General features: G+C 45.7%; 1 protein-coding gene and 1 non-coding gene across 3 annotated transcripts; one reads left to right on the plus strand and one right to left on the minus strand.

The window, feature by feature from the left end:
* Window positions 1-7,874: 7,874 nt before the first annotated feature.
* LOC144495553 (desmocollin-3-like) lies at window positions 7,875-58,412 on the minus strand. 2 transcript variants are annotated; one of them, XM_078215644.1, is made up of 17 exons: window positions 58,304-58,412; window positions 57,886-57,997; window positions 47,980-48,073; window positions 46,128-46,330; window positions 43,118-43,243; window positions 42,848-43,003; window positions 39,458-39,602; window positions 38,337-38,509; window positions 36,144-36,278; window positions 32,345-32,530; window positions 28,655-28,902; window positions 25,799-25,941; window positions 20,049-20,282; window positions 17,932-18,156; window positions 16,593-16,723; window positions 13,262-13,591; window positions 7,875-11,143 (listed from the first exon to the last, which is right to left on the minus strand). In XM_078215644.1, exons 2-17 carry the CDS (start codon window positions 57,925-57,927, stop codon window positions 10,955-10,957), a joined length of 2,760 nt encoding a protein of 919 aa, XP_078071770.1. In that variant the 5' UTR covers window positions 57,928-57,997; window positions 58,304-58,412; the 3' UTR covers window positions 7,875-10,954. The 2 variants fall into 2 exon arrangements, with proteins under 2 accessions (XP_078071770.1, XP_078071771.1); XM_078215645.1 differs by having other exon boundaries at window positions 57,886-58,065; window positions 58,304-58,365.
* Window positions 23,942-24,013, plus strand: trnae-uuc (transfer RNA glutamic acid (anticodon UUC)). The gene has a single exon. It is a non-coding gene; the product is annotated as a tRNA-Glu (tRNA).
* Window positions 58,413-72,089: the final 13,677 nt, after the last annotated feature.

A 72,089-nucleotide genomic window follows, 5' to 3' on the forward strand; every position in this document is an offset into this window, starting at 1 on the left:
GCCTGGGAGGGGAGAGGCCTGAGGGAGGGGAGAGGCCTGAGGGAGAGAAGAGGCCTGAGGGAGAGAAGAGGCCTGAGGGAGAGAAGAGGCCTGAGGGAGAGGAGAGGCCTGAGGGAGAGAAGAGGCCTGAGGGAGGGGAGAGGCCTGAGGGAGAGAAGAGGCCTGAGGGAGAGGAGAGGCCTGAGGGAGGGGAGAGGCCTGGGAGGGGAGAGGCCTGAGGGAGGGGAGAGGCCTGAGGGAGAGGAGAGGCCTGAGGGAGGGGAGAGGCCTGAGGGAGGGGAGAGGCCTGAGGGAGGGAGAGGCCTGAGGGAGGGGAGAGGCCTGAGGGAGGGGAGAGGCCTGAGGGAGGGAGAGGCCTGAGGGAGAGAAGAGGCCTGAGGGAGGGGAGAGGCCTGAGGGAGGGGAGAGGCCTGAGGGAGGGGAGAGGCCTGAGGGAGGGGAGAGGCCTGAGGGAGGGAGAGGCCTGAGGGAGGGGAGAGGCCTGAGGGAGGGAGAGGCCTGAGGGAGAGAAGAGGCCTGAGGGAGGGAGAGGCCTGAGGGAGAGAAGAGGCCTGAGGGAGGGAGAGGCCTGAGGGAGAGAAGAGGCCTGAGGGAGAGAAGAGGCCTGAGGGAGGGAGAGGCCTGAGGGAGGGGAGAGGCCTGAGGGAGGGAGAGGCCTGAGGGAGAGAGAGGCCTGAGGGAGGGGAGAGGCCTGAGGGAGGGGAGAGGCCTGAGGGAGAGAAGAGGCCTGAGGGAGGGGAGAGGCCTGGAGGAGGGAGAGGCCTGAGGGAGAGAAGAGGCCTGAGGGAGGGAGAGGCCTGAGGGAGAGAAGAGGCCTGAGGGAGAGAAGAGGCCTGAGGGAGGGAGAGGCCTGAGGGAGGGGAGAGGCCTGAGGGAGGGAGAGGCCTGAGGGAGAGAGAGGCCTGAGGGAGGGAGAGGCCTGAGGGAGGGGAGAGGCCTGAGGGAGGGAGAGGCCTGAGGGAGAGAAGAGGCCTGGAGGAGGGGAGAGGCCTGAGGGAGAGAAGAGGCCTGGGGGAGAGAAGAGGCCTGAGGGAGGGAGAGGCCTGAGGGAGAGAAGAGGCCTGAGGGAGAGAAGAGGCCTGAGGGAGGGAGAGGCCTGAGGGAGAGAAGAGGCCTGGGGGAGGGGAGAGGCCTGAGGGAGGGGAGAGGCCTGAGGGAGGGAGAGGCCTGGGGGAGGGAGAGGCCTGAGGGAGGGAGAGGCCTGAGGGAGGGGAGAGGCCTGAGGGAGGGGAGAGGCCTGAGGGAGGGAGAGGCCTGAGGGAGGGGAGAGGCCTGAGGGAGGGGAGAGGCCTGAGGGAGGGGAGAGGCCTGAGGGAGGGAGAGGCCTGAGGGAGGGGAGAGGCCTGAGGGAGGGGAGAGGCCTGAGGGAGGGGAGAGGCCTGGGGGAGGGGAGAGCCCAGGGTAGGGATTTGAAAACAAGGAAGGGAATTTTCAAAACTGAAACACTATTGGACCAGGAGCTAACATACAAGGAGCGGTTGAGTAGCTTGGGCTTGTACTCGTTGGAGTTCAGAAGAATGAGGGGGGATCTGATCAAAGTATATAAAATGCTAAAGGGAATTGATAAGGTGGATGTTGAACAGATGTTCTTCCTTGTGGGACCAGTCTAGAACAAGTGGTCATTGGTATAGAGTGAGAGGAGGTAGGTTCAAAACTGAGATGAGGAGAAAGTACTTCTCTCAGAGGGTTGTGAGTCTGTGGAACTGTCTGCCCCAGAGTGCAGTGGATGCAGAATCAATCAACAGATTGAAGAAAGAGATAAATATATTTCTGTTGTTGAGATCAGGATAGGATCAGCCGTGATCACGTTCAATGGTGGAGCAGGCTCGAAGGGCAGAATTGCCTACACGCTCCTGATTCCAATGTTCCTGTAAGTCAGCAAGCATTGTGGGTGATGGGTGAAGCAGACTCAGGTGAGAGTTTTGGAAGAACACAGAAGAGTTTTAGAATGAGTTTGAGAGGCGATGGCCTAGTGGTATTATCGCTAGACTATTAATCCAGAAACTCAGCTAACGTTCTGGGGACCCGAGTTCGAATCCTGCCATGGCAGATGGTGGAACTTGAATCCAATAAAAAATATTTGGAATTAAGAATCTATTGATGACCATGAATGTGGGCGGCACGGTAGCACAGTGGATAACACTGCTGCCTCACAGTGCCAGGGACCCGGGTTCGATTCCCGGCTTGGGTCACTGTCTGTGTGGAGTTTGCATGTTCTCCCAGTGTCTGTGTGGGTTTCCTCCGGTTTCCCCCCACAGTCTGAAAGACGTGCTGGTTAGGTGTATTGACCCAAACAGGCACTGGAGTGTGGCGACGAGGGGAATTTCACAGTAACTTCATTGCAGTGTTAATATAAGCCTTACTTGTGACTAATAAGTAAACTTTAACCATTGTCGGAAAAACCCATCTGGTTCACTAATGTCCTTTAGGGAAGGAAATCTGCCGTCCTTACCCGGTCTGACCTACATGTGACTCCAGAGCCACAGCAATGCGATTGACTCCAAATGCTCTCGGCAATTGGGGATAGGCAATAAATGTTGGCCAGCCAGTGACACCTACGTCCCACGAATGAATAAGAAAATTGAAGTTTACAGAATGCAAAACATGGGAGTGACTGAGTTATTTTGCCACCGCAACATTGCGTTCCAAGTGTTGATGTTCTAGATTTGGCAGAGAGAGATCCTCTGCATAACTCCCTCTTTAGATTTATGGTTAAGATTTGTTCCTGATAAGGTTAGCATTAAGGAGTTGATAGCTGACATTTCTGTTCTGCTGCAGAGAGTTTACTATATTCATAATTATATTCTGCATGCCAATAAAATACTTCCACATTGCCAAATGTATCCTGATGGGATTTGGCTTTGTGACACAGTGGTTTTAGCACTGCCGCCTCACAGCACCAAGGACCTGGTTAGAATCCCAGCTTGGGTCAGTGTGTGTGTGTGTGGAGTTTGCACGTTCTCCCCGTGTCTGCGTTGGTTCCCTCCAGGTGTGGATTGGGAATTATAGCAGTAAAGGTCCAGAGTAGGTGGTAACAAGGCCAGAAGAATCTTGTTTACAAGATAACTTCATTAACTTAGGGATCGAGCTGAGACCATATTTTATGAGAGGCCGGGGACTGAGCAGGTGTTGGTGGAACTTATTCTTGAGCCACCGGTCAGTCGCATTTAATATTATTTGGTAATTTGACAGGCCACTTCAGAGGGGAGTTAAGAGCCAACCACATTGGAATGGGATTGGAGTCACACAGGCTGTATGCTTGATCCTCTAAAGGACATGGCAGCACAGAGACATAGTGGTTAGCACTGCTGCCTCACAGCTCCAGGGACCCGGATTCAATTCCTGCCTTGGGTCACCGTCTGTGTGGAGCTCTCCCCGTGTCTGCGTGGATTTCCTCCGGGTGTTTCGGTTTCCTCCCACAGTCCAAAGATGTGAGGGTTAGGTGGATTGGCTATGCTAAATTTCCCCTTAGTGTCAGGGGGACTAGCAGGGTAAATGCATGGGGTTTTGGGGATAAGTCCTGGGTGGGATTGTGGTTGGTGTAGACTCGATGGGCCAAATGGCCTCCTTCTGCACTGTAGGGATTCTATGATTCTACATAGTTAAAATTTAATTGAATTGTTGCAAACGCAGCAAAATGTCCTGAAAATTAAAAAAAACTAATCACAAATATGCAACCAGGTACACCCACAGTGCCGATAGGGAGGGAGTTTCAGGATTTTGACCTGGCAACAGTGAAGGAACAGCGATATATTTCCAAGCCAACATGGTGAGTGACTTAAAGGGAAATTCCAGGTGGTGGTGTCCCCATGTACCGGCTAGCCTTGCCTTTCCAGATGGCAGTGGAGTGTGCTGCCTAAAGAAGCTTGGTGAGTTCCTGCTGCTACAGGGCATCAGTGGTGGAGGGTGTGAATGTTTGTGGAAGAGTTTTAAAATTTATTTATTAGTGTCACAAGTAGACTCGTATTAACACTGCAATGAAATCACTGCGATAATCCCCGAGTCGCCACACTCCGGCACCTGTTCGGGTACACTGAGGGGGAATTTAGCACGGCCAATGCACCTTAACCAGCACGTCTTTCAGACTGTGGGAGAAAACTGGAGCACCCAGAGGAAACCCACGCAGACACGGGGAGAACATGCAGTGTTCCTAAGTGACCCAAGCCAGGAATCGAACCCGGGTCCCTGACGTTGTGAGGCAGCAGTGGTAGCCACTGTGCTACCATGGTGCTAATCATGCTGGCTGCTTTGTCCTGGATGGTGTTGAGCTTCTGTTCGACCTTCACTCATCGAGGGAAAGGGAGAGTATCCCGTAACACTCCTGACTTGTGCTCTGTAGATGGTGGACAGGCTTTGGAGGGTCAGGAAGTGAGTTACTCACCACAGGATTCCCAGCCTCTGGCCTACTCTTGTAACGATGTGGAGATGCCGGCGTTGGACTGGGGTGAACACGGTAAGAAGTCTCACAACACCAGGTTAAAGTCCAACAGGTTTATTTGGTAGCACAAGCCACTAGCTTTCGGAGCGCTGCTCCTTTGTCAGGTAAGTGGGAATTCTGTTCACAAACAGGACATATAAAGACACAAACTCAATTTACAAAATAATGGTTGGAATGCGAGTCTTTACAGGTAATCAAGTCTACTCTTGTAACCACAGTATTTCAATCGCTGGTCCAGTTCAGTTTCTGGTCACCGGTAACCCCCAGGGTGTTGATAATGGAGGATTCAGTGATAGTGATGCCATTGAATATCAAGGGATGGTGGTTTGATTAGTTGTGTTTTTTTTGTGTATAGGACATACCTGGGCAATTTTCCATATTGCCAGGTTGATGCCAGTGTTGTAGCTGCACTGGAACAGTTTGGCTAAGGGCACGCAAGTTCTGGAGCACAGGTCTTCAACACTATTACCAGAATATTGCAAGGGCCCATAGCTAAAAGACTGACATCTGAGATGCTGGGGTTCTCTGGAGGAGGCCAAGACGAATCCTCCGTTCGGCCCGACTGGCAAAAGATTTTGTGAATGCTTCAATCTTGTATTTCGCACTGATGTGCTGGGCTCCTCCATCATCGAGGATGGGGATATTTGTGGAGCCTCCTCCTCCAGTGAGTTGTTCAATTGTCCACCACCATTCATGGCTGGATGTGATCTGATCTGTTGGTTGCGGGATCGTTCAGCTCTATTGCGTGCCAAACAGCACAAGCAGCAAGTAAGTAGTCCTGTCTTGTAGCTTCAGCAGGTTGATACCCCATTTTTGGATATGTCTGGTGCTGCTCCTGCCCTTTCCATTGAACCAAGGTTGATCCCCTGGGCTGATAGTAATGGTTGAGTGGGGGATATGCCTGGCCATGGGGTTGCAGATTGTGCTGGAGTACAGTTCTGCTGTTGTTGATGGCCCGCAGCACCTCATGGATGCCCAGTCTCGAGGTGCTAGATCTAATAATCATAGAATCATAGAAACCCTACAGTACAGAAAGAGGCCATTCGGCCCAATGTTCGAAGTCTGTCGCATTTAGCCCGGTGTTAGTGTCACACAACACAATGGAGGTTATTCTCAATGTGAAGACGAGATTTTGTCTCCAGAAGGACTGGGCGGTGGTCACTCCTGATGCTGTCATGGTGGGGACCATACATGATAATTAGCAGAAGGTTTCTTACCCGTGGTCAACCTAATCCATGGGACTTCATGAAGTTCAGAGCCAGTGTTGAGGACTCCCAGGGCAACCCCCTCCTGACTGTATACCACTGTGCTGGGTCTGTCCTGCCGGTGGGATAGAACATACCCCAGGAATGGTAACAGTGGTGTCTGGGACATAGTGACACGATGTGGAGATGCCGGCGTTGGACTGGGGTAAGCACAGTAAGAAGTCTCACAACACCAGGTTAAAGTCCAACAGGTTTATTTGGTAGCAAATACCATAAGCTTTCGGAGCTTGCTGCTCCTTCGTCAGATGGAGTGGTCTCTGTTCTCCAACAGTGCACAGACACAGAAATCAAGTTACAGAATACTAATTAGAATGCAAATCTCTACGGCCAGCCAGGTCTTAAAAGGTACAGATAATGTGGTTGGAGGGAACATTAAACACAGGTTAAAGAGATGTGTATTGTCTCCAGACAGAACAGCTGGTGAGATTATGCAAGACCAGGGGCGAGCTGTGGGGGTTACTGATAATGTGACATAAATCCAACATCCCGGTTTAGGCCGTCCTCATGTGTGCGGAACTTGGCTATCAGTTTCTGCTCAGTGACTCTGCGCTGTCGTGTGTCATGAAGGCCGCCTTGGAGAACGCTTACCTGAAGATCCAAGGCTGAATGCCCGTGACTGCTGAAGTGCTCCCCCACAGGAAGAGAACAGTCTTGCCTGGTGATTGTCGAGCGGTGTTCATTCATCCGTTGTCGCAGCGTCTGCATGGTTTCCCCAATGTACCATGCCTCGGGACATCCTTTCCTGCAGCGTATCAGGTAGACGGAGCCACTCCTGACAGACAATGTTGCGCTGTTGCTTGACTAGTCTGAGGGACAGCTGTGTCAATTCTGGCACGAACCCCAGACGTCAGTAAGGAGGATCGAAGGGTGGCTTTTGCCATCGTCATTTTTAATGCCTAGGTTGATGCCAGGTGGCCAGTCCAGATTCATTCTATTTTTGTTGACTTTGAAGCAGTGGGTGGTTTGCTAGGACATTTCAGAAAACAGAGGGCACTTATTCAAACTTTGAATAGTGAAATTATGCATGATCGGATAGAAGGATATAAAACCCCACTGATTTCTTGAGTGAGACACTGAGCACAGGTGGCTGAAGTAATAAGGAACCAATGAAATTAGAATCAGCAAGGGCCAATTATTAAATTGAAGAAAGCCTGGTTGTCACTGAGGGGTTAAAAGCAGAGTTTCTATGAGGCTTCTTTGCTTGCTGAGGACCCCAAGACTTAGTCTCAAAGAGGGCCACATGTCAACAGACTGAGCACTCAGATAAAATTCCAAAACACCATTACCTGAAAAGTATATCCTTTCACTTGAGTAAACTTCTTTTAAATTTACTATCCAAAAGAGTCTGGCTTTTGTGTTAACTTTTTAAAAAGTCTTCATAGAATCCCTACAGTGCAGAAGGAGGCCATTTGGGCCATCAAGCCTGCAACAACTCTCTGACAGAGTATCTTTCCCAGCCACCACCCCTCACCCCCCAGATCCCTATAACCCCACACATTTACATTGATTAATCCATCTAACCTACACATCTTTGGATACGAAAGGGCAATTTTGTTTGGTCAATCCACCTAACATGCACGGGACGGCATGGTGGCATAGTGGTTAGCACTGCTGCCTCAAAGCGCCAGGGACCCGGGTTCGATTCCCAGCTTGGGTCAGGGTGTGGAGTTTGCACATTCTCCCCGTGTCTGCGTGGGTTTCCTCTGGATGCTCCGGTTTCCACCCACAGTCCAAAGATGTGCGGGTTAGGTGGATTGGCCATGCTAAATTGCCCCTTTAGTGTCAGGGGGACCAGCTAGGATAAATGCATGCAGTTATGGGGGATAGGGCCTGGGTGGGATTGTGGTGGGTGCAGATTCGAAGGGCTGAATGGCCTCCTTCTGCACCGTAGGATTCTATCTTGGGACACTAAGGGGCAATTTAGCACAGCCAATCCATCTAAGCTTGGTTGAATTAAACTAACTTCATTAAATGGGAAGTTGGGATGCTGAGATCAATTAAGTTGCAGACAGCAAGACCAGGGAACAGAAAAGAAATTAGCCATGTATATGGTCGATCCTGAAAACAGCATACAGCACTGAATTCATTTTCTTTGGTGTATTCATAAAGAAATCAATGTTTGTAAAAAGAATTATGAGGCGTCAAATTCATCGTACTCTCCCAGACAGTCACAATGTACAATATCAACTTTATTTTAAATACATCGACAGATGTACAAAAGTCAGACATCTCTCGGTACATCACAATAAACTCCATTGTGAACAAACATAGCATCGAGATGACTCATTGTTAAATTCAGAGCTTCCTTAGCTTGTAAGATACCTCACAATCTTATACAACTTTGGTTCACTATCTGTGAAAGTCATTGCATTACAATAGGTAATATCACATTCTATCAGATGGCATTAGCAACAGGTTTACTTTACAGCATTTCAAATTACTTGTGGATATTTACACCAATGTTGTCGTGGAAGGTTTCGTACTCTAATGCCTGTCAAAGTAATTAAGTTGCCATAATCCCAGATGACCATAGGCCGCTCTCCCCTTTTGAGGGGGGAGAGCAGACTGGTGGTGATTTCACCCGAGGATCACCACACCTCAAGTGAGGGGCAAGGAGGTTGAGAAAGCCTCCTTCATGAGTAACCTCAGCCGGTACAGGAATTGAACCCGCGCTGTTGGCTTCACTGTGCATCACAAACCAGCCGTCCAGTCAACTGAGCAAACCAACCGACCTTAGAATCATAGAATCTCTATAGTGCAGGAGGAGGCCATTCAGCCCATTGAGCCTGCACGACAACATTCCCACCCAGGCCCTTTCCCCATAACCCCATGCATTTACTCTGATGGTCCATCTGATACTAAGGGGCAATTTAGCATGGCCAATTCCCCTAACCCGCACATCTTTGGACTGTAGGAGGAAACCGGAGCATCCAGAGGAAAACCACGCAGATACAGGGAGAAGATGCAAACTCTACGCAGGCAGTGACCCGAGGCCGGAATTGAACCCAGGTCCCTGGCGCTGCTGGGCAGCACGTTAACAAGAGTACACATCTGAACAATTCCATTAAATGCAACATTTCTACAAACATAAATGAATACATTTTTATTCTGTACCCCCCACAGATATTATTTATAGCTATATCACAAAGATGTCTATAACTTAACTCAAGGGAACAGAACAGTAACTAAAGTCTCACCTCTGCCTACTCGCCCTTGTTGCAGAGAGTGAGAGCTCAGTAAATTTACTCAAAGCTTATCAATATTGCAACTTGAAGCTAAACCTCAGATTTCTCTTTAAAAAGGAAGACAACATTCAGCACTTTTCCATAGAGAATGAAGCCCACCTACCAATCAAACTGCAGTTCTTTCCAATATAACCCAACCACACGGAGAGTATTACGCTATTCAAAGTATTCCTTTTATTCAGTTGGCAGGTCTTTCCTGTTGGTGGTTGAACTTCAGTAATGACAAGTATTTATATGGCATCTTTAAACATAGCAAAATGCCCCAAGGTGCTTCAGAGGAATGCCAAAAAAACAACAAATTTCAGCTCCATGTGAGGAGATATTAGTGATGTGGAGATGCCGGCGTTGGACTGGGGTAAACACAGTAAGAAGTTTAACAACACCAGGTTAAAGTCCAACAGGTTTATTTGGTAGCAAAAGCCACACAAGCTTTTGGAGCCCCAAGCCCCTTCTTCAGGCGAGTGGAAATTCTGTTCACAATATTAGGCCAGATGAACAAAGGCTTACTTCAAAGAGGTAGGTTTTAAGAGGTGTCTTAAAGAAAGGGAATTGAAACAGAGGCAGACAGAAAGAGGCATTGGTTGCATCACCCCTGAAAAATTAAAGTTCAACTTAACTAAACTTACAAAAAAAACCAACAGAAAAGCAACAAGAACCATAGTACTAACTTGAACAAGAAGTATTTACATTTTACAAAGCATAGGGACAACGTCTACCTAGATGTTGTTAGCAAAGCAGTTCAAGAAGGCATGCCTGAAATAACTCCCACAAGGCCAGTGTCCCTTCAGCAGATCTATTTACAATAATTAGTAACACTCAGACAGGTACATTCCAGTACAGAGTTAACACCCCGAGTGCCGGTAACCCCGACACTCCACCTTATATACCTCTGCTGGGTGCCCGGATTAGACCGCATTAACTACCTCAATCAGGGAGCTCATACTCTTAACAGATCCACCCCATGGACCTCGTTAAAGTCATTACACAGCCTGGAGCCGCTACCTTCTTACAGCGAACAATGATGTGCCTGTGCCCCCTACATCCCAGAAGTAGTAAAGACGGACAGACTGGGTATACCTCGGAGACACAGCTCCCACCGCAAGAACAGGAAGCAGCACTGAACCCCCCCCCCCCCCCCCGCCCCCACTTCCCACCAAAGGGTTTTAACTCGCCCTGGCAGGCTCCCACGGACTACATTACTCAAGCACCTGTTCCAACTTTCAGGCGAGTCCAGGCAGGGATCCACACGAGCTCACTGAATAGAGCTTAACGATACTACAACACTCAGCATGTACACACACAATTTCCAGCAAGGCTTGCTAAATCATTATCAGGAGCAGGAAATCCGGTGCTGATTCGCTTTCTCCCTTGCCTTTCTCCACAACTATACAACATCACTGAAGCTCAGGCCAAGATCAGCTAACTTTGATTAAGTTGTTCCTAACTTTTATTAATTGAACATGCACAAAATAAAATGATAAAAGGGTGACGAATTAAAACTCACTCGGGTGATTTGAAACCAGGATAACATGGAAGACATTCAATCACCAGCGTTAAGGAAACGACAGGACTTATCAGTTTCAGGAGTGTACCTGTTTAAAGTGTAGCCAACACAACTCCAAGGTTAAAGCTCCACCTGCCCAGGGTAGAAAAGCAAGGCTGTGCGTGTTTCACCCTGTATTCACATCCTGACCCTCACCAGCAAACAGCAAGAACATTTTGAAACACTGAACATTTTAGTAGATTAATTCTCATACACATTCAAGCCAAATGCAACCAGCTTCCTAATGCATTATTCAATAGTTGAATCAAGGCAGGTTTGTTGGAAGATTCCTACCATTGGAGTAATCTGATATTTGTTTAACACGACGAAAGTACGGGAAAGAATACAAGTCAATAACTGCCTTCAAAAAGGGCCCAATGAAACACCTTCACAGAATTTCCAAAACATCTCTCGCAAGATACAAAAAAAAGAAGCACTGGTTTCTGAGGTTTGGTGGTGGTTGTTATCTATTTAATGACATACTGGCCAAGGGGCCAAACCTGGGTTCCAAATTGTTCAAGTACTCCACACTTTCTCTCGCATCACTGTAGCAGCCAACGGACCCATCAGCTGACTCGGCTCCCTCAAGTCGGTAGTCGTGTATGTAATCAACGGGGAGAACCTCCTCTCGCAGCTCCTCATCTTCATAAACCTGAAGGAAATCAAACATCAGGTTGAAAATCTGTAAGCCTTTCCAGGAGGAACAGTGAAACCTTCACTTCAACTTCATTGGGGGGCATAGGTTTAAGATGCGAGGGACAAGGTTTAAAGGAGATGTACGAGGCAAGTTTTTTTTTTACAGAGGGTAGTGGGTGCCTGGAACTCTCTGCTGGGGGAGGCAGTGGAAGCAGATACAATAATGATTTTTAAGGGGCGTCTTGACAAATGCATGAATAGGATGGGAATAGAGGGATACATGCCAAAGTGTATCATTTTATTATATTGCAGATTCTTTTGTTTATTCGTTCGTGGGACATGGGCGTCACTGGCTGGCCAGCATTTATTGCCCATCCCTAGTTGCCCGAGGGCAGTTGAGAGTCAACCACATTGCTGTGGCTCTGGAGTCACATGTAGGCCAGACCAGGTAAGGACAGCAGACTTCCTTCCCTAAAGGACATTAGTAAACCGGATGGGTTTTTTCTGACAATCTACAGTGGTTTCATGGTCATCAGTCAATTCTTAATTGCAGATTTTTTTTTATTGAATTCAAATTGCATCATCTGCCGTGGCGGGATTCGAACCAGAGTCCCCCAGAACATTAGCTGAGTTTCTGGATTAACAGTCTAGCGATAATACCACTAGGCCACCGCCTCCCCATTCGAGTCATTTTCAGATGTTTGAAACTAATAATCTTTTGTGAAATGTCTATTATGGAACACAATGTGATGATATAACCCGATTCTCCTGTACAGGCAAACTAATGTAATATCGACGACAGAAATAAAAGCAACCGACTTTTCAATTCAAGAATGAGGCAAAATGGACAAGAAGCAGGGAGGCGATGGCCTGGTGGTGTTCTCGTTAGACGATTAATACAGAAACTCAGCTAATGAACCCGGACCTTACGCTTCCTGAAGTGCTGGCCTTAGAGAGGGTCCAGAGGAGGATAACGAGAATGATCCCAGGAATTAAAGGTTTGACGTATGAGGAGCATTTGAGGATTCTGGGTCTGTACTCGATGGAGTTTAGAAGGATGAGGGGGATCTCATTGAAATTTACTGTAGGCCTGGATAGAGTGGGTGTGGGGGGAGATGTTTCCATTAGTGGGAGAAACTAAGATCCGAGGGCACAGCCTCAGAGTAAAGGGACGACCCTTTAGAACTGAGATGAAGAGTAATTTCTTCAGCCAGAGGGTTGTGTATCGATGAAATTCATTGCCACAGAAGGCTGTGGAGACCAGGTCATTGAGTGCATTTTAAGACAGAGATCGATAGGTTCTTGATTGTAAAGGGATCAAGGGTTATGGGGGAAAAGTGGAAGAATTGGGTTGATCGAATGGCGGGGCATACTGGACGGACTGAATGCCTAATTCTGTTCCTATACCTTATAGCCTTATGGACCAGGGTTTGAATCCCACCATGGCAAATGGTGAAATTTGCATTCAATTCAAATCTGGAATTAAGAATCTACGATGACCATTAAACCATTGTTGATTGTGGCAAAAATCCATCTGGTTCACTAATGTCCTTTAGGGAAAGAAATCTGCCATCTTTACCCGGTCTGGCTTACATGTGAATCCAGAGCTATACAGAGTGTGGTTGACTCTTAACTGCCATCAAGCCACTCAATTCGAGGGCAATTCGAGATGGGCAATAAATGCTGGCCTTGTCAGTGACGCCCACACCTCATGAAAGAATTAAAAAAGCTCACTTCAAACTTTCCTCACCAACTCATATGTCACATTTAGGAAAATTACAGGTATCGGGGCGGCACGGCGGTTAGCACTGCTGCCTCACAGTGCCAGGAACCCGGGTTCAGTTCCCGACTTGGATCACTGTCTGTGCAGAGTCTGCATGTTGTCCGTATGGCCGCGTGGGTTTCCTCCGGGGGCTCCAGTTTCCTCTCGCAGTCCGAACGACGTGTTGATTCGGTGCATTGGCCGTGCTAAATTCTCCCTCAGTGAACCCGAACAGGCGCCGGAGTGTGGCGACTACAGGATTTTCACAGTAACTTATTTGCAGTGTTAATGTAAGCCCCTCCGTGACACTAATAAATAAACTTTAAACTAAACCCTTTACAGCTTAATTTATGGCATGTTTTCCATATTTACCTGATCAACTCGTGATCGCAGCACATCCATCAAGTTGTGACTGTTTCTGCGACTCAGTGTACTTGACTCAAATGTGGTCAAATTTGTATTTGCCACGTTGGTCTGATAGTGCTGAGTCTGTACGTTCGTTTCTGTATAAATCCGCCCGGTGTTGATATTCTCATTATTTGTCACTATCGCACCACTACTCGCTCCCGTCGCTCCACTTGTGTGGCCGAAAGTGTGAAACTGCCCTTGCCCAAAGTTTGTTTCCTGGTTATTGGAATGCTGGTCACTTAGCGAGGTGAAGTTATCTTTCCGAGACAGAGGGATATCCAGGGCGCCAAGGTTCTAAAAAATGGGAGCACGGTAATTAGGGAATTACATCTTTACAAATCCATAAATATTCTTGATTAAGTAAAAACAACCGATCATACCTCACGTTATAAATACAAGTGATACTGAGCTACATGGACACACCAAACTACACATTGTTTGCTCTAAGAGGTAGGATTTAAGGTACGCCTTAAAAGGGAGAGAGCAAGAGTGGCAGAGATGTTCAGGGAAGCAATTATAGAATCCCTACAGTGCAGGAGGCCGCCATTTGGCCCATCGAGCCTACAACAATAATCACCAACCAACAGTTTTGAATAAACTGAAGGTTGATAAGTCCCCTGGGCCTGATGAAATGTATCCTAGGATTCTTTGGGAGGCAAGGGATGAGATTGCAGAGCCTTTGGCTTTGATCTTTGGGTCCTCACTGTCCACGGGGATGGTGCCAGAGGACTGGAGAGTGGCGAATGTTGTTCCTCTATTTAAGAAAGGGAATAGAAACGACCCTGGTAATTATAGGCCGGTTAGTCTTACTTCGGTGGTTGGTAAGTTGATGGAAAAGGTCCTTAGGGATGGGATTTACGACCATTTAGAAAGATGCGGATTAATCCGGGATAGTCAGCATGGATTCGTGAAGGGCAAGTCGTGCCTCACAAATTTGATAGAATTTTTTGAGGAGGTAACTAAGTGTGTTGATGAAGGTAGGGCTGTTGATGTCATATACATGGATTTTAGTAAGGCGTTTGATAAGGTCCCCCATGGTCGGCTTATGATGAAAGTAAGGAGGTGTGGGATAGAGGGAAAGTTGGCCGATTGGATAGGTAACTGGCTATCTGATCGAAGACAGAGGGTGGTGGTGGATGGAAAATTTTCGGACTGGAGGCAGGTTGCTAACGGAGTGCCGCAGGGATCAGTGCTTGGTCCTCTGCTATTTGTGATTTTTATTAATGACCTAGAGGAGGGGGCTGAAGGGTGGATCAGCAAATTTGCTGATGACACCAAGATTGGTGGAGTAGTGGATGAGGTGGAGGGCTGTTGTAGACTGCAAAGAGACATAGATAGGATGCAAAGCTGGGCTGAAAAATGGCAGATGGAGTTTAACCCTGATAAATGTGAGGTGATTCATTTTGGTAAGACAAATTTAAATATGGATTACAGGGTCAAAGGTAGGGTTCTGAAGACTGTGGAGGAACAGAGAGATCTTGGGATCCATATCCACAGATCTCTGAAGGTTGCCACTCAAGTGGATAGAGCTGTGAAGAAGGCCTATAGTGTGTTAGCTTTTATTAACAGGGGGTTGGAGTTTAAGAGCCGTGGGGTTATGCTGCAACTGCACAGGACCTTGGTGAGACCACATTTGGAATCTTGTGTGCAGTTCTGGTCACCTCACTATAAGGAGGATGTGGAAGCACTGGAAAGAGTGCCAAGGAGATTTACCAGGATGCTGCCTGGTTTGGAGGGTAGGTCTTATGAGGGAAGGTTGAGGGAGCTAGGGCTGTTCTCTCTGGAGCGGAGGAGGTTGAGGGGAGACTTAATAGAGGTTTATAAAATGATGAAGGGGATAGATAGAGTGAACGTTCAAAGACTATTTCCTCGGGTGGATGGAGCTATTACAAGGGGGCATAACTATAGGGTTCATGGTGGGAGATATAGGAAGGATGTCCGAGGTAGGTTCTTTACGCAGAGAGTGGTTGGGGTGTGGAATGGACTGCCTGCAGTGATAGTGGAGTCAAACACTTTAGGAACATTTAAGCGGTTATTGGATAGACACATGGAGCACTCTAGGATGATAGGGAGTGGGATAGCTTGATCTTGGTTTCAGATAAAGCTCGGCACAACATCGTGGGCTGAAGGGCCTGTTCTGCGCTGTACTGTTCTATGTTCTATCTTCTATGTTCCATAATCCCACCAAGGCCCGATCTCCGTATCCCCATGTTATTGCACTGCTAATCGTTTGACATTAAAGGAGCAATATATCATGGCCAATCAACCTAACCAGCACATCTTTGGACTGTGGGAGGAAACCCACGTAGACACGGGGAGAACATGCAGACTCCGCACAGACAGTCACCAAGGCCGGATTTGAACCTGGGTCACTGGCACTGTAAGGCAGCAGTGCTAACCACTGTGCCGCCGTACCGCCCTTGGGTCTGAGCAACTGAACTTCATGGTGCTCTAGAGGTCAACATTAGAGCAGCACAAATATCTCAGACGTACAAGACTGGGGGAGATTTACAGAGATCGCGAGGAACTTGAAAACAAAGATGATCATTTTTAAAACAGAGATGCTGCTTAGTTGGGAGGTCAAGCGAGCACCGAGGGATAACAGGAAAAGGGAACTTGGTACAAATTAAAACATGGGCAGGAGTAGTGTGGCGATTGTCCCTTTAAGGACAGCACAGCAGAAGAGGATAACCTGGCTTGAGGGACCAACTGGGACTGAGAGTGGATTATCGTCCCAGGGATTGGAGTCCCATTTTAGGCAGAAGACATCTGGAAGGCATGTGGGGATTGGGGCAGCCAGTGGGCTGTGAGCCTCCGTACAAGCGTTGCCTCGCTGACAAATACTTATTGCGTTCCTGACGAAGTCTGGAGTGTGCATAATTACATTGGCAATGAGGACAAAATAGATTACGAGGACACTGCCTCTCATCCAACTTGTGTAGTGAGATGTTGCCTGGAGGGACAGAACGAGCCTGGATTGACCAGTACAGTCCGATGCCATGCCTGGCTACTGCTGCGGTGTAGGAAATGCAGCAGCCAATTTGTACACAGAAAGCTTCCACGAACACCAATCTGATAAATGACCAGATAATATACTAAAAAACATGATCTGGCCCAGACACTGGGACAGTGCCATGAGGTCTTTGGTTTTCACGCTGTGCCCCAGTTTAACAATCTCCTTCTAAAAGACACTGAAGAGCAAGTGTGAGCCTGGATTTGGTGACAAGTCTGACAAAGAGGTGAAGTTACTAACTACTGAACTAGGCGAGAGGTGCAGAGAATAGCGATACCCCACCTTGTCTTGCTGGCCACCGCCCTCATCATTGGTGACAATGAGGCTTTGGTGATACTGAGTATCGGGATATAATGGAGGTTTTTTCCTTTGGTCACTGCCACAATAAAATGCAAACGCTGCCAGGAGTAAGCCTGTTAAGAATATGAGAGAAGATTATTATGCACTTTTAAGATCAAGATAATACTCTATAGAGATCAGGATCCAAAACCCTCCACGACAGATGGCGAAACTTGAATTCAATAAGGAAAAGAAATGATGAAACCATCACTGATTGTGGCAAAAACCAACTGGGTTCACGGAATGTCCTTTAAGAAAGGAAATTTGCCACCCTTACCTAGTCTGGCCTACATGCAACTCCAGGCCAACGTAACTCTTAGCTGCCCTCTGAAATAGCGTGGCAAGTCACTCAGTTCAAGGGCAATAAATGCTGACCCAGCCAGCGATGCCCACAACCCATAAATGAAATAAAAACTAAAAATAAAATGCTTGTTTGCAACAATCAATCAATGGCAGTTCTGGGGCATTACTGAGCTAAGCTTTCATTCCAGACTTTAATCAATTGAATGTATTAATTGAATTCAATTTCCATCAGCTGCCATGGTGGGATTTGAACATACCTAAGGAAGCGGCCCAGGCATTCATAGAATACCTACAGTGCAGAAAGAGGCCATTCAGCCATCAAGATTACACTAACAGTCCCACCCAGGGCCTATCCCCGTAACCCCACATATTCGCACTAGTTCCCCTTGATGCTAAGGGGCAATTTAGCATGGCCAATCCACCTAACCCACAATCATAGAATCCCTACAGTGCAGAAGGAGGCCATTTGGCCCATCGAGTTTGCAGCGACTCTTACCCAGCTTACCCTGTGACCTGACATATTTACCTCGCAAATTCCCTAACTTGTATATCTTTGGATACCAAGAAGAAATTTAGCATGTCCAATCTACTTAACTCGTGCATCTTTGGACATAAAGGGGCAATTTAGCAGTGGCCCAAACAACCTAACCTGCACATCTTTGGACTGTGGGAGGAAACCCACGCAGACACGGGGAGAATGTGCAGACTCCGCACAGAGAGTGACCCGAGGCCGCAATTGAACCCAGGTCCCTCGTGCCGTGAGGCAGCAGTGCTAACCATTGTGCCACCCACATTACTATGCTAATATCTCCCCATTGTTGACAGGACCATTGAAAACCGTAACAGTTATCCTGTGTTCACTGCCTTAAGTAGTGCCACTGAACAAAATCAGGAAACCCTTGTTTATCTTTTGTTGCCCCCTTAGCTCCGTGGGAATAGAAACTTCTAAAGAAAAGCTAGCCAAACTCTTGAAACTCACAGAGCAGTAACAACGCAGCCAACAACATGACCAGGATTCCCATTCCGCCAAGGACGGCGCTTTTAGATGCAAGCTTTCCAGCACAGTTTTCATTGTTGGGGCAGTTGCAGATCATGATCTTCACGGTTTGCAGTTTGCCCTGGTGCTGCTGATCCTGAACCATGACAGGAACTTCATAGTAACCGGGAGGAAGTCTATCGACTGGTCTTATGTAGGCATAGGATGCTGGAAGACAGGAGATTGTGATGAGCTGGAGGTGGCAAATCAACACTTCATGAAACCATACAATTTCTTCCAAGTTGCAAACGTAAAACGCCACACTGGACTTATCACTCCTTGCAAAAGAGTTATTGAAAATATCTTGTGAAACTCCTGATGTATTATATACTATACTCGGAAACAAAGTGCACAGATCGTTCGGTGCAAAACCATAATTTATAATGAACTCTATGTAACCAGCACTTAACATGAGCAGAAAAACCTGTTCAACTGCCACCCTAGATTTTTTTTTATTAGTGTCACAAGTAGGCTTACTGCAATGAAGTTACTGTGAAAGTCCCCGAGTCGCCACACTCTGGCGCCCATTCAGGTGCACTGAGGGAGAATTTAGCATGGCCAATCCACCTAACCAGCACGTCTTTCAGACAGAGAGGGGAAACCGGAGCAGCCAGAGGAAACTCACACAGACATGGGAGAACGTGCAAACCTTACATAGTGACCCAAGCCAGGAATTGAACCTGGGTCCCTGGAGCTGTGAGGCAGCAGCGCTAACCACTGTGCCACTAGTGCTTCACTTACTACATTTACTTTCTACCTTGCAAATAGTGGTAGACTACCTTGCAACAATGGTTAGCCCTGCTGCCTCACAGCGCCAGGGACCTGGGTTCAATTCCCAGCTCGGGTCACTGTCTGTGCGGAATCTGCACATTCTCCCCGTGTCTGCGTGGGTTTCCCCCGGGTGCTCCGGTTTCCTCCCACAGTCCAAAGATGTGCAGGTTAGGTGGATTGGTTGTGCTAAATTCTCCCTCAGTGTACCCGAACAGGCGCCGGAGTGTGGCGACTAGGGGATTTTCACAGTAACTTCATTGCAGTGTTAATGTAAGCCTACTTGTGACTAATAAACAAACTTTACTTTAAACTAAAGTAAATTTATGTATTATCTGCCACACCTAAGTGCAATGAGCTTTCAGCACAAATGTCAGCTGGGGAAAGGCAAGCTCTAAAGAATATAAGCATGACAAATTCTCCCACATCAAATACACATAAGACCATAAGAGATAGGAACAGGAGTAGGCCATTGAGCCCTTCGAGCTTGCTCTGCCATTTCAAGACATTATGGCTAAAATCACACTCACCGACTGTGCATAACATGCATGCACACGATCAACACTCTCCAGAACTTATCAGTAACTACTGCATCCTTGACTGTGACTCTTCACAGTAAATAAAATATCAAAAGAACACAAGATTCGCAGACTAAAGTAAAGGCAAAATACTGCAGGTGAAATCAAAGCAAATACATTCCAAAGAAGGGTCATACAGACCCAAAATGACTTTCTCAAATGTGTGCTGCCAGATCTGCTGAGCCTATCCCTGTTCACAGGGTAACAGTCAAGAATGCAGTAATTATTGATAAGTTCTGGATAGTGTTGATGGCGTACATGCATGCAATGCACCTTAAAAGATTTACAGATTTTCATAGTATCCCTATAGCACAGAAGGAGGCCATTCAGCCCATTGAACCAACACCGACAACAATCCCATCCAGGCCCCATCTCCATAACCCCACGTATTTACCTTTTGACACCAAGGGGCAATTTAGCATGGACAATACACCTAACCAGCACGTCTTTCAGACTGTGGGAGGAAACCAGAGCAGCCGGAGGAAACTCACGCAGACACGGGGAGAATGCAGAGGTATTGACCCGAGGCGAGGGAATTGAACCCGAGTCCCTGGCGTTGCAAGGCAGCAGTGCTAACCATTGTGCCACCGTACTGTTCTTCGATTTCAATTGTGCAAAGTGGCATTTGATGATGGGCACTGCTCACGTCCACTGAAATATCAGACTCTACACAACTACAGAAATGGAGATTTAGTTTTTTTTTAAAAACCATACCCATTTTCTCGGAGATGGACCACTTTTTTCTAATCTCTGGCGGGCTCTCTGGGAGCAGAAAGGTGAATGGAGCCGAATTGGGCGGCACATCAAGATCCTCAGCTGATACATTCACAAATTGGCGGATTCCATTCTCACATATATACAAATGATCATTGCCAATGATCGGAACATTGTCATTATCATCATTCAGGTTTATGATCACAGTTCCAGTCCCAGTTCTTGCAGGAACTCCTATGTAACAAAACAGAAAAGAAAGCAAATATCAGGGAAGTACAAAACTTTCCTCTAAAAACCTCAAATGTTACAAGCTGCATGAAAAGAGACAAGATCATGTTCGGACAGGTTCATTTGGACGGTCCATCACGGTGGCACGGTGATTAGCACTGCTGCCTCGCAGTGCCAGGGACCCGGGTTCGATTCCCGGCTTGGGTCACTGCCTGTGCGGAGTCTGCACGTTCTTCCGGTGTCTGCATGGGTTTCCTCCGGATGCTCCGGTTTCCTCCCACAGTCCGAAAGACGTGCTGGTTAGGTTGATTGGCCATGCTTTTGAAGTTTATTTATTAGTCACAAGTAGGCTTACATTCACACTGCCAATGACGTTATTGTGAAAATCCCCTAGTCAACACACTCCGACGCCTGTTCGGGTACACTGAGGAAGAATTTAGCACGGCCAACGCACCTAACCAGCATATCTTTGGACTGTGGGAGGAAACTGGAGCACCCAGAGGAAACCCACGCAGGCACGGGGAGAACGTGCAAACTCCACACAGACAGTGACCCAAGCTGGGAATCGAACCTGGGTCTCTGGCGCTGTGAGGCAGCAGAGCTAACCACTGTGCCACCCCTAAATTACCCCTTAGTGTCGGGGGGATTAGCTGGACAAATAAGTGGGGTTATGCGGATAGAGCCTGGGTGGGATTGTGGTTGGTATGGACTTGGTGGGCCGAATGGCCTCCTCCTGCACTGTAAGATTCTATGTTCTATCTTCGAAGAGCTGCAGTGCAGGTATCCAAGCGTGGTTTGTTCCATCGTCCCACACGATGTCATTCTGCCAGGAATTCTACGTTGAAGCAGGTAGGTAAGCGGGAGTCAAGGCACAGCTTGGTCAAGTGCTGGTAAATGAGATTAAGTGGGAGGTCAGGTGCTTCATGCGTGTCAGTGCAGACTTGATGGGCTGATGGGCCTCTTCTGCACTGTATGATTCAATGATTAAATGGCAGAATAGGTTTGTTGCATTGACTAGCATACTCCCGTTCCTAAACATGCTAGGAGCCACGCAATAGTCCCTCCTGTGTGTGTGGATAGACTTAGTATAACAATGTGCAAGGAAAAGAAATGCAAATCATCCAGTGGTTGTTTTTAAAAATATATATATTGTACGGTAGCAATACCAGGCTAACAAGGGGAAACTAACATGTTCTTCGACATGCAGGGTGCCCGAGGGGTGGAGGGATATTTGCCTTTCGCTGAGGGGCTGGGTAGGACTGGTGGGAAGCCAAGTCAAATTAAGCAGCTGTACTAGCTAAAGCTTAAAGAAACATAGAAAATAGGAGCAGGCCATTCGGCCCTTTGAGCCTGCTCTGCCATTCTATGTCACAACTGATCTTCTAAGTCAATGGCATGCTCTCTCACTCTCCTCTTAGTCCTTTTTTTAAAAAAAATTCATTCATGGAACATGGGCATCGCTGGTTAGCGCTGCTGCCTCACAGCCAGGTTCGATTCCCGGCTTGGGTCACTGTCTGTGTGGAGTTTGCACATTCTCTCCGTGTCTGTGTGGGTTTCCTGCGGGTGCTCCGGTTTCCTCCCACAGTCCAAAGATGTGCAGGTTAGGTGGATTGGCCATGCTAAATTGCCCCTAGTGTCAGGGGACTAGCTAGGGTAAATGCATGGGGTTAATGAAAATGGGGCCTGGGTGGGATTGTGGTCGGTGCAGACTCGATGGGCCAAATGGCCTCCTTCTGCACTGTAGAGATTCTAATCTATTCTATTCATTCATCTTGAAGAATAGAAGCCTCACAGTTTTAAATCAGGTAGCTAAAAAGCTACAATCAGGCCTTACATTTGCCACAGCTATTTTCTGTCCATTTCCTGATTAGCAAGAGAATCTTGGGCCATCCTTCGTACAAAATATTGACAATTTATTGAGTCAATTTTCCAGTTGGACACTGCCACTGGGCAAAACACATTTAACTTCCAAAAAAAGGTATATTTCCTTCATTTCAATTAATTAAATTAATTTAACAGAAAATTGGTGTCCCCTGTGCAGGCTGGAAGAAATAAAAATAAAATTGCGGACTCCTAAATTCCACCAGTTGGATAATCGATGTACAACTTAAGAACTAGGAGCAGGAGGAGGCCATCTGGCCCCTCGAGCCTGCTCCGCCATTCAATAAGATCATGGCTGATCTTTTTGTGGACTCAGCTCCACTTACCCACCCGCTCACCATAACCCTTAATTCCTTTACTGTTCAAAAATTTATCTATCCTTGCCTTAAAAACATTCAATGAGGTTTAAAAACATTCCACTTAGGCTGCAGGAGTGAGCCGTGTGAGGGGCACTCCTCCATCTCAGTGGGCCTCAAGGTTGAAATCAGGCTTATTCACCAACCATGGCCCCTTGAATAAGATTAAGTACATTTAAAACACGCAAATAGGTAATAACAAATTATAGAAAATGCTTAATTATTTATATATTAATAGAACTATCAACTGTTCTCCTTGGAGAACTTTTCTCCTTGGAGAGACGTAGGATGAGAGGAGACCTAATAGAGACCTAATAAGATGTTGAGAGGCATAGATCGGGTGGACTCTCAGAGGCTTTTTCCCAGGGTGGAAATGGCTGCTACGAGAGGACACGGGTTTAAGGTGCTGGGGGGTAGGTACAGGGGAAATGTTAGGGGGAAGTTTTTCACACAGAGGGTGGTGGGCGAGTGGAATCGGCTGCCGTCAGTGGTGGTGGAGGCAAACTCCATAGGGTCTTTTAAGAGACTCCTGGATGAGTACATGGGACTTAATAGGATGGAGGGTTATAGGTAGGCCTAAAAGGTAGGGATATGTTCGGCACAACTTGTGGGGCCGAAGGGCCTGTTTTGTGCTGTAGTTTTCTATGTTTCTAAAATAAATATTTACACTTGATTGGACACAGAGGGAGCGCACAGCTCTCACAGTCAATGTTGTGAGCAATCAGCTCCCACCTCACTTCACTCGCCCTCGCTTTACATGCGAATCACTTCAGTCATACCGGCAGGAAAAAAATGCCACATGGAGGGAAACCAGTGGAATGTGGCAACTCTGCACCCGGGCAACGGTCAATAAAATATCTCGTGGGCTGCACTCAGAACTCGGATGGACCAGAACTGCACACAGAACTCTAAGCTGTGGCCCAACAGCGTTTTTTAAACAGCTCCATCAGAGCCCCCCTATGCCTCAGCTAATAAAGGCAAGTTTCACCATATGCCTTCCTATCCACCTTATCTACCTGTGCTGCTGCCTTCAGGGATCTATGGACATGCATCCCAAAGTCACTCTGGGTCCCCTGCACTTCCTAGCATCCTACCGTTCATTGTATATTTCCTTGCCTTGTTAGTGCTCCCTGCACATTGGAGTGTGCAGCACTAGCCTCCTTATTTAAGGAAAGATGCAAATACATTAGAAGCAGTTCAGAGAAGGGTTACTAAACTGACACCTGGAATGGGTGGGTTGGACAGGCTAGGCTTGCAGCTACTAGAGTTTGGAACAGTAAGAAGCAACTTGATTGAAACACACAAGATCTTGCGGGGTCCTGACAGGCCGGATGTAGAGAGGACGTTTCTTTTTGTGGGAGAATCTACAATTTCTGCACACGTGGCTTCAGATCCCATCTCATTGATTTTGTCGTGTCCATTTTAGTGTCCCACATGGTCTAACGGTTAGGATTCCTGGTTTTCACCCAGGCGGCCTGGGTTCGACTCCCGGTATGGGAATTCACATTTTGGGCGGCACAGTGGCAAGCACTGCTGCCTCACAGTGCCAGAGACCTAGGTTCAATTCCGGCCTTGGGTCACTGTCTGTGTGGAGTTTGCATGTTCTTGTTCTTGACACAAAGGTTGGTGGGTTTGCGGATAGCGATGAGGACCATCAGAGGATACAGCAGGATATAGATCAGTTGCAGTCTTGGGTGGAGAGATAGCAGATGGAGTTTAATTCGGACAAATGTGAGGTAATGCATTTTGGGAGGTCTAATACAGGTAGGAAATATACAGTAAATGGCAGAATCCTTAAGATATTGATAGGCAGAGGGATCTGAGTGTACAGGTACACAGGTCACTGAAAGTGGCAATGCAGGTGGAGAAAGTAATCAAGAAGGCATATGGCATGCTTGCCTTCATCGGCCGGGGTATTGAGTTTAAAAATTGGCAAGTCATGTTGCAGTTTTATAGAACCTTAGTTCGGCCACACTTGGAATATAGTGTTCAATTCTGGTCGCCACACTACCAGAAGGATGTGGAGGCTTTGGAGGGAGTACAGAAAAGATTTACCAGGATGTTGCCTGGTATGGAGGGCATTAGCTATGAGGAGAGGTTGGAGAAACTTGGTTTGTTCTCACTGGAACGACGAGGTTGAGAGGTGACCTGATAGAAGTCTACAAGATTATGGAGGGGCATGGACAGAGTGGATAGTCTGACGCTTTTTCCCAGGGTGGAAGAATCAATTACTGGGGGGCACAGGTTTAAGGTGCGAAGGACAAGGTTTAAAGGAGATGTACGAGGCAGATTTTGTTTTATACACAGAGGATGGTGGGTGCCTGGAACTCACTGCGGGGGGAGGTAGTGGAAGCGGATACGATAGTGATACAATCTTGACAAATACATGAATAGGATGGGAATGGAGGGATATGGTCCCTGGAAGGGTAGGGGGTTTCTAGTTCAGTCGGGCAGCGTGGTCGGTGCAGGCTTGGAGGGCCGAAGGGCCTGTTCCTGTGCTGTAATTTTCTTTGTTCTCCGTGTCTGTGTGGGTTTCTTCTGGATGCTCCGGTTACTTCCCACAGTCCAAAGATGTGTGGGTTAGGTTGATTGGCCATGCTAAATTGACCGAAGTGTCATTATTTTATTTCATCTTATTTATTTATTATTTTCATTTCTTCCTTGGTTTCATTTTTCTTTTTTTAAAAACTTGCTTATGATGTTTTCCCCCTTACCACTATCTCCCCTCCCCACCCCATCCCACTAAGGACATGTCTCAGGTAAATATGTGGGGTTACGGGAATAGGGCCTGGGTGGGATTGTGGTCGGTGCAGACTCGATGGGTCAAATGGCCTCATTCCATACTAGGGATTCTATGGATTCCATCTATGGAGGGGCCATGGTTAGAAAGAAGGACTCGCCCATTGGTTTGAGTGTTTTTGGAACTCTCTTCCTCAAAAGATAATGGAAGCAGAATTTCCGTTTAAGGCAGAGGTAGACAGATTCTTGGTGAACAAAGGAGGTGAAAGGTTATCGGGGCTCGGTAGGATGTTACAACCTGATCAGCTATGATCTTAGTGGAATGGGAGAGCAGGCTCAAGGGGCCGAGTGGCCTACTCCTGCTCCTAATTCACATGCTCATAAAGTGAACTGTCTGTATAGCTAAAGGAGCAAACTTAACCTTTTGATCAAGAAATAATCACCTTCTCGACTGCCATTTATTTATTGAGAAAATCTAAGTCAGCTTATTTTTTCCAACAGTCAATGAATTAAAGTACAAGAAACATGCATTAAATTTGTACTTACTGTCTTCGATGGCCAGCACCGTAACATTGTACTTATTATTTTTTACAAAGTCAGATTCGCGATCCAGCACAGCAGTAGTCTTGATCTTGCCAGTTTTTGGATCGATGGAAACCCAATCTGCAGGATCAAGTAACTTCCTGTAGCTAGAGAGTCAAACAAGAAATACAACACTTCATAAGCTTTCATAACATCTTCATAAGGTCCCTCTTGTCCTCACTTTTCACCCCACTAACCTCCTCATTCAAAGGGTCCTCCGCCATTCTGCCAACTCCAGCATGATGCCACCAAATATTCCTTCCCCTAATTCCCCCCATCAGCATTCCACAGAGACTGGGATACCCCGATCCACTTCTCCATCACACCCAACACCTCACCCACAGCTTTGCAGTATACCTTCGGTCCGTCCGCAAGCGGGACCCAGATCTCCTTGTCTCTTGCCACTTCAACACACCACCCTGCTCTCCTGTCCACATGTCCATCCTTGGCCTTTTCCAATGTTCCAGCAAAAAAGATGTGTGGCTTAGGTTGATTGGCCATGCGAAATTGACCCTAATGCTAGGGGGATTAGCAGGGTAAATACGTGGCGTTATGGGAATAGGGCCTGAGTGGGATTGTGGTCAGTGCAGACTCGGTGGGCCGAATGGCCTCCTTTTGCACTGTAGGGATTCTATGATTCTATGTAAACCCAACACAAACTGGAGGAACAGCACCTCACCTTCCGATTGGGCACTTTACAGCCTTCCGGACTGAACATTGGGTTCAACAACTTCAGAGCATGAACTCTCCCCTCCACCTCCACCCCATTTCCAATTATTTTATTTCATCTTATTTATTTATTATTATTTTCATTTCTTCCTTTGTTTCATATTTTTAAAAAATCTTGCTTACAATATTTTCCCCTTACCACCGTCTCCCCTCCGCCCACCCCACTAAGGACATGTCACAGGTTGTCCTTTGACACTCTGCTTATCTTTGTTCTACCATTTACGCATCCTGATCTCTGAATGGGGCTGCTATCAGCACCCTTCTTAGCCATGAACACCACCACTTACATTCCCTTTGTCTTTTTCTCTATGACATCTTTGTCAATCACACCCCCCCTCCCCCTCAACATCCTCACTAACAGTATAAATATCATCCTATATTCAGCTCTGACAAAGGGTCATCCAGACTTGAAACATCAGCTCTTTTCTTTCTCCACAGGTGCTGTCAGACCTGCCTAGGCTTTCCAGCATTTTCTGTTCTTATTTCATAAGTTAGCTCCTTTCATGTGTAAATCCGGTCATGAAGAATGTTTAATGAGAAGCTTGCTGTTCCACTTGAACAGGCCTTTATTAAATAAACTCATACTTATGAACTTAGTTGCCCCAAACTCTGGAATTCCCTTAAACTCTCCACTGCTTCCTGTGAGACACTCCTCAAAACTTCTACTTGGCCAAGCATTTGGTCACCTAGCTTAATATCTGTGTGTCATATGTTTTAGAATGTTGGGCAGCACGGTGGCACAGTGGTTAACACTGCTGCCTCACAGCACCAGAGACCCAGGTTCAATTCCAGCCTCAAATCACTGTGTGTGTGGAATTTGCACGTTCTTCCCGTGTCTGCGTGAGTTTCTGCCGGGTGCTCCAGTTTTCTCCCACCATCCAAAGATGTGCGGGTTAGGTGGATTGGTTTATAACACATTTTTTTTGTATCATTCTGGTGACAGAAACAAGATGCCTTCTGCCCTACTTTTTTTGATTCATTAGTGGACATAGCTGACCAGCATTTATTGCCCATCTCTAGTTGCACGAGGGCAGTTGAGAGTCAACCACATTGCTGTGACTCTGGAGTCACATGTAGGCCAGACCAGGTAAGGATGGCAGACAGACTGGAACTATGCTCATTGGAATTCAGAAGAATGAGAGTGGGGGGGGGGGTGGATCTGAGAGAAATGTTTAAAATTATGAAGGGAATAGGTAAGATAGAAGCAGGAAGGTTGTTTTCACTGGCGGGTGAAACCAGAGCTCGGGGGCATGGCCTCAAAATAAGGGGGAGCAGATTTAGGACTGAGCTGAAGAGGAACTTCTTCACACAAAGGGTTGTGAATCTGTGGAATTCCCTGTCCAGTGAAGCAGTTGAGGCTACCTCATTGAATGTTTTTAAGGCAAGGTTAAATTTTTGAACAGTAAAGGGTTATGGTGAGCAGGTGGGTAAGTGGAGCTGAGTCCACAAAAAGATCAGCCATGATCTTGTTGAATGACGGAGCAGGCTCGAGGGGCCAGATGGCCTACTCCTGCTCCTCGCTCTTATGTTCTTATTTTCTTCCCTAAAGGACATTAGTGAACCAGATGGGATTTTTTGACAATCAACAATTGGTTCATGGTTATCAGTAGATTCTTAATTCCAGATTTTATTTTATTGAATAACCATCTGCAGTGATGGGATTCGAACCCGGGTCCCTAGAACATTAGCTGAGTTTCTGGATGAATAGTCTAGCGATAATACCAATACCGTTAGGCCATCACTTACCCCTACTTTTACAAAGAAAATAATGTTTAAAAAGCACAACAAAAACAGCACCGTATCAATACTTGTGAAAAAGTAAAATAACACTTCCTGCACTATTGTCTTGGCCAACATTCACCCCTCAACCAACATCAGACTGTTCATTCATTCCCATACTGTTGCTGCTTGTGGAAACTTGCTGTGTGAAAGTTGGCTGTTACGTTTCCTATTACATTACAACACTCACGCACTTTGTAAAGAATGATTGCGTTGGCTGCAAAGTGCTTTGCCACACCCTGAGTTCTCGCAAGAAGCTATGGACTAAATGCACAAGTGCTTTTGCTTTAATGATGGAAGGAATGGTCCTACCTGATGCCACTGCTGCTCTTAGTTTCAGGATCCCTTGCCGTATAAGATCCAAGAACCGTTCCCGTGGGCACATTTTCCTTTATCCAGAGCTGCTTGACGCGTGGTTCAAATTCTGGACCTTCATCCACGTCCTGCACTTTAATTACCACTGAAGCAGTTTTCCTCGAGGCAGAACTCCCAATGAGAGGGATTTCATTCTCCGCGACAATTTCTAACGGGATAGTTGACTCTGCCTCAGCATTCAGTGGCTACAGAACAAGACAGAGCACATTAAGCACCTCAGTAGCCAAGCAATCCTGCAAGACAGATCTTAAAATAGCTCATTAAATATTCCTTGGGTCACGGCTAGCACTGTTAGCCATGGCACTGAGCACCTTGGGGTGGGCACATTACCTTAAAGGCACTACGTAAATTCAAGTGCAGTTTCCCCAGCCTCCATCGCATCCCATCTCACCCACCTCCACCCCGCCAACCTCCAATGTCCACCCCCTCCGCACCTAATCTCACCCCACCCAACCCCTATCACACCCCACCCAACCTCCATCCCACCTAATGCCCCATCTCCACCCCGCCCAAATCTCCCTCCCCTCTTTTATTTGGGTCAATGCCAATAATTTAAATCTGATACCAAGCATTTTAACGTTTAATTTGAGGTTTGCAACATTGTGGGGATCAGTTTTAGAAGAAGATAACAAAAATAGAAAATGCTGGAAAAACTCAGCAGATCTGGCAGCATCTGTGGAGAGAATAAAGCCAAGGCTGAGTCTACAGCAATTGTATACAGCATTGGTGAGGCCAACCTGCAGTAGTGTGCGCAGTTTTGGTGTCCTTATCTGAGGAAGGATAGCCTTGCTAGAGAGAGTACAGCAAAGATTTACCACGCTGATTCCTGGGATGGCAGGTCTGTCATGAGGAGAGGCCAAGTTGATTAGGATTATATTCACTGGAGTTTAGAAGAGTGAGACGGGATCTCATAAAAACTTATAAAATTCTAACAGGGTTAGACAGAAAGATTCTGCAACGCCCATAGAATCTACGATTCTATCATTCGGAAAGAATGGTGGGAGTCCAGAACTAGGGGTTATAGTTTGAGGATAAGGGATAAACCTTTTAGAACTGAGGTGAGGAGAAATTTCTTCACCCAGAGAGTGGTGAGTGTGTGGAATTCACTTCCACAAAATATTCATAGAAAGAAAGAAAGAAAGAAACCCTACAGTACAGAAAGAGGCCATTCGGCCCATCGAGTCTGCACCGACCACAATCCCACCCAGGCCCTACCCCTATATCCCTACATATTTTACCCGCTAATCCCTCTAACCTACGCATCTCAGGACACTAAGGGCAATTTTTAGTGTGGCCAATCAACCTAACCCGCATATCTTTGGACTGTGGGAGGAAACCGGAGCACCCGGAGGAAACCCACGCAGACACGAGGAGAATGTGCAAACTCCACACAGACATTTGTGGGACATGGGCGTTGCTGGCTGGCCAACATTCATTGCCAGTCTACTGCAATTGTAGTTGAGTTTTCACAAATTTGGTTGAGTTTTTTGAGGAGGTGACAAAAATGATTGACGAGGGAAGGGCCATGGATGCCGTCTACATGGATTTTAGTAAAGCATTTGACAAGGTCCCTCATGGCAGGCTGGCGCAAAAAGGTTAAATCTCCCGGGATCAAAGGTGAACTAGCTAGATGGGTACAGAACTGGCTTAGCCATAGAAGACAGAGGGTAGCAGTGGAGGGGTTTTTTTCTGATTGGAGGTCTGTGACTAGTGGTGTTCCGCAGCGCTCTGTACTGGGACCTCTGCTGTTTGTGATATATATTACACACATATATATATATAAATAAAAATAAATATAAATGATTTGGAAGATGATGTAGCTGGTCTGATTAGAAAGTTTGCGGACGACACAAAGATTGCTGGAGTTGCGGATAGTGATGAACATTGTCAGAGAATACAGCAGGATATAGAAATGCTGGAAAATTGGGCGGAGAAATGGCAGATGGAATTTAATCCAGATAAATGCGAAGTGATGCATTTTGGTAGATCTAATGCAGGGGGGAGCTATACAATAAATGGCAGAACCATCAGGAGTATAGACACACACAGGGATCTGGGTGTGCAAGTCCACAGATCCTTAAAGGTGGCAGCACAGGTGGAAAAGGTGGTGAAGGCAGCATATGGCATGCTTGCCTTTATTGGACGGGGCATAGGGTATAAAAGTTGGCATATGATGTTGCAGTTATATAGAATGTTGGTGAGGCCACATTTGGAATACTACATCCAGTTCTGGTCGCCACACTACCAGAAGGACGTGGAGGCTTTGGAGAGAGTGCAGAAAAGGTTTACCAGGATGTTGCCTGGTATGGGGGGTATTAGCTATGAGGTGAGATTGAATAAACTAGGGTTATTCTCCCTGGAAAGACGGAGGTTGAGGGGCGACCTAATAGAAGTTTATAAAATTATGAAGGGCATAGATAGGGTGAACAGTTGGAAGCTTTTTCCCAGGTCAGAAATGACAAACACAAGGGGGGGCAAGGTTCAATACAGATATGCGGGGGACGTATTTTACACAGCGGGTGGTGGGGGCCTGGAATGCACTACCAAGCAAGGTGGTTGAGGCAGACACGCTAGGATCATTTAAGACTTATCTAGATAGCCACATGAATAGATTGGGAATAGAGGGATACAAACGGATGATCTAGTTAGGAACACATGATCAGTGCAGGCATGGAGGGCCGAAGGGCCTGCTCATGTGCTGTATTGTTCTTTTTGCCCATCCCTAGTTGCCCTTGAACTGAGTGGCTTCCTAGGCCACTTCAGAGGGCAGTTGAGAGTCAACCACATTGAATTTGATGATCAACCATGATCACAGTGAATGGTGGAGCAGACCTGAAGGGCCAAATGGCCTACTCCTGCTTCTAGTTTCTATGTTTCTATGAGTCAGGATGACCCTGCTTCATACCTGCTGGGTTTTTCCAGCATTTTATGTTTTTGTTTCAGATTCCAGCATCCACAGTATTTTGTCTATATATCTTCGAATAAAATAAATTGTGCATGCGCTTATGCGGAGAGCACACTAAAACCAAGTGGAGGTAAACCATGATAGCGATACAATCAACTGTGTCAAAGGCCCAGAAGATATACAGCACCAGGACCTGTCAAAGTTGGTTAGCAACTTGGATTGGGGCTGGTTTGAGGGGTGTAAAATTGACTGGATTGATTCAAACAGGGGAGTACCTGCAACTCCCAAGCAATCCACAAGTTGGATAAAATAACTTTGGCCTCCAAGGCAGCACGGTAGCACAGTGGTTAGCATTGCTGCCTCACAGCACCAGGGACCCAGGTTCCATTCCCGGCTTGGGTCACTGTCTGAGTTTGCACGTTCTCCGTGTCTGCGTGGGTTTTCTCCGGGTGCTCCGGTTTCCTCCCACAGTCTGAAAGATGTGCTGGTTAGATGTATTGACCAGAACAGGCACCGGAGTGTGATGACTGGGGGAATTTCACAGTAACTTCACTGCAGTGTTAATATAAGCCTACTTGTGACTAATAAATAAACTTTAAGACCAAAACATGACCTTGTTTGCATGAAATGGATTGTTAAAATTGTCATGCGATTGTTTCATCAAAAACCTCAATGCTGTTTGATGCAAAAATCCTCCGAACCAAACACTACCATTGGCTTACCTTTACCACGTACAGGAGGCCATCATTGGTTTTGGGATCGGTTGTAATTTTGAAATTTCCACGATCATTCCCTTTGGTGATAGTGAAGACAGCTCTGCTAGCTTCTGTGTTTGCCAAATCCTTATCCTCTACAGGTAGTCGGAGGATCATTATGTCGCTTACCGTCTCATTAACAGTAATGGTAAACTGAAACAAGACAAACATTTATGTTATTCTATTGCAATTCTTTAAGGATGCATTCAGGCTTTTGAATGGACCTACCTCGCATTAAGTTGATCTTTCTCTATACCCTAGCTATGACTGTAACACTACATTCTGCACCCTCTCGTTTCCTTCTCTATGAACGGTATGCTTTGTCTATATAGCGCGCAAGAAACAATACTTTTCACTGTATCCCAATACGTGTGACAATAATAAATCAAATCAATTCAACAAGAAATTTCTTCACCCAGAGGGTGGTGAATGTGTGGAATTCACTACCACAGAAAGTATGAGGTGCCAAAACGTTGTCTGATTTCAAGAAGAAACTAGATATACTTCTCGGGGCTAAAGGATCAAGGGATATGGGGGGGAGAAGGGGGGATCAGAATATTGAATTCAATGATCAGCCATGATCAAGATGAATGGCGGAGCAGGCTCGAAGGGCCGAATGGCCTCCTCCTGCTTCTAGTTTGTGTCACAAACTTTAGCTCCGATTTAAGTCAATACAGTTGTTCAAGCTTAATAATGGTGAGAATATGATCAATGATACAGTACAGTTAATATAGGCTTGAGAGGGGTAAATAAAGGAAAATTCTGAATTTTTGATTGGATAGTCATTGCTTAGGTCTTGGAAATAAATGTTATCGCAACCACAATGTCCTTGAGGGAAGGAAATCTGCCATCCTTACCCAGTCTGGTCTACATGCGACTCCAGACCCACAGCAACATAGTTGACTCTTGCATGCTACCTGAAATGGCCTAACAAGCCATTCAGTTCAAGGGCAATTAGGAATGGGCACTTAATGCTGGCCCAGCCAGACATGGCCACATCCCATAAATGAATAAAAAACAAAGGAAAACAAATCCTTTTTTGAGGTGTATAAAATCATGCAGGGCATAGATAGGATGAACGCACACGGTCTTTTTTCCAGGGAAGGGGAATTGAAAACTAGAGGGCATGGGTTTTAAGGCGAGAGGTGAAAGATCTTAAAAGGGACCTGAGGGGTAACTTCTTCATGCAGAGTAGGATGCGTGTGTGGAATGAGCTGCCAGAGAAAGTGGTTGAGGCGGTTCAATAGCAACATTTAAAAAGCATTTGGATAAGTACATGGATGGGGAAGGATTAGAGTGATATGGGCCAAAGGCGGGCAATTGGGACTAGCTGAGAGGGCACCATGACTGGCATGGACCAGTTGGGCCGAAGGGCCTGTTTCCATGCTGTATTGCTCTATGACTCTATTAGGGTGGCACAGTGGTGCTGCCTCACAGCGCCAGAGACCCGGGTCCAATTCCAACCTCGGGTCACCGAGCTGTGAGGAACAAAGAACAAAAAACAAAGAACAGTACAGCACAGGAAACAGGCCCGTTGGCTCTCCAAGCCTGTGCCACTCATTGGTCCAACTAGACCATTCTTTTGTATCCCTCCATTCCCAGAATGCTCATGTGACTATCCAGGTAAGTCTTAAACGATGCCAGCGTGTCTGCCTCCACCACTCTATTTGGCAGCGCATTCCAGGCCCCCACCACTCTCTGTGTAAAAAACGTCCCTCTGATATCCGAGTTATACCTCGCCCCTCTCACCTTGAGCCCGTGACCCCTCGTGATCGTCACCTCCGACCTGGAAAAAAGCTTCCCACTGTTCACCCTATCTATACCCTTCATAATTTTGTACACCTCTATTAGGTCTCCCCTCATTCTCCGTCTTTCCAGGGAGAACAACCCCAGTTTACCCAATCTCCCCTCATAGCTAAGACCCTCCATACCAGGCAACATCCTGGTAAACCTTCTCTGCACTCTCTCTAAAGCCTCCACGTCCTTCTGGTAGTGCGGCGACCAGAACTGGACGCAGTACTCCAAATGTGGCCTAACCAGCATCCTATACAGCTGCATCATCAGACTCCAGCTTTTATACTCTATACCCCGTCCTATAAAGGCAAGCATACCATATGCCTTCTTCACCACCTGTGTTGCCACCTTCAAGGATTTGTGGATTTGCACACCTAGGTCCCTCTGTGTTTCTATACTCTTGATGGCTCTGCCATTTATTGTATAACTCCCCCCTACGTTAGTTCTTCCAAAATGCATCACTTCGCATTTATCTGGATTAAATTCCATCTGCCATTTCTCTGCCCAATTTTCCAGCCTATCTATATCCTGCTGTATTGTCCGACAATGTTCATCGCTATCCGCAAGTCCAGCCAACTTCATGTCATCCGCAAACTTGCTGATAACACCAGTTACACCTTCTTCCAAATCATTTATATATATCACAAATAGCAGTTTGCACATTCTCCCTGGGTCTGCGTGGGTTTCCTCCGGGTGCTCCAGTTTCCTCCCACAATCCAACGATGTGCGGGTCAAGTGGATTGGCCACTTAATTAACCCTAGTATCGGGGGATTAGCAGGGTAAATACATGGGGTTACGGGAATAGGGCCTGGGTGTGTTGTGGTCGGTGCCGACTCGATGGGCTGAATGGCCTCCTGCACTGGAGGGATTCTATGACTCTAAGTACTATTTGGCTGAAACTAAACAGGTTTAAGTGGTTTAATGCATTGATTAAAGTAATGGGCATTTCTGAAATATTAAGCACCAACTACCAACTCCAGTCTCCAAAAGTTTATACTGCGTATGTAAATTTAATAAAATGAAAGGCTTCAACATCTCAAGGTTTGTAATAACATATTAAATGAGAAGGTAATTCACGATAAAGTGTAGAAACGACCACATTTATCATCTTCAGGCAGTGAAAATCATAAACCATTCCGAGGACACCTCTCCTTAGAGCCGAGATTAAGATTTAATCGCAGCTTCTGAAACCAACAAGGGATTTTGATGGGAGTAAATCAAATGAAATTTGTCCTTAGCAGCAGGGGGGTCAGTAATCAGAGGGCACAAACTGTGCGAGATGCAGTGGGAAAGGAGGAGGTGAATTTATTTTAATGTTATAATGCGGAATCATGGAATCCCTACAGTGCAGAAGGAGACCATTTGGCCCACCGAGTCTGCACCAACTCTTACCCAGTGACCTCACATATTTACCCTGCTAATTCTCCTAATTTATATATCTTTGGACACTAAGGGGCAATTTAGCATGGCCAATCCACCTAACTCATACATCTTTGGACATAAAGGGATAATGTAGCAAGGCCCAAACAACCTAACCTGCATAGGAAGGAAACCGGAGCACCCAGAGGAAACCCACGCAGACACGGGGAGAACGTGCAAACTCCACACAGACAGTCACCCGAGGCCAAAATTGAACTCGGGTCTCTGGTACTGTGAGGCAGCAGTGTTAACCACTGTGACACCCTGTAGCTTGAAAAGGTAGAGGCAGATTTAATAACAACTTTCATTTGGGGAATCGGATAAATTACTCAGGAGGATAGAAAACTACAGGGTTGTGGAGGTAGGACAGAGCGACTGGGACCAGTTGAATAGCTCTCCCCAAAGGGATAGCCCAAGAATGATGAGCTGACTGCGCTCCACCTACACTATAAGTTTCTACGATTCCCACATCAAGCACAGAAGAATGACCACACTTTTTCCAAACAAAAAAAGAACAGAGTGGATTATTTTACACAGATGTCAGCAACTTACTTGGGAGGTCCTGAAGGTTGGAGGATTATCATTTGCATCAGTAACACGCACAAGAACAGTTGCTGTCGAAAATAAGCCGTTAACTGCGTCACCCATGTCTCGAACCTCGACGGTGAGGGTGTAAGTGTCCTGTTCCTAAGAACATCGAACATGCAAAGATGAAACGGTGCATGCAATTTCCAAATGGCAAACTTCAAAATCACACGTGCATTTTGGTGTTTGTACAAGGCAGAACAAACCATTTGGTCCCACTGAGCCTGATCCACCTCCCAACAAGATTACAGCTGATCTTCAACATTAAGAACAAAGAAAAGTACAGCACAGGAACAGGCCCTTCGGCCCTCCAAGCCCGTGCCAATCCTGATGCCCTAACTAATCTAAAAAAAACCTTCTACCCTAACTCAATCCCTTTCCCTCTATTCATGTACCCATCCAGCTGCCTCTTCAATGTTGATGTGTCTGCTTCCACCAGCTCCTCTGGCAGCGCGTTCCAGGCACCCACCACTCTCTGTGTGAAAACATTTCCCCGCACATCTCCCTTAAACTTTCCCCCTCTCACCTTGAACCTGTGCCCCCTTGTTATTGACACTTCCACCCTGGGAAAAAGCCTCTGACTATCCATTCCATCTTCTTGCCTTGTTCCCTTAACACCCAAAAATCTCTTGATCTCTATTACTCAATGACCGAGTTGCATGGTCCTGGAGACAGATAGTCCTCTAAATGAAGAAATTTTTCATCTCAGATCTAAATGGTTGTCCCCTTATTCTGGGACAGTGACCCGGTGTTCTAGATTCTTCAGCCAGGCTGACTAATTCCTCAATGATGTGTGTTTGTGTTTTAAGCTGAATTTAGACATCCTAATCCCTACTTATGCACTGCTGGATACCTAGAATGAATATATTGGTGGGAAGTGAAATGATTCAAGTATATATGGATAACCATGGAAACTTCAAGAGGACCTGGGACAGGCCAAGTGAATGGGCAAGAACATAGCAGATGGACAATAACGTGAATCAGTGTGAAGGTATCCACTTTGGTAGAAAAAACACAGAAAGGAAGAGTATTTCTTAAATGGTGAGGAGTTGGGAAGTGCAGGTGTTCAAAGGGGCCCGAGTGTCCTTGTTCATGCGCCACGAAAAGCTAGCACATAGGTGCAGCAAGCAATTAGGAAGGCAAATGGAGTGTTGGCCTCCAGCATGAGGTGATCTGACCACAAGAGTAAGGAAGTCTTGCTGTAGTTATATAGAACCTTGGTGGGACCTCACCTGGAGTACTGTGTACAGTTTTAGTCTCCTTACATAAGGAAAGGTATATTTGCCATAGGGGGAGTGCAACAGAGGTTCACCAGACTAATCCCTGGGATAGCGGGATTGTCTTAAAAGGGGAGTTTGAGACAACTGGGCCCGCAGGCTCCAGAGTTTCGATGAATGTGGGGTTGACCTCGTTGAAAATTAAAAATTTTGTTTTTACAGGACATGCCAATGATTTGTGTAGGTAGAATGTTTCCCCTGGCTAGTGAGTCTAAAACTAGGAGACACATCTCAGGATAAGATTGAGATGTGGAGGAATTTCTTCACTCAGAGTGGTGAATCTAGAATTCTCTACCCCAGAGGACTGTGGAAGCTCAGTCGTTGAGCATGTTCGAGAGAGAAATCTGAATACTAATGACACCCTGGGATATGGGGATAGTGTGGGAAATGGAGTCATGATCAAACTGAATGGTGGGGCAAGCTCAAAGGGCCAAATGGCCTGCTCCTATACTTCTAATCTGATACAAAATGTGTGCTTGGGAGAAGCAGTTTGTTCATAGTCATATGGTTTTGAAAGTTCTCCATCATTGGGGATTTTCCTGGTCTCAGATCAAGGTCTACTGAAGACCAATAGGTTGTAATTCAGGATTCCAAGTATGAGGTAGATACCCAGAATGGATCCAATAACCTAAGTAGATATTCCATCTACGTCAATTAAAACACAAAACCAAAACGTTGATTAACTATCAACGCAAACTCAGAAGCCATTTTATTGCATAGAAATGACAGCTCTCTCGAATATAAATGGATAGGGGCAATCTGAGGTCGACAGGTTACATGTCACCCAGCTTTGTCTTTCACGTGTCACTTCACTCAACTACGCTTTAAACTTAGAACCCGCAGAAATGGGATTCCAATTTAGGAATATGAAAAGGAAGTTTACCTCTCGGTCCAGTTTATCATTCCTCGTTTTGATTTCACCCGTGATCTCATCAACAGAGAAAAGCAAGCCAAATTTCGAGGCTGGTTGCTGCGAGAGGATTCTGTAACGTAGAGAAGTATGAGGGGTGTTGGGTTCATCGCGGTCAGTAGCATTAAGCTTCAGGAAGATCGTACCTAAAAGTGTAAAATTAATTGTTACTTTCAGGAAAAGTTACATCAAGACCATGCAAGATGAACCCGGCTAATTACAGGCAGTTTCCTTTCCCATCTGCGCGGAAGAGCAGGTAAAAAAAAAAATGGATGACAGGCACCAAACAGGGCGCCAGTAGCTTACGTTCATGTCAACTACCTATTCACCCCATTTCTGCTAGGTTGTTAGAGTTAGAATTAAGTCCAAGACGTCTAGTGATATATGCTGGGGCATTTTTTGCCTCAATTTTTAGATTGAGGCCAGAATTTTCCAGCCGTTCATGCCAGCGGGGTTCTCCAGTCCCGCAACCCTGGTTTCCTGCTGGCATGGGGTGGCGTCACTGGAATCCTCATTGACAGCGGCAAAACCAGAGGATCCCACCACTAGCAAACAACGCCAGGAAACACGCCACTGGGAGGCTGGAGAATCTCACCCCATATTTCTGCTCCCCAAATAGGAGTTCAATATCCTGAATAGATTCAATAACCTAGCGCGATATTCCACCTACGTCAATTAAACACAAAACTGTAACATTGATTAACTATCAACGCAAACTCGGAAGCCATCGTATTGCACAGAAATGATGGCACGTTAACAGGCCAATTGGCCAAAGGACATATTTCTGCTCCATACGAGCCTCCTCCCATTCTTGGTTTATCCTTCATTCTTTTCTCCCTCGTGCACTTAGCCAGTTGGTTACCAAAAAGTGTACCAGTCGGGGCGGCACAGGCTAGTAGTCTCCAGTATTTACAATTATATTAACGATAATTGCAATCAAGACTTTTACAATTGAAAAGCATTAAGTCGGTGCACTCTTATCAGCTCTGGAGAAAGAACGCTCAAGTTTCAGGCAGACCAGTCATCAACCTGAAAAGTTAACTCAGTCCCTCCCCTCAGATGCTCGCAGCGTCTGCGTATTTCGCAGTCCTTACCAACTGATGAACATTCAGCTACGCTTGCCGTGATCTCCGTTTCAGTAAATTGGGGGGCATTATCGTTGGCATCATTGACTTTAACAGAGAGGGGAAGAGGGTCTTCAAGATGGTAGCCCTCTTGGGTTACTGTCGATCCAATCAGCTGAGGAATGGAAAACGAGGAGTGGTTACAATTTGTCGGCAATAAACGCTATTCCTTTTTCACAAACGCATCCAAAATAGCTGCATAGTAGAGGCAGATTTACAAAAAGGGTCCCCCTGACACTAGGATTTACAAAAAGTCTAAACATTTAGGTTCCAGGGTTCTGCACCCCAGCACTTAAGCTGCAGAAGAACCAATCAGGCCGTAGAATGTTACAGCACAGGAGAAAGCCATTCAGCCCAAGCTGTTTAGGGACTGCGGGGGTTTTCACAGTAACTTCATTGCAGTGTTAATGTAAGCCTATTTGTGACACTAATCAACAAACTTATACTTGCCCATGCGAGCTCTTTGCTATAGCAATCTAATGCCCAACACCCCTCACAGCCTAGTAACATGCAATTCATCCTCCATTTTACCTTATTTTCACAGTAACAATAACAGTTTCACAGGGAAGTTTCACAGTAACTTCATTGTAGTGTCAATGCAAGCCTACTTGTGACTAATAAATAAGCTTTAACTTTATTTTTAAAACATGCCTTTACATGTAGAAAAGCATTCCATATACCAGCAATTCTATTAAGGGTTATTATCCAAGTTCTACCCTTTATCATGCCCTCTTATCCCTCAACATACCTGCAATTTCTCACACTGATGCATCACTGTAGAAAAACACTTTCCAGGACCAAAACTGTACCCAATGAGGCCAAAACAATGTTGTGTTCCTTTGTAAAAATTAAACATTACTCCTGGAACAGATACTCCAATATAAAGTATCCTAAATTCCCAGAGTCATTTTTATGCTTGTTTCTACACTTAAGGAATTAAACATTTAAACCATCCACATTTTTTCAGCACATGGGTGGCACAGTGGTTAGCACTGCTGCCTCACAGCTCGAGACCTGGGTTCGATTCCCGGCTCGGGTGACTGTCTGTGTGGAGTCTGCACGTTCTCCCCGTATCTGCGTGGGTTTCCTCCGGGTGCTCCGGTTTCCTCCCACAATCCAAAGATTGGTTAGGTTGATTGGCCATGCTAAAAGGTTAGGTTGATTGGCCATGCTAAATTGATCCTAGTGTCAGGGGGACCAGCTAGGGTAAATGAGGGTTATGGGAAGGGGGCCTGGGTGGGATTGTGGTTGGTACAGACTCGATGGGACAAATCACCTCCTTCTGTACTGTAGGGATTCTACGATTCTATGATATGTTCTCATGTGCCTAATTTTAATAAATGAATCCACAAGGTTTTTACCCTTTAAATCATTTAAAAACCACCACGCCAACACTATAGTTAAGAAAGCCCACCAATGCCTCTACTTTCTCAGAAGACTAAGGAAATTTGGCATGTCAGCTATGACTCTCACCAACTTTTACAGATGCACCATAGAAAGCATTCTTTCTGGTTGTATCACAGCTTGGTATGGCTCCTGCTCTGCCCAAGACCACAAGAAACTACAAAGGGTCGTGAATGAAGCCCAGTCCAGTCTATTACGCAAACCAGCCTCCCATCCATCTGTCTACACTTCCTGCTGCCTCGGCAAAGCAGCCAGCATAATTAAGGACCCCACGCACCCCGGAATCGAGAATCTACAGTGCAGGAGGCTGCCATTTGGCCCATCGAGGCTACACCAACAACAATCCCACCCAGGTCCTATCCCTGTAACCCTACATATTTACCCTAAGGGGTGACACTAACACGAAGGGGCAATTTATCATGGCCAATCAACCTAACCAGCACATATTTGAAGTGTGGGAGGAAACCGGAGCACCTGGAGGAAACCCATACTGACACAGGGAGAACATGCAAACTCCACACAGACAGTGACCCCAAAGCCAGAATCGAACCCGGGTCCCTGGCGCTGTGAGACAGCAGTGCTAACTAACTACTGTGCCACCTTCTTCCGTCGGGAAAAAGATACAAAAGTCTGAGATCACGTACCAATCGACTCAAGAACAGCTTCTTTCCTGCTGCATCAGACTTTTGAATGGACCTACCATATACTAAGCTGCTCTTTCTCTACACCCTCTGACTGTAACACCATATTCTGCAATCTCTCCTTTCCTTCTCCCCTATGTACTCTATGAATGGTATGCTTTGTCTGTATAGCACACAAGAAACAATGCTTTTCACTGTATCCCAATGCATGTGACAATAAATCAAATCAGAATCTCTCTCTCCTGGTAAAAGATAATGGGCCAGATTCTGCATCCATGACAATGAGACAAATCGACCAGCGGTTCCTGGGAGCTAGGCCCAGCTCAACTTGGAAATCTGGGTGCTGCTGGTGACCAGAAGCTGGCACTTTGGCACAGTGGTTAGCACTGCTGCCTCACAGCGCCAGGGACCCGGGTTCAATTCCCGGCTTTGATTTGATTTGTCACATGTTTAGTATACAGTGAAAAGTATTGTTTCTTACGCGCTATGCAGACAAAGCATACCGTTCATAGAGAAGGAGAGAGTGCAGAATGTAGTGTTACAGTCATAGCTAGGGTGTAGAGAAAGATCAACTTAACGCGAGGTAGGTCCATTCAAAAGTCTGACGGTAGCAGGGAAGAAGCTGTTCTCGAGTCGGTTGGTACGTGACCTCAGACTCTTGTATCTTTTTCCCCAGAGGAAGGTGGTGGAAGAGAGAATGTCCGGGGTGCGCGGGGTCCTTAATTATGCTGGCTGCTTTTCCGAGGCAGCAGGAAGTCAATGGATGGGAGGCTGGTTTGCGTGAAGGATTGGGCTACATTCACGGCTTGGGTCAACGTCTCTGTGGAGTCTGCACATTCTCCCCTTGTCTGCATGGGTTTCCTCCTACAGTCCGAAAGACGTGCTGGTTAGGTGCATTGGCTGTGCTAAACTCTCCCTCAGTGTACCTGAACAGGCACTGGAGTGTGGCGACTAGGGGATTTTCACAGTAACTTCATTGCAGCGTTAATGTAAGCCTACTTGTGACTAATAAACTAACTTTACTTTTTCAGCATTTGAGCACTCAAAACAGCATAGCGCACAAGACTATGGATCAAATGCCGGAAAATGGGATGAGAATGGATCGGTGTTTGATGGCCGACACAGACACGATGGGCCGGAGGGCATCTCTTTGTACTGTAAGCTCTTGAGTGCAAAAGCCAGGCCGTCACCTTGACTGATCTCAAGTCACAATGTGAATCTCACCCTTGAGGATCTGCAGCTAAGAAAAAGGAACATATCTTCTGGGCTGAATCACTTTTGCAAGTATGGAATAAAAAAGGTCAGAGATATTTACGCGCAACACAGGGTATTCTTCACGATCCACAGCCTTCTTCTGAAATATTCTCCCACTATTGGATTCGATACTGAAGACACCTGTCGGAGGAAGATCTACTCCTTGTCCACGTAGCTGGTAGATCATGGTATAATTCTGCTGATACTCTGATTGTATCTGAAAATACATAAAGAATCAAAAATCAATTAAACTTAAACACAGGTTACATTTTTTTTTCCCTTTGTTTAACTGAGATTAGTTTAATTTTAACTGATATTGTAGCTTACATACAGTTTGGACAAGCTTGGGGAAAGGTCCTTTGTAAGCTTCATTGATAGAAAACGGAAGAGGTCTCCAGCGTCGTTTCTGCCGCCGCAGTATGACTGCACGTCGAACTCGAGCAGGCCATTGTATCGACTGAAAAATATTAAGCACAACGCAAGCAGTGTGAATTCACCTGGTCTACACAGAGTCTGGATGCCCCGAATGCTTCACAGACAATGATGTATTTTCTGAAAGGACGCCAACATAAGAGAATCCCTCCAGTGCAGAAGGAGGCCATTCAGCCCAGCGAGTCTGTACCTACTCCATAAGAACATTTTACCGAGCCCCCCACCTCCCCCACTCTGGGCTACCCTATTCCACCACCCCTTTCAATGCCCCATCGCCCACAACTCCATGCATTTACCACAGCTAATCCACCTAACCTACACACCCTTGGAAACTAAGGGGCGATTTAGCATGGCCAATAAACCCAATCTTTGGACGGTGGGAGGAACCCGAATCACCAGGACCTGGTGACGCAGTGGACTAGTAATCCATGAAGACTAGAAACATGCGTTCAAATTGTACCAAAGCAGCTGGCTGAACTGATTAATAAAATAATACAAAGCTAGTCTCGGTAATGTATTAACAGTGACCATGAAACTATCAATTCTCGTTAAAAAACTCATCTGGTTTAGTACTGATCTTCAGAGCAGGAATCTATCCAATGTGGTTCCAGATCCACAACAATGGGGTTAACTCTTAAACTGCTCCTCTGAATTGGCCGAACAAGACACTTCAGTTGAAGGCCAATTAGGGATGGGCAACAAATGCTGGCCCAGCCAGCGACACCCACAAGCAAAGAAAGAATAAAGAAAAATGCAGGAAATGTAGTCATCGATTCTCTGAGTGTGGAGTTCCTTTTTCCTTAGAGCAAACTGATGTTAACTGAGGGGAATAGACATTGACGAGGACACCAGTGGATCACCCGAGAGGATAGATGGAATTTTGATTTTTATTTCTATCCCGAGGTGTGGATGTCACAGGCTCAGCCACTATTTATTGCCAATGCTTAATTGCACTTGAGCAGCAAGGAAGGGAGCTGTCATGAATCGCTGCAGTCCCTGTGGTGTAGGTACACCTACAATGCTGTTAGGGTGGGGGTTCTAGAACTTTAATCCAATGACAGTAAAAGGAATGGCCAATATATTTCAAAGTCAGGATGGTAAGTGATTTGGGAGTGGAACCTCCAGGTGGTGGGATTCCCAGCTATCTGCCACCCTTGTCCTTCTAGACAGTAGAGATCGTGGGTTTGGAAGGTGCTGTCTAAGGAGCCTGGGCAAATTGCTACAGTGCATCTTGTAGATAGACGGTACACACTGCTGCCACTGTGCTTCGCTGACAGAGGGAGTGAATGCTTACATGGGGGATGGGGTGCCAACAAAACTTTGCCCTGGATGGTGCCAAAGTTCTTGAGTGTTGTTGGAGCTGCACTTGTCCAGGCAAATGGGGAGTATTACATCACACTGCTGACTTGTGCCTTGTAGCTTTGACAGTCTTTGGACAGTAAGGGGGCAAGTTACTCCCCATAGAACCCCCAGCTTCTGCCCTGCTCTGACAGCCATATTATTTATATGGCTGGTACACTTCAGTTTCTGGTCAATGGTAACTCCCAGGATTTTGATATTGGGGAATTAACTGATGGTAATGCCATTGAATGTCAAGGGAGATGACTAGATTCTCTTTTGTTGGAAGAACCTGATTGAAGCAGAATGGTCCATGGCCTATGTATCTGGACAGCCCTCTACCAGCACACAGTGGTCAGACTAATGCAAACCAGCCTCCCATCCACTGATTCCGTCTACACTTCCCACTACGTTGAGAAAGCAGTCAGCATAATCAAGGACCCCACGCACCCCAGAATGTCCCATCATATATTAAGCTGATCTTCCTTTTTGCTCTACTTGTGACAGCAACACTATATCCTGCACCCTCTCCTTTCCTTCTCCTTTGTGTACTCTATGAATGAAATGTCTATATCACACGCAAGAAACAACACTGTATTCCAATACATGTGACAATAATAAATCAAATCCAGGGTCCAAGCTACATGATGTGAAAGCAGTGCAGGAATTGGGTTGCTTTCCCATGTGGTCAAGTGTGGCCAAGAAAGAAAATAGCATTGCTTACTGTTAAACTTGGCTATGTTAAAACTTTGCTGAACATTTTCAGCTACTTCACCATTTCAGAATTCCGCAGCTGAGGTTACAATTAGATCAGCCATGATCTTATTGAATAGCAGAGCAGGCTCGAGGGGCCGAGTGGCCTACTCCTAAATCAATCGACAATGGTTTCGATGGTATGAGCCTGATTGACTGAAATCATAGTCATAGAGGTTTACAGCATGGAAACAGGCCCTCTGGTCCATCTTGTCCATGCCACCCTTTGTTTTTTTACAACTACTAAGCTAGTCCCAATCGCCCGTGTTTGGCCCATATCCCTCTATACCCATCTTACCCACGTTTAACTGTCTAAATGCTTTTTAAAAGACAAAATTGTACCCGCCTCTACTACTGCCTCTGGCAGCTTGTTCCAAACACTCACCACCCTCGGTGTGAAAAAATTGCCCCTCTGGACCCTTTTGTATCTCTCCCCTCTCACCTTAAACTGATGCCCTCTAGTTTTAGACTCCCTCACCTTTGGGAAAAGATATTGACAAACTAGCTGATCTATGTGCCTCATTATTTTATAGATCTCTATAAGATCACCCCTCAGCCTTCTACGTTCCAGGGAAAAAAATCCCAGTCTATCCAGCCTCTCCTTATAACTCAATCCATCAAGTCCAGGTAGCATCCGAGTAAATCTTTTCTGCACCCTTTCTAGTTTAATAATATCCTTTCTATAATAGGGTGACCAGAACTGTACACAGTATTCCAAGTGTGGCCTTACTAATGTCCTGTACAACTTCAACAAGATGTTCCAACTCCTGTATTAGGTAAATCGTTAGGGAAGGGGTTAAAAGAAGCAAGTTACTTACCTGCACATGCGGTTGAATCAACAATCGGACATGAATTGTGCATTGCATTGATGACGCTGAATCTTGCAGCTCAATGTCAAAGGTCCGTCGTGGTTCAAAGTGGAGAGCATGCGTTGCAAACAAGGAACCATCAGGTTTCACACCAAAATCCGCATCACTGGTCCTGATTTGAAGAGTCTCTGTTTGGCAACACCCTAAATTCACTGTGAAAAAAAAAAACTTTTAGGGCCATCGAAACATCATTTTTAATTCATTGCTCATGATGCATCTTAAGGCTACGCTATTGGGAACACCAATAGAGATGGGAAAGCATGAAGAAAAGATTAATAAAAAGCATTCAGGCGGAGTTCCTAACATGTGCAGAGGAGATTCACTAGGTTGATTCCAGAAAGTAGACTGGGGCTATACTCATTGGAATTCAGAAGAATGAGGAGATTTTAGAGAAACATATAAGATTATGAAGGGAATAGATAAGATAGAAGCAGGAAAATTGTTTCCACTGGCGGGTGAAACTAGAACTAGGGGACCTGGCCTCAAAATAAAGGGGAGCAGATTTAGGACCGAGTTGAGGAGGAATTTCTTCACCCAAAGGGTTGTGAATCTGTGGAATTCCCTGCCCAGTGAAGCAGTCGAGGCTACCTCATTGAATGTTTTTAAGGCAAAGATAAATAAAGTTTTGAACAGTAAAGGAATTAAGGGTTATGGTAAGTGAGTGGATAAGTGGAGCTGAGTCCACAAAAAGATCAGCCATGATCTTATTGAATGGCGGAGCAGGTTTGAGGGGCCAGATGGCCTACTCCTGCTCCTAGTTCTTATGTAAACATGCCTTCAGCTGGTCTGTCAATAACGAGCAATGGTCATGGATGAAGAACATGGAAGGCGACCCCTTAACTTTCCAATCAATAGGTGCACGTGCTACCCACAGCCATGGAAAATTCAAGGTTCATGTGTATTTGGGGAGGCAACGGTCTAGTGGTATTATCGCTGGACTATTAATCCAGAAAGCCAGCTAATGTTTTGGAACCGAGGTTCGAATCCCGCTATGGCAGATGGTGGAATTTGAATTCAATAAAAAATATCTGGAATTAAGAATCTACTGATGACCCCGAAACCATTGTCGATTGTCAGAAAAACCCACCTGGAAGAGGCATTGTGGCCACATCCAAGTAAAATGGAAGAAGCCAATGAGAGATCTGAGGAGTTTCAAATTCCACCAAACAAATTAAGACACTTTTATCTTTTTGCCCTCCTGCTATTTAAGGACAGCACAGAGGCACAGTGGTTCGCACTGCTGCCTCCCAACTCCAGGAACTCGGGCTCAATTCCGACCTTGGATGACTGTGTGAAGTTTGTACGTTCTCCCCATGTCTGTGTGGGTTTCCTCTGGGTGCTCCAGTTTCCTCCCATAATCCAAAGGTGTGCAGGTTAGGTGGATTGACTATTTCCCTTTAGTGTCCCAAAGTGTGTAGGTTAGGGGGATTAGCCATGGTAAATGCGTGGGGTTACGGGGATAGGGCCAAGATGCTCTGTCAGAGAACTGGTGCAGACTCAATGGGCCGAGTGGTCTCCTTCTGCACTCTCGGGATTCTGTGATCACAAGAACTTGCAGTCACATAGCACCGTTTGAACACAACGAACCACCCCAAGGAGCATTATCAAACAAAACTTGACATCAAGCCACATAAGATGATGTTAGGACAGGTTTGGTCAAGGAGGTAGGTTTTTATAAGGAGGACAGCGAGGGGCAGAGGGGGTTAGGGCAGGAATTCTGGACTTTGGGTTGCTGAAAGTACAGCTGTAAGTGGTAGAGCAAAGAAAAATAGAGATATACACAAGACATCAGTTGTGTTACCTTTTGAAATCACTTGATGCTTCTCAATGTCCCCACTACGCACAGTTACATCGACAGATTTGCTGACACAAGCCTCACCAAGCCTTGTGAGCATCTAAACAAAAATTAGATCAAATTTAGTTTCAAAATTAACTTTGCACTCCCAAGTGCTGCACTGGGAAAAGTGGAGCTCAAATGAAAGGATCAGTGCACCATCACTTTTACATTAAAATACGACAACAAATATTTAGCTAAAAAGTGCTGAAAAATCAAACAGAAAATTCTGAAAATATGAAGCACCTGCAACTGCAAAGATAAATCGACATTTCAGAAGTCATCCATCATTAAAAATAACTAGGAAGCAGAAGAGATTCTTACAACAATGATGGGGAACCTAGGCTAGTAAGTGGGCCACTTTCAGCTCCTTCACCTCATTGGGCCACAAGATTAACAAGTCAGGCTTGTTCACTACCCATTATCAAGATTAAATACATTTAACCTGCACCAAAAATTTCATAACGCGTTATAGAAAATGCTTAATCATTTATAGATTAATAGAAATAACAACTTCAAATCATAAAAACAAAATAAATATTGACATCAATTGGGCAACACAGAGGTTAGCACTGCTGCCTCACAGCGCCAGGGACTCAGGTTCGATTCTCGGCTTGGGTCACTGTCTGTGGGGAGTTTGCACGGTCTCCCCGTGTCTGCGTGGGTTTCCTGCGGGTGCTCCGGTTCGGATAGGCTAAGTGAGTGGGCAAGGATCTGGCAGATGGATTATAACGTTGGTAAGTGTGAGGCTATCCACTTTGGAAGGAATAATAGTAAAATGGACTATTGTTTAAACGGTGAAAAATTACAACATGCTACTGTGCAGAGGGACTTGGGGGTCCTTGTGCATGAATCACAAAAACTAGTTTGCAGGTGCAGCAGGTAATCAAGAAGGCAAATGGAATGTTGGCCTTTATCGTGAGAGGGATGGAGTATAAAAGCAGGGAGGTCACGCTGCAACTGTACAGGGTACTGGTGAGGCCGCACCTAGAGTACTGTGTACAGTTTTGGTCCCCTTATTTAAGAAAGGATATATTAGCTTTGGAGGGGGTACAGAGAAGGTTCACCAGGTTGATTCTGGACATGAGGGGGTTAGCTTATGAGGAGAGATTGAGTAGACTGGGCCTGTATTCATTGGAGCTTAGAAGGTTGAGGGGACATCTCATAGAGACATATAAGATAATGAAGGGGCTAGACAGGGTAGAAGCAGCGAGGTTATTTCCACTTACAATGGAAACAAGAACTAGGGGGCATAGCCTCAAAATACGGGGGAGTCAATTTAGAACAGAGTTGAGGAGGAACTTCTTCTCCCAGAGGGTAGTGAATCTTTGGAATTCTCTGCCCAATGAAGCAGTAGAGGCTACCTCGTTAAATGTGTTTAAGTCACAGATAGATAGATTTTTAACCATTAAGGGAATTAAGGGTTATGGGGAGCGGGCGGGTAAGTGGAACTGAACCCACTATCAGATCAGCCATGATCTTGTTGAATGGCGGAGCAGGCTTGAGGGGCTAGATGGCCTACTCCTGCTCCTATTTCTTATGTTCTTATTATCAATTGAAATTGATAGATAATCAATCATTGCTAATGGTATCGAGCAACATGGAACAAAAATAAAATCCGAGTAATTTAACTTGAGGTACAGATTTTTAAAAATGTATTCCTAGATGGGGTTATGACTTTAAATTTCAGATTTTTATTGAATTCAAATTCCACCATCTACCATGGAGGGATTTGAACCCAGATCCACAGGCCCTGGGCCTCTGGATTGCTAACCCAGTGACAATACCACCGCCTCCCCACTGATCAGCCACTGTCAAATTTAAATCATAGAACCCGTTCACGGAATAGAATGGCCTCACCCTGTTCCTATTTAGCTTACCCAAACAACGCCCACATTGTAGTCATCAAGTTGGCATCTTTTCAAGTGCAATTAGGGCATGGCAAACAAATGCTCATCCATGGGAGACAAACCACAGGCAGATTAGATACTGAAATGGTACGTGCTGTCCGTAAGTGCACAGAATTACAATCAGTGCCCTCAACCAAACTAAAGCAAGAGGTAGACGGAACAGGAGCAACACCACGGGAATAGCCCATTGAGCCTCCTTCCATTCCGAATGATTATGGCTGAGGTTGGGCTTCAACTTAGAGTCCTAGAATCATAGAATCCCCCATTCAGTCCATCGAGTTTGCACCGACCACAATCCCACCAAGGCCCTATTCCCGTACCCATTTTTTCCCAACCTAACCCACACATCTTTGGAGCGTGGGAGGAAACCCACGCAGACAGGGGGTGGGGGGGAGAAGCGTGCAGACTCTGCACAGTGACCCAAGGCCAGAATTGAACCCAGGTCCCTGGCACTGTGAGGAAGCAGTGCTAGCCACTGTGCCGCCCCACAACTTCCACCCAATCCCCATATCCCTCAATCCCCTGAAAGACCAAAAGGCCTGAATTCTACCACCTCACCCGCCACGGAATCGGAACGGGCGAGGGTCCGGCAACGGAAATCTCCACTGACGTCGGGTGAGAATTTCTGATCTTGCCTGAGCCGCAAAGATCCCGCCCCAAAAATCCCACCCCGATAGGTAAATAAATGAAACAAACAGAAAACTAAGTGCAAACAGGAAATCTATTTTTTCAGAAATGGGGCGATTTAAAAAGCATTTGGATTTTGCAGTCAATTTGAGGAAATCGCAGCAACATCTCAAATTATCTGTATTTTTCAAAGAAGTGAAATTTACGACTGCTGCCTCGTCAAAACACATTCAGAAAAGTTAAATAAAAAGATGATCAAACAAGAATTTGGAACATTGCAAAACTCAGTAACATACTATAAAGTAAAGCAGCCGTCAACTCTTACAACCCACACTAATGACGGACTGCTGGAGGGATGTACGTACGTATGCATGCAACAAGTAACCAGGCAACAAAACATAAATACATTCCCTCCCTAATGGATGTCAGTGAACCAGATGGGCTTTTAAAGTAAATTTAAAGTTTTAAAGCTTAAATAAATTATTAGTGACTATTAGGCTTACATTCACACTGCAATGAAGTTACTGTGAAAATCCCCTAGTTGCCACACTCCGGGTACACTGAGGGAGAATTTAGCATGGCCAATGCACCTAGCCAGCAGTACAGCAGGTTGTGAATGTAGCCTAATCCATCACGCAAACCAGCCGCCCATCCATTGATTCTGACTATATTTCCTGCTGCCTCAGAAAAGCAGCTAGCATAATCAAGGGCCCCACGCACCCCAGTCATACACTCTTCCACCTTCTTCTGTCAGGAAAAGATACAAAAGTCTGAGGTCAGGTACCAACCGACTCAAAAACAGCTTCTTCCCTGCTGCCATCAGACTTTTGAATGGACCTACCTCGCACTAAGTTGATCTTTCTCTACATGCTAGCTATGACTGTAACACTACATTCTGCACTCTCTCCTTTCCTTCTCTATGAACGGTACGCTTTGTCTGTATAGTGCACAAGAAACAATACTTTTCACTGTACACAAACATATGTGACAATAAATCAAATCAAAAGTCTTTCAGACTGTGGGAGGAAACCGGAGCACCCAGAGGAAACCCATGCAGACACGGGGAGACTCCACACAGACTGTGACCCAAGCCAGGAATCAAGCATGGGTCCCTGGCACTGTGGTATAGCAGTGTTAACCACTGTGCAACCATGCCGCCCCATTCAACAATGATAGTTTCATGGTCTCCAATACTGAGCTTTATATTGCAGATTTACTAATTGAATTTAATTTCCACGATTGCCGTGGTGGGATTTGAACCCATGTCCCCGTTAGCCTAGGCCTCAGGCTTACTCATGCAATGACATGATCACTACCCATCATTTCCCCATCGACCTACATAATAAAACGTCATGAGAATGTTCCGCAGGTAAAGAATGAGATACATTTTCAGGGTGCTGCTTCTTAAATTTCAGGAAATTATTGCTAAAACTTTGCTTAAAAATCTAACAGTTTATAATCCAAGTCAAATGAAACAGTAAAAAGAAATTACACATTTACTGCTAGCAGAAAACACTTAATCCAGATTGTGCAATAATTGTAAATATTTCATTGTCGTAGTTAATGGGGAAAATGGACAGACCCATACATGGGTCATACATGGACAGACCCAGACACAGGGCGGCACAGTGGTTAGCACTGCTGCTTCACAGCTCCAGGGACCTGGGTTCGATTCCCGGTTTGGGTCCATAAGACCATAAGACCATAAGACATAGGAGCGGAAGTAAGGCCATTCGGCCCATCGAGTCCACTCCACCATTCAATCATGGTTGATTTCAACTCCATTTACCCGCTCTCTCCCCATAGCCCTTAATTCCTCGAGAAATCAAGAATTTATCAATTTCTGTCTTGAAGACGCTCAACGTCTCGGCCTCCACAGCCCTCTGTGGCAATGAATTCCACAGACCCACCACTCTCTGGCTGAAGAAATTTCTCCTCATCTCTGTTCTAAAGTGACTCCCTTTTATTCTAAGGCTGTGCCCCCGCGTCCTAGTCTCCCCTGTTAATGGAAACAACTTCCCTACGTCCATCCTATCTAAGCCGTTCATTATCTTGTAAGTTTCTATCAGATCTCCCCTCACTCTCCTAAACTCCAATGAATATAATCCCACGATCCTCAGACGTTCATCGTATGTCAGGCCTACCATTCCTGGGATCAGCCGTGTGAATCTCCGCTGGACCCGCTCCAGTGCCAGTATGTCCTTCCTGAGGTGTGGGGCCCAAAATTGCTCACAGTACTCCAAATGGGGCCTAACCAGTGCTTTATAAAGCCTCAGAAGTACATCCCTGCTTTTGTATTCCAAGCCTCTTGAGATAAATGACAACATTACATTTGCTTTCTTAATTACGGACTCAACCTGCAAGTTTACCTTTAGAGAATCCTGGACTAGGACTCCCAAGTCCCTTTGCACTTTAGCATTATGAATTTTGTCACCGTTTAGAAAATAGTCCATGCCTCTATTCTTTTTTCCAAAGTGTACGACCTCGCACTTGCCCACGTTGAATTTCATCAGCCACTTCTTGGACCACTCTCCTAAACTGTCTAAATCTTTCTGCAGCCTCCCCACCTCCTCAATACTACCTGCCCCTCCACCTATCTTTGTATCATCGGCAAACTTGGCCAGAATGCTCCCAGTCCCGTCATCTAGATCGTTAATATATAAAGAGAACAGCTGTGGCCCCAACACTGAACCCTGCGGGACACCACTTGTCACCGGTTGCCATTCTGAGAAAGAACCTTTTATCCCAACTCTCTGCCTTCTGTCTGACAGCCAATCGTCAATCCATGTTAGTACCTTGCCTCGAATACCATGGGCCCTTATTTTACTCAGCAGTCTCCCGTGAGGCACCTTGTCAAAGGCCTTTTGGAAGTCAAGATAGATAACATCCATTGGCTCTCCTTGGTCTAACCTATTTGTTATCTCTTCAAAGAACTCTAACAGGTTTGTCAGGCACGACCTCCCCTTACTAAATCCATGCTGACTTGTCTTAATCCGACCCTGCACTTCCAAGAATTTAGAAATCTCATCCTTAACGATGGATTCTAGAATTAGGGTTAGGGTCATTGTCTGTGTGGAGTTTGCACATTCTCCTTGTGTCTGTGAGGGTTTCCTCCGGGTGCTCTGGTTTCCTCCCACAGTCCAAAGATGTGCGGGTTAGGTTGATTGGCCATGCTAAAATTGCCCTTAGTTTCCTGGGATGCGTAGGTTAGAGGGATTAGTGGCTGGATATGGGGGTAGGGCCTGGGTGGGATTGTGGTCGGAGAAGACTCGATGGGCCGAATGGCCTCTTTCTGTGCTGTAGGGTTTCTAAGATGTTGGAAAAACCCATCTGTTTAACTAATGCCCTTTAGGGAAGGAAATCCGCCATCCTTACCTGGTCTGGCCTACGTGTGACTCCAGACCCATAGCAATGTGGTTGACTCTTAAAATTGAGGGGCGGCATGGTGGCACAGTGGCTAGCACTGCTGCTTCACAGTGCCAGGGACCAGAGTTCAACTCCAGCCTTGGGTGGCCGTGTGAAGTTTGCATGTTCTGCCAATGTGTGTGGGTTTCGTCTGGGTGCTCGGGCTTCCCCCTACAGTTAGGTGGATTGGCCATGGATTGCCCCTTAATATCAGGGGATTAGCAGGGTAAATATGAAGGGTTATGGGGATAGGGCCTGAGTGGGATTGTTGGCGCTGCAGACTTGACAGTGCAGAAGGAGGCCATTCGGTCTGTCGGGATTCTATGATTCTGCCTTTCTCAGGACTTGTGAAACTAAAAGGTTTAAGCTGCAGTGAAATGCGTTAGAATTACTTCTCGATCAAAACCACTAACTAGAAGTTCATATGAAGAGCTGGATTTTCCTGGCCCCGTGGGGTCCAGGTGTTGCAGTTGGGGAGCGCCACATCAGGATAATGCTGGTGAATTCTCAACACAGGGGAAGTTTCCCCGGTGCAAGGACCAGATCTGTTGACCGCACCATGGAGACAGGGAGCTTGTTAAAGTGTGTAGGGCAGGCATTTGTCTCCCATTCCCCCCACCTCCCCAAACCATGTGGAGGCCATCAGCTCAATGTAGGTAACCCCCATTCACTCTCGATGTCAAAAAATTTAGTTCCATATGGAAAACAAAAAAAAGGGCAAATGTCATAGAATCCCGACAGTGCAGAAGGAGGCCAATCGGCCCATCGAGTCTGCACCGACCACAATCCCACCCAGGCCCTATTCCCCTAATCCCACATATTTACCACTGCTAATCCCCCTGACACTAGAGTCAATTTACCATGGCCAATCAACCTAACCCACCCACCTTTGGACTGTGGGAGGAAACCAGAGCACTCGGAGGAAACCCACGCAGACACGGGGAGAAAATGCAGACTCCACACAGACAGTGACCCGAGGCTGGAATCGAACCCGGGTCCCTGGCGCTGTGAGGCAGCAGTGCTAACCACTGTGCCACCGTGCCGCCCCAAGCAAGAGGAATAGGGGGAAACATAGGAAGGCCATTCAGTCCATTAAGCATGCTCTGCCATTCAATATGATCATGGCTGATCATCCACATTAATGCCTTTTACCCCCACACCATCCCCATTTCCCTTTATGTCATTCACAGATTTCCAAATACCAGTCTCTGCTTTAAACATACTCAATGCTTCAATCCACAGCCTTCTGGAGGTCGAGAATTCCCAAGACTTTCATTCCTCAGAGTAAAAATATTTCTCATCTCGATCCTAATGTATTCCCCCTTATTTTGAAATTGTGTCTTCCCAGTTCTGGATTCCCCAACCAGGGGCATGGCCTCGTCTACATCTACCCTGTCCACGTATATGCAGGCTTCAATCAGATCACCTCTCAAAGAGAATACAGGCCCAGTTTGCCCAATCTCTCTTCATAGGACAGTCCCGCCATCCCACCGTCCTTGAACAAAGAACAGTACAGCACAAGAACAGGCCCTTCGGCCTGCCAAGCCTGCGCCGATTATGATGCCTAGTCCACATCCTTCCATTTCCATCCTTTTCATGTATTCGTCTAGATGCCCCTTAAATGCCACAATCGTACCTGCTCCCACCCCCTCCCCGGGCAGCGCGTTCCACACATTCACCAACCACCCGCTGTGTAAAAAAAACTTGCCTCGCACATCTCCTCTAAACTTTTCCCTATGTACTTGACTTTTCTACCCTAGGAAAGAGCATCTGACTATCCACTCTGTCCATGCTAAAACAATCTTGTAAACTTCTATCAGGTCGCCCCTCAACCTCCGTCGTTCCAGTGAGAAGTCTGGCGAACCTGCCCTGGTGCACTCCCTCTATGGCAATAATGTCTTTGTTAAGGTCAAGGAACCAAATCTGCACACAGCACTCCAGCTATGGTCTAACCGGGGTTCTACACAATTTCCAAGAACAAAAGCAGTATGTCAGATGCACAGATACAAAGACAATTTAGCTATAAATTTAGCCATCCAGTTAATAACCCCAATGCTTATGCAATCAAATAATTCATATGCTTCACAAGAAAACCAAAATTTCTGTATTAATACCTCCTAACGTAGTCAATATTAAAGGAACTAAAGGCCTGGTTTAAACAGCAACCAGGGCAGAAACTAGAATAAATCCCTATAGTACAGTACAGCCATTCGGCCCATCGAGTCTGCACCGACCACAATCCCACCGAGGCCCTACCCCCATATCCCTTCATATTTTACCCACCAGTCCCTCTAACCTACGCATCTCAGGACACTAAGGGGCAATTTTAGCATGTCCAATCAGCCTAACCCGCACACCTTTGGACAGTGGGAGGAAACCGGACCTCCCGGAGGAAACCCACGCAGACACGAGGAGAATGTGCAAACTCCACACAGACAGTGACCCAAGCTGGGAATCGAACCCAGGTCCCTGGAGCTGTGAAACAGCAGTGCTAACCACTGTGCCACCTGGCCACCCAAGTCATTAAAAAAACTTCCTTGCGATTCAGAGAATAAAAATCACATTTTTTTTTCAAAAATGAAACTCAAATTACTCTCGCCTTCTTTCACAAACCAATGAAAAGAAAAGGCTGATATTGTGGCAACATTGCAGCAGTCGCAAATTTTATTGTCGAAAGACAAAAATTACATCCCCCGTGTTCAATGTTATATCCAAACAGGCATCAAAACTAAAACTCTGTTAGGATAGCAACCTCCAACTAAATCTTGAAACTGGGCACTGTGCTACAGCCTAGTTAATGAATGATTTTTAAAAATATATATATAATTGCTAAAGCAGTCCAGGTGGTCGAGAAGAAAGACTAATTCGCACACATTGAAATGAACTTTGAACAGTGCATTGGCAAAACAACATACATTAATATTGGAAACAACCCCAGAACTGTCAGTTAGTAAGGCACACTGAGCACCACATTTCCTTTCGAAAGGAATTAAACTGTTCTATTACGAAATGCACTTTTACAAATGTTAATGAATAAACCATCTTTTTTTTGGAGAATATAAAACTGGAAAACAAGGCAACAGATAAGACCACAAATCAGCAGTGAGGTGCATGAATGCCCGGTTGAATCTACAAGTGAAGTTTACTTGCTTTAATTTTATTTATGGAGATATAAAGTTTATCAAAAGTTACCTTTGCAAAATAAAATGAACACCGAATCATTCATTCATTCTTACTTTAAAGAAAAAGTACATATCACTTAAAATATTAAATAAAGGCAGCTATTTGTTAAAGAGTAATGTCACCTTTAAATGTTTAAAATATTAAACACAGTAAGAAGTTTAACAACACCAGGTTAAAGTCCAACAGGTTTATTTGGTAGCAAAAGCCACACAAGCTTTCGAGGCTCTGTGTGGCTTTTGCTACCAAATAAACCTGTTGGACTTTAACCTGGTGTTGTTAAACTTCTTACTGTGTTTACCCCAGTCCAACGCCGGCATCTCCACATCATAAAATATTAAAGGCAGCCAATTGTTAAAGTCTTCTTAAAATGTTTAAAATATTACATAAAGGCAGCTTATTGTCAAATTCTTCCTTAAATGTTTAATACATTAAAGAAAGGCAGTTAATTGTTAAAGTCTTTTTAGAGTGTTTAAAATATTACATAAATAGTTAAAGCCTCCCTTAAAATGTTTAAAATATTAAAGGCAGGCAGCTAATTGTTAACGTGCCCCTTCCCTGTATAAAGAACCCCTCTCACCTTCTCCCTGGCTAAGGATTGGTTTGGTTGTAAAACAATTTGTGAACAATTTCTTCAGCGGCGGGAGAGCCCCAGTCCCAATTTTCCCGTCAAAAAAAATCCCAAACAGGGAGCGCGGGTTTGGGGATGAAGGGAGGCTGAGGTGAGCGGAGAGTGAGTGTAGATTCTTACCAGAAGCAGCAGAAAGGGTGCCCGCTGAGTAACCGCCGCCATTAGCCCGGGATCCTCACTGTAATGCAGCCGAAAAGCAATCCCTCCTGGAGTTAACGTGAGAGAGACCCTCCTGTGACAGAGAGAGGGAAACAATGTAATCTCTCTGTCTACCTGGCGAAGTAGGAAGCTTCTGTGTACCTGGTAAAGTATAAAGTTTCGGAGTGTATGTGAAAAAAGTATAAAGTTTGTGTATATGTAAAAAAGTATAAAGTTTGTGTATATGTAAAAAAGTATAAAGTTTCTGTGTAGATTCAGGTGTAAATGTGTTATGTACCTGAGGGGGGAAAAAAGGTGTTAAAAAATGAGTAAAGTTTGGGAGTGTATGTGTGTGAAAAATGTGTTATTTTTAAAAAGTTTTTTCTCTAAGTAAGTTTACCTGTGGTGGCTTTGCTGCTTTCCCTGCAATTGCCTGTCAGTTTTCTGTGGACTTTAGCCTCTGTGTCTCTGCAGCCCCACCCTCCTTCTCTCTCTGTCCCCACCCTCTCTCTGTCCCCACCCTCTCTCTGTCAGTCTCACCTGGGCGAGGCTCCAGGTGAGTAACAGGGGGTGGGGCCTCCACACCCCTTGTGTCAATGGCAGGGCGGGGAGTCAGGTAGTATTCTCTGTGTCTGTGTGCGTGGATAACTGGCCTGTCTCCATTGTGAGCATAGAGCAACCCCGGCAGCTGTGATGAAATGGAGAAGTATAGATTCTATCTTGGTTTCCAGGCTGCGGCGTTTGCTGTAGAGCTGGTGTATGAGGTGGTTGAGGAGTGTGGGAGAGGTGCGACGGCAAAGTCTCAGCGTAATCTGTGATGAAAGACAGCCCTGAGGCACTTACATGAAACTATGTGAGTGGGCAAAAAAAACACAAGGTGTCAACAAGGCAACAGAAAAGAAGTATGCTCCAGGTCACAAGGTAGTTAAGAAATGATTTTACTCAGCATTGATCTTGATAGATAAAGATCAAAAAATCCCCCATTGCTGCATAACTACCTGTGTGACTGAAGGGGAGGGGTTAGTAATGTAGCTCCCTCCCTCCGCATTTGTTTATCTATGAACAGTATCTCTCAAACATTAATGACGATATGTCCTAATGTTGAGTTGGAGTCATTTCAGTAAACACAAAGATTGCTGGCTGGTTTTGTTGTAACATATTTAGTTGTGAGAACATCCTACACCAGCTTCTGTCTATGTTTACGCTCCTCGAATCCCAGACAACATGAGTATATGTCACTTCCTTCCATAACATTACAGACTATTACAGTTGACCCATAATGGCATTTAGTCTAACCTACTCCATTATACCACATCTCCTCCTCCCCACATCTCCTCCTCCCCACATCTCCTCCTCCCCCTCCCGCCTCCAGTTTCTGTTTGGATATCTCCACAAAGTCTCTGTTCGGAGTTCTAAAGCTTTCCCACGTTCCTACCTATCCATAGAATCCCTACTGTGCTGAACTAGGTCATTCGTAGAAACATAGAAAAACTACAGCACAATACAGGTCTTTCAGCCCACAAAGTTGTGCCAAGTATGTCCCTACCTTAGCGATTACTAGGCTTACCTATAACCCTCTATCTTACTAAGTTCCATGTACTTATCTAAAAGTCTCTTAAAAGACCCTATCGAATCTGCCTCCACCACCGTTGCTGGCAGCCCATTCCACGCACCCACCACCCTCTGAGTGAAAAACTTACCCATCGAGTCTGCACCGACTCTCTTAAAGAGCATTCTACCCAGGCCCACGCCCCGCCCTATCAGTGTGACCCACCTAACTTGCACATTTTTGGATATTAAGGGGCAATTTTTAGCATGGCCAATCCACCTAACCCACACATCTTTGGACTGTGGGAGGAAACCGGAGCACCCGGAGGAAACCCATGTGGACACAGGGAGAACGTGCAGACTCCGCAAAGACAGTAACCCAAGGCTGGAATTGAGCCTGGGTCCCTGGAGCTGTGAGGCAGCAGCACTAACTGCTGTGCCACCCAAACTCAATGCTTCAGTCTCCTAGTCTTTCCGAACTTTTCAAACTTTCATAGTCCTATGAGAAATGTGTCCTAACTTTGCTTTATTAGATAAATGCCATTTTTCATTCTCTCTCCGTGTTCTCTTACATCTGTAGGCTTTGTGATGTCTTAGCAAGTCTACCCTACCTAGTTCTCTTATTTCCAGGGAATTAGGCGTTTCCATTCTGATAGAAAAATGAAAAATGCTAGAGAGACAGCAGGTCTGGCAACATCCCGAGAGAGAGAAAGAGAAACAGTAAATGTTTCAAGTCCGTATGACCCTTCTTCAGTCATATGGACTCGGAACATTAACTCTGTTTCTCTCTCCACAGATGCTGCCAGACCCACTGAGCTTTTCCAGCATTTTCTGTTTTTATTTCTCATTCCAGCATTGGCAGTATTTTGCCTTTATTTGCATTCCGATGTTGGTCTTCTGGTCACTGTTGAACAAAAATTCAAAATAGTAGATGACACAGGATCACCTAATTGGGCGTTTTTTTTTTCATACCGACCTCTCTAACTTCTGTTTCTTACACCAATTGCAAGCAAAGCTCTTCTGTTTCTTCTTACTGTTCCCTGCTCTGTCTGGACAATGTAATATCTTAAGTATGGCGGTTTCACCACATCACTCAGCCAAACCTGTTCTCCCTGTTGCAAATCTGACAATGTTCTTGCTCTGTGACGGTTATCACAGTGTTCATCTGTTTATTTCATAACGTTTCCAGTCTTTCTCACCTTTTCTCCATGTCGGTCTCTTTGACATGTGGCAACAATGTGTGTGGAAAGGTGTTGTATATAGGCAGCATGGTGGCACAGTGGTTAGCACTGCTGCCTCACAGCACTGGAGACCCAGGTTCAATTCCTGGCTTGGGTCACTGTCTGTGCGGAGTCTGCACGTTCTCCCTGTATCTGCGTGGGTTTCCTCCTACAGTCCAAGAGACGTGCTAGTTAAGTGCATTGACCGTGCTAAATTCTCCCTCAGTGTACCCAAACAGGTGCCAGAGTGTGGCGACTAGGGGATTTTCACAGTAAAACTTCATTGCAGTGTAAATGTAAGCCTACTTGTGACACTAGAACCATAGAAAATTACAGCTCAGAAACAGGCCTTTTGGCACTTCTTGTCTGTGCCGAACCATTTTTTGCCTAGTCCCACTGACCTGCACTTGGACCATATCCCTCCACACCCCTCTCACAGGGGTTTTTTAAAAATTCATTCATGGGCATCGCTGGTTGGCCACCATTTATTGCCCATCCCTAGTTGCCCGTGTTCAGAGGGCAGTTGAGAGTCAACATCATTGCTGTGGCTCTGGAGTCACATGTAGGCCAGACCAGGTAAGGATGGCAGATTTCCTTCCCTAAAGGACAGTAGTGAACCAGATGGGTTTTTATGACAATCAACAATGGTTTCATGGTCATCAGCAAATTCTTAATTCCAGCTTTTTTAAAAATTGAATTCAAGTTCCACTATCTGCTGTGGCAGGATTCGAACCCGGGTCCCCAGAACATTAACTGAGTTTCTGGATTAATAGTCTAGCGATAATACCACTGGGCCATCGCCTCCCCTAAATAAATAAAAAGTATATTCATGTTTGCTCCTAGTTGCAACAAGATCACGTTAAGAGTCTGATCATTTGACATATTGATGATGTCACCAGCTGTTTGAGTGGACAAACGGATGGTCTATCCTAACAACCTGTAGAGTAAACACTTTTCCAATAAAGCTCCTGGTTGTTTGTACATTGAAAATACAGGCAGGGGTAGACCATTTGGCTCTTCGAGCCTACTCTGCCATTCATTTAGAACATGGCCTACAAACTGAAAGAAAACTGGCGATGAGGAGGTTGGAACCTCGCTGTCAGACTCTCCTGGAGAAATAAAAACAAATAGAAAAATCATTGATCAGTGCTGCAGACGTCTGCAAAGGATTAAGAAGATAAAAACATCGCTAAACCAAAACCAGCCTCCCATCCATTGACTCTGTCTACACTTCCCGCTGCTCGGCAAAGCAGCCAGCATAATTAAGGACCCCACGCACCCCGGACATTCTCTCTTCCATCCTCTTCCTTCGGGAAAAAGATACAAAAATCTGAGGTCACATACCAACCGACTCAAGAACAGCTTCTTCCCTGCTGCCGTCAGACTTTTTATTGGACTTGCCTTGCATTAAGTTGATCTTTCTCTACACCCTAGCTATGACTGTAACACTACATTCTGCACTCTCTCGTTTCCTTCTCTATGAACGGTATGTTTTGTCTGTATAGCGTGCAAGAAACAGTACTTTTCACTGTATGTTAATACATGTGACAATAATAAATCAAATCAAATCAAAGTTGGTTTGCTGGTGCAGCAGGTAATTAAGAAGACAAATGGAAGTTCGTCCTTCATTGCTAGAGGGATGGAGTTTAAAAACAGTGAGGTTATGTTGTAGCTGTATAAGGTGCTGGTGAGGCCACATTGGAGTACTGTGCACAGTTTTGGTCTCCTTACTTGAGAAAGGATATACTGGCACTGGAGGGGGTGCAGAGGAGATTCACTCGGTTGATTCTGGAGTTGAGAGGGTTGGCTTATGAGGAGAGACTGAATAGACTGGGGCTATACACATTGGAGTTCAGAAGAATGAGGGGAGATCTTATAGAAACATATATGAGGTTGTGAACGGAATCGATAAGATAGAAACAAGGAAGTTGTTTCCACTGGCAGGTGAAACTAGAACTAGGGGTCATGGCCTCAAAATACGGGGGAGCAGATTTAGGACTGAGTTGAGGAGGAACTTCTTCACACAAAGGGTTGTGAATCTGTGGAATTCCCTGCCCAGTGAAGCAGTTGAGGCTACCTCATTGAATGTTTTTAAGGCAAGGATAGATAGATTTTTGAACAGTAAAAGAATTAAGGGTTATGGTGAGCGGGCGGGTAAGTGGAGCTGAGTCCACGAAAAGATCAGCCATGATCTTATTGAATGGCGGAGCAGGCTCGAGGGGCCAGATGGCCTCCTCCTGCTCCTAGTTCTTATGTCCTTAAAGCTGGTGATGGAGGGGCGCCAAATATCGATAGCAGCCACCGAAGGAACTGAAATTTAAACAAGATTTCGGAGAAAACCACATCGAAAAGGGACTCACCCAGAAAGATCTGGAACAGTACCAGGCGCATTTTGAGTTTAAAAAAAAAATACCCCATAACCCCGCACTGACCCTGTAACCCCGCATATTTACCATGGCCAAGTCACCGAATCTCCACCCAACCCACACATCCCTGGACACCAAGCCCAATCCATTTATCCTCCACATTTTATGATTCTAAGGGGCAATTTATCATGACCAAACCGTCTAACCTGCACATCTTTGGACTGTGGGAGGAAACCGGAACACCCGGAGGAAACCCACGCAGACACGGGGAGAACGTGCAAACTCCACACAGTCACCTGAGGCCAGAATTGAACCTGGGTCCCTGGTACCGAGGCAGCAGTGCTAACCACCGTGTCACCCAAATTCCTTGACTTCTTCCACAACTACCATATCTCATTTTTCTGGATTCTTTGCTTCAATGAATGATGGCAGATTTGCAGATCTCGATGTCTCCTTTGAACACTTAGTGTCTGAATATCAAACCTTATTTAAACCATTGACCTCTTGATTGCATCGCTACAGGTTCTTTTAAGTTCAACGATGTGATTAAAGGTTTGTGGTCTGTTTCGATTGTAATGTAAAATCCTAAGACATAGTCAGCAAGACTCTTGCACACCCACATAGTTGCTAATGTTTCCTTTTCGAATACAGCGGCACGGTGGCACAGCGCCTAGCACTGCTGCCTCACAGCGCCAGGGATCCGGGTTCAATTCCCGGCCTCGGGTCACTGTCTGTGTGGAGTCTGCACGTTCTCCCCGCATCTGCCTGGGTTTCCTCCGGGTGCTCTGGTTTCCTCCCATAGTCCAAAGATGTGAGGTGTAGGTAAATTAACCATGCTAAATTGCCCCTTAGTGTCAGGGGGATTAGCAGGGTAAATATGTGGGCTTATGGGGATACGGCCGAGGTGGGATTGTTGTTAGTGCAGACTCGATGGGCCGAATGACTTCCTTCTGCACTGTAGGGATGCTCTGATTCATTGCCTGCATATCTTGTCTCTGCATCTATTAATGGCCGTGATGTATAATAGACAAGTCCGCATTTTCCATCTCGTTGCACCTGAAAAAGTATGGTTCCCAATCCCAATCGGGGATAGAGTCAGAGGTTTACAGCATGGAAACAGGCCCTTCAGCCCAACTTGTTCATGCCGCCCTTTTTTTTAAAACCCCTAAGCTAATCCCAATTGCTCGCATTTGGCCCATATCCCTCCATACCCATGTAACTATCTAAATGCTTTTTAAAAAACAAAATTGTACCCGCCTCTACTACTACCTCTGGCAGCTTGTTCCAGACACTCACCACTCTCTGTGTGAAAAAATTGCCTCTCTGGACACTTTTGTATCTCTCCCCTCCTCACCTTAAACCTATGCCCTCTAGTTTTAGACTCCCCTACCTTTGGGAAAAGATATTGACTATCTAGCTGATCTATGCCCCTCATTATTTTATAGACCTCTATAAGATCACCCCTCAGCCTCCCATGCTCCAGAGAAAAAAGTCTCAGTCTCTCCAGCCTCTCCTTATAACTCAATTCATCAAGTCCTGGTAACATCCTAGTAAATCTTTTCTGCACTCTGTCTAGTTTAATAATATCCTTTCTATAATAGGGTGACCAGAATTGCACACAGTATTCCAAGAGTGGCCTTACCAATGTCTTGTACAACTTCAACAAGACGTTCCAACTCCTGTATTCAATGTTCTGACCGATGAAACCAAGCATGTCGAATGCCTTCTTCACCACTCTGTCCACCTGTGACTTCACTTTCAAGGAGCTATGAACACGTACCCCTAGATCTCTTTTTTCTGTAACTCTCCCCAACGCCCTACCATTAACTGAGTAAGTCCTGCTTACTCAAGTAGATAGGATGAAGTGGAAATGGTCACAAGCTTCAAGTTTTTAGTGTCCAGATCACCAACAACCTGTCCTGGTCCCTGACGCTATAGTTAAGAAAGCCCACCAATGCCTCTACTATCTCAGGAGGCTAAGCAAATTCAGCATGTCCTCTACGACTCTCACCAATTTTTACAGATGCACCATAGAAATCATTCTTTCTGGATGTATCACAGCTTGGTATGGCTCCTGCTTAGCCCAAGACTGCAAGAATCTATAAAGAGTTGTGAACAAAGCCCAGTCCATCACGCAAACCAGCCTCCCATCCTTTCAAAATGGCTCTTTGAACTCTGTTAGATTTTATCAGTAATGTTGCCTGTTGATTCACTATTCCCATGAACCTTTGTGAGCCTGTGCTGTTTGTAAGAACTGAAAATTCTCTTATGGCTCTGGTCTCCTGTGGATCAATCTTTATTCCCAATGCAGCCATTAACTCTGTCTACGCTTCCTACTGCCTCAGAAAAGCAGCCAGCATAATCAAAGCCCCACACACACCGGACATATTCTCTTCCACCTTCTTCCATTGGGAAAAAGATACAAAAGTCTGAGACCACATATCAACTGATCTTGATTAATAAGCGGATCAGGGGTTATGGGGAAAAGGCAGGAGAATGGGGATGAGAAAAAATTCAGCTATGATTGAATGGCGGAGCAGACTCGATGGGCCGAGTGGCCTAATTCTGCTCTTCTATCTTATGGTCTTATGGACTCAAGAACAACTTCTTCCCTGCTCCCATCAAACTTTTGAAAGGACCTACCTCATATTAAGTTGATCTTTCTCTACACCCTAGCTGTGACTGTAACAATCTGCACTCTCTCCTTTCCTTCTTCCCTATGTACTCTATGAATTGTATGCTTTGTATAGCGCGCAAGAAACAATATTTTTCACTGTATATTAATACACGTGTCAATAAATCAAATCAAATTAAATATGTGACTAAGGAAGCTGATTGTTGTTTGTGAAAGCTCACACTTATAGTTGAGTATCAATCCTGCCCGCTGTAGTCTTTTCAGCATTGCTCTCACCGTTGCGTCTCACTCGGCTTGAGTGAAACCATGTAGCAACATGTCATCCATGTGACAAACCACTTCGTGCAAGCCCTGTAAAACATTTCACGTTGTCCTTTGGAAGGTATCTGCTGTCAAAGTTATTCCAGAAGACAGCCTGTTAAAATAAGTATTCCAAATGGTCTCATGAATGTGATGAGAGACGTGGGGGCGGGGTTTCCTGGCCACATTCGCCCCAAAACCGGAAAATCCCGCCTGAGGTCAATGGATCTTCACATGGTCCACCTCCACCCCCCACCCACTGCGATTCCCATGGCGGGCAGGATGGGAAGATTACGCACGTGGTCTTCTCTTCCTGTGATATTTGGCAGAATCTGCTGTTCGTGTCCAATTTAGAGAATATTGAGCCCTTCCTTAACTTAGCTCAACTCTCACCTGTTAATATCATTGGATGGATTTCTCTTTCTGAGGCTCTACTGAGATTACTGTCGGATTAGCACATGGATGGAACCATTTGGCTTCAGAACCAGTCCCATCATCAATCCCTTGGCACTTTTACAAGTGAAATAATGCCTTGTCTTATCATTGAGTCTAAAGGGGGCGGAACATTTCCGGGTGAACATAAGGGTATTGGTTTCACTGTTGGTGATACGCTGTTCTCAGCTTTCCCAGGGCTGCAAACATGTTTACGAATTCTGCCCTGAAGTCTCCTGCTTAACATGCACCATTCTTTATTTCTTCTATGTTGCAAATTCCATACATGCCTTGTGAATCACTCTAATCTTGGATTAGTACTGTCATACAATACTTCAGTACTATAGAGCCATAGAATCCTTACAGTGCAGAAGGAGACCATTCGGCCCATCAAGTCTGCACCGACTCTCAGACAGAGTACCTTACCCAGGCCCTCACCCCCACCCCCTTAACCCCGCACATTTACCATGGCTAATCCACCTAACCTGCACACTTTAGGATGACTACACTACTTCAATAATTCTCTTTGTGCTTTCAGGTTACTGTTACTGCTCCCAGAACTGTCCACTCTGTTCCTCTTGGTCCCCATGTACCTTTCCGTAGGACGGGAGTAGAGTTATAGAGTCACTCAGCACAGAAAAGGCCCATCGGGTCTGCACTGACAATAACTGCCACTAAAGTTGCGCTAATCCCATTTTCCTGCAATTGTCCCATATTCTTGAATGTTATGATATTTCAGGTGATCATCCAGATATTTTGTAAAGGTTGTAAGGTTTCCGGCCTCCACTACCTTCCCAGGCAACGCATTCCAGATTCCCACCACCCTCTGAGTGAAACACTGTTTTCTCAAATCCCCTCTGAATCTCCAGCCCCTCACCCTAAAACTCTGCCCCCTCAACCAAGGGGAACAGCTGCTCCCTAGTCACCCTGTCCATACCCCTCATAATCTGATACACCTCATCATGTCCCCCCTCAGCCTTCTCTGCTCTAGGGAAAACAATTCGAGCCTATCCAGTCTCTCCATATAGCTGAAACACTCCATCCCAGGCAACAGTGCCTCTTTTTTGACCACTGCCACCAGGTATTATTGAGGTGTCAAATTGGAGTCGATTCAGTAAACTCTCTGACTGCTGGCAACAAAACACTCTGCAGCTATAAGAAAATGATTTGAGCTTCTGACCATACACACTCTCCTCGAGTCCCAGATCATGTGAGTGTATGTCATTTCTTTCCATGTGTGAGGTTAGTGTACCTTTAAGGGTTTTTTAAAAAATCATGGTCACAGTCTTGTGAGATGTTATTGCTGGAAGGAGAAAAAAAACTGTGGACAGGTCAGGTGACCGAAGTTTTTCAGCTTTCAGTATAGTTTTGGCTGCAGTGTAAGAGGTAGCCTTAGAAGCAAGCTAGAAAAGAAGTCCCTTTCTCTCTCTCTCTGTTTTGCTTTGAGAATTTTACCAGTTGGCTAAAAGAAAGGCTTGTTGTCATGCTGCGGTAAAGAATCTGTGCTTTGGTGTTTGGGGAGCTAATCTGACTGCAAGCTGTTCTGAGTTTTCAAGATCATTTGAAATCCGCCTTCAACCTAGGGAACTGGATTCCAGGACCATGGGAGCTTTAGCCTATGCACTGATAAATCTGTTTAAAGGGTTTTGTTTATTGGATATTGGTTTTGATTGGAACATCTGATAAAGATATTAGTTAAGGGTTATACATTATTGTAGTTGTTTTGTTTTTGCTGGTAATTGATAAAAGTTATTGCTGATTTTCATTCCGTATATGTTAACTATATTCTTAAGTAAACTTTGTTTGATAAAAGCTCCCTAGTGGGTTATTTGAATCATACCTGAGGTGAAATGTCTCAAGCTTATCCTAGCCAAATTCAAAATGCAAAACTTATGATTGAGGCGGGCTCCATAAAATACTTCGGAGTTTCTAACCTGAACCATAACACTTGTCATCACAGACTGTTAACCCTTGGAATCACAGAATCACACAGTGCGGAAGGGGCCCTTTGGCCCATTGTGTCTGCACCGACACGTGAGAAACACTTGACCTCCCACTAACCCCATTTGCCAGCACTTGGCCCATAGCCCTGAATGTTACTTTTTAAAGGGTGTGAGACAACCCGCCTCCACCACCTTCCCAGGCAGCGCATTCCAGACCGTCACCACCCTCTGGGTAAAAAGGCTTTTCCTCATATCCTCCCTAAACCTCTTGCCTCTCACTTTGAACCTATGTCCCCTCCTGGCTGACCCTTCAACTAAGGGGAACAGCTGCTCTTTATCCATTCTGTCCATGCCTCAAAATCTTATACACCTCGATCAGGTCGCCCCTCAGTCATCTTTGCTCCAACGAAAACAACCCAAGATTATCCAATCTCTCCTCATAACTTAAATGTTCCATCCCAGGCAGCATCCTGGTGAATCTCCTTGATTAATAAAGGCAAGTGTCCCACGTGTCACCGCATTATTAGAAAGGATATTATTAAACTAGAAAGGATTTACTAGGATGCTACCAGGACTTGATGGTTTGAGTTATAAGGAGAGGCTGGATAGACTGGAACGTAGGAGGCTTAGGGGTGATCTTATAAATAATGAGGGGCTTAGATGAGGTAGATGGTCAACATATTTTCCCAAAGGTAGGGGAGTCTAAAACTAGAGGGCATAGGTTTAAGGTGAGAGGGGAGAGATTCAAAAGGATCCAGAAGGGCAATTTTTTCAGAGGGTGGTGAGTGTCTGGAACGAATTGCCAGAGGTAGTAGTAGACGTGGGTACAATTTTGTCTTTTACAAAGCATTTAGACAGTTACATGGGTAAGATGGGTATAGAGGGATATGGACCAAACGTAGGCAATTGGGAATAGCTTAGTGGTAAAAACTGGGCGGCATGGGCACGTTGGGCCAAAGGGCCTGTTTCCCTGCTGTAAACCTCGATGACTCTATATGCCTTCTTCTCCACCCTACTAACATGCCCTTCCGCCTTCAGAGAGCTGTGGACGATCACCTCAAGGTCCCTTTGTTCCACAGAACTTCCTAGTGTCCTACCATTCATTGAATACTTCCTTGTCAAATTACTCCTTCCAAAGTGTGATCAAGTCTAACAAACTCTATTACACTACAGGATTTCAGCAAAGCGTGGTACAGTAGGGTGTGATCCATGGAAGAACTGATTAGATTTTAGCGACAGTGCAGATCTGGATCTCTGAACAATGGGAGATTGGGTGAATTGAATTGATTCTTGTTCAGAATGTTTTCGATTTGAACCTTTTAGAAATAAAAATACTGCTTTTGGTCTCAATGACGGAAAAAAAATCAAAGCTGGTAAGACCTCATTTCTGAAATATTCTGGCACCATGATTGGCAGCCATAAACACTGAAATCCTCCATTTCTGCAACTGAATGGACCGTGACCTCTGTGAAGAATTATCACAATGAATAATAGATCACATTTCTGATCAGCACATGGGTTGCTATGTGTTGGATCATTCCCTGATGTAAGATATTAGTAAGGAGCCAACTGACAATGGTCAGAGGACTACAAGTGATTCAGGGAGACCAACTATGTGACGCTATGGAAGAAAGTCAATGTAGGTGCTATGATACAGCAGTCACAGCTCTTACATCAGTGCTTCCTTACAATTGCATCCATCATATGTCCTGACTTGTGGATCACTGACGAGTAATTTTGTCTGTGATTTAAGAAAAACAAGGGTTCAAGTGTCATCCCAGAGACTTGAGGACATAATCCAAAACATAATGACTCCTCCACCTGGCCCATTGATCTGCAGTTGGGTGAGGGCAGTGTTACTGGGGATCTTTCTCTGGTCTTTTAACTTCTAATGTGGAGATGCCGGCGTTGGACTGGGGTAAACACACGACAGCGCAGAGTCGCTGAGCAGAAACTGATAGCCAAGTTCCGCACACATGAGGACGGCCTCAACCGGGATCTTGGGTTCATGTCACACTATCAGTAACCCCCACAGCTTGTCTGGACTTGCAGAATCTCACTAACTGTCCTGTCTGGAGACAATACACATCTCTTTAACCTGTGCTTAATGCTCCCTCCATTCACATTGTCTGTACCTTTAAGACTTGATTATCTGTAAAGACTGCATTCCATTCATTATTCTGTAAATTGAGTTTGTGTCTCTGTATGCCCTGTTTGAGAGCATTTCTCCACTCCACCTGATGAAGGGACAGCCTGTTCCGAAAGCTAGTGGCATTTGCTACCAAATAAACCTGTTGGACTTTAACCTGGTGTTGTTAAACTTCTTACTGCTTTTAACTTCTACCCAGCGTAGGCATGGCTTTGACCCCCAGAAAGAGAGGGTGAGTGTTAGTCAGCGTCCTTTGAAAAGGTGACGTGGGGTTTATATATTTAGTGCAAGTAGCTGTTGAGGGAGGCGATGGCCTAGTGGTGTTATTGCTGGACTATTAATCCAGAAACTCAGCTAATGTTCTGGGGACCCGAGTTCGAATCTCACCATGGCAGATGGTGGAATTTGAATTCAATTTTTAAAAATCTGGAATTAAGAATCTACTAATGACTGCGAAACCTTTGTCGATTGTTGGAAAAACCCATCTGGTTCACTAATGGCCTTTAGGGAAGGAAATCTGCCGTCCTTACCTGGTCTGGCCTACATGTGACTCCAGAGGCACAGCAATGTGGTTGACTCTCAACTGCCCTCCAAGGGAAACTAGGGATGGACAATAAATGCTGGCCAGCCAGCGATGCCCATGTCCCATGAATGAATAGTGAGAGATGGAGGAGAGGCAAGTTAGAGCAGAAGTGAGAAAGAGTGGGCTGAATCTTACCAAAATTCTTCAAAGTGTCATGCTGTGATAGCCTCATAGAGCCAGCAAGACATGCTCCACTGAGATCGAGGTGCCCTTTGAAAACAGTGTCCCGATCAGAACAACCTAACCACCACCACCATGGAGGTATCACGGACTCCCTCCCTGCCTAGAATGGTCTAGTTTGGACCAGGGGGCGGCGCGGGCTTGGAGGGCCGAAGGGCCTGTTACTGTGCTGTATTGTTCTTTGTTTGCCCCCCATTCCCCCCCCCCCCCCCCCCCCCAACAATCATCGCTGGTATTCATCGCTGCAACCATCGCCCAGTTCCTGTTATCCTCCCACCACACACTGATAAACACCACCCCCACATTCTTGTAAATCCAGTTTAATAACATCCTTCCTATACCAGGGTGAGCAGAATTGTACTCCAAATGTGGCCTTGCCAATGTCTTGTAGAGTTGTAACATAACGTCCCAGCTCCTGTACTCAATGCTCTGACTGATGAAGGCCAGTGTGCCAAATGCCTTCTTCACCACCCTGTCTACATGTGACACCACTTTCAAAGAACTGTGTACATGCACCCATAGGTTTCTCCTCTGTTCAATAACACTCCCCAGGGCCCTACCATTAACTGTGGAAGAGGTGGAGGCTTTGGAAGGAGTACAGAAAAGGTTTACCGGGATGTTGCCTGGTATGGAGGGTATCAGCTATAAGGAGAGATTAAATCAACTGGGATTGTTCTCCCTGGAAAGACAGTGCTTGAGTGGGGTGGGCAGGGGGAGGGTGGGGGAGGGTGGGGGTGGGGGGGCGGGGGGGGGACCTGATAGAAGTTTATAAAATTATGGGGGGGGACCTGATAGAAGTTTATAAAATTATGAGGGGCATAGATCATAGA

The sequence above is a fragment of the Mustelus asterias genome, chromosome 7, assembly GCF_964213995.1.
Source record: "Mustelus asterias chromosome 7, sMusAst1.hap1.1, whole genome shotgun sequence".
Lineage (NCBI taxonomy): Eukaryota > Metazoa > Chordata > Chondrichthyes > Carcharhiniformes > Triakidae > Mustelus > Mustelus asterias.

Coding starts and splice junctions, on each gene's coding strand:
- LOC144495553 (XM_078215644.1), bottom strand. CDS start 57,927: ATGGCGGCGGTTACTCAGCGGGCACCCTTTCTGCTGCTTCTG. Junction 43,244..46,127: donor TGATTCAACCGCATGTGCAG/GTAAGTAACTTG, acceptor AATATTTTTCAG/TCGATACAATGGCCTGCTCG. Junction 36,279..38,336: donor ATGATAAACTGGACCGAGAG/GTAAACTTCCTT, acceptor CGATGTTCTTAG/GAACAGGACACTTACACCCT.